Source organism: Macrobrachium nipponense, chromosome 10 (assembly GCF_015104395.2).
Source record: "Macrobrachium nipponense isolate FS-2020 chromosome 10, ASM1510439v2, whole genome shotgun sequence".
Classification (NCBI taxonomy): domain Eukaryota; kingdom Metazoa; phylum Arthropoda; class Malacostraca; order Decapoda; family Palaemonidae; genus Macrobrachium; species Macrobrachium nipponense.
In genome coordinates, this window is record NC_087204.1 from 94,808,720 (window position 1) to 94,880,808 (window position 72,089).

Below are 72,089 nucleotides of genomic sequence, written 5' to 3' on the forward strand. Positions count from 1 at the left end.
GAGGAAAAAACTGAAGACCTCCAATGTGGCTCTCGGCCTTTCATGTATGGAGGGAATCTGAAGACCCCCCCATGTGCTCTCGGCCTCTCATGTATGGAGGGAATCTGAAGACCTCCCATGGGGCTCTCGGCCTCTCATGTATGGAGGGAAACTGAAGACTTCCCCATGTGGCCTTAGGCCTCTCATGTACGGAGGAGACCAACTGGTGTCGTCGATCGTAGTGATGTCCTCTCTTGTAGTGTTGTACCTGCTGTCTGTACTCTGCCTGGCTGGCACTTGGAAGAATACCCTCAGATAGACCCAGACATGTTCTTTCCTATCTTTCCTAATACTTAAAATCCTCTCGTGATATATCATATCATGAATACCTTATAACATATTCTAATATTCGCTCCCTACTCTAATACTAACTCAGACAGCAAGATTGTTGGGTTTTAAAAATAGAATTTAGGCCAAGGCCAAGTATTGGGACCAGAATAGGCAAAGGCCCAGTATGCTATGAGGTCAGGTCAGCGCTGAAGGAAATTGACAAAGTTTTGAAAGGTGTGACAGGAAGAAAAACCTCTGTTGCACAATGAGTCCAGTGTTAGGAGAGAGTGGAAAATAGGATGAGAGAATATGAAATCAGAAAAGTAAGAGAGAGAGAGAGAGAGAGAGAGAGAGAGAGAGATGACGAGTGAGAGAGAGAGAGAGAGAATACAATCGTCTAGGATAGAGAGAATATAAAATCAGGGAAGAGAGAGAGAGAGAGAGAGAGGAGAGAGAGAGAGAGAGAGAGAGTGAGAGAGAAGAGAGAGAGAGAGAGAGAGAGAAATTACAATCGTCTAACATCTCCACCTCCGTAAATTGCACCCTCTTCTAAGTTAAAAGGGTATTATCTTAACGATAATATACTCGTTATAACTCCGTACAGCTATGAACAACCGAACGAGAACTTGTTGTTAATGGGATCGGACTCCCATAACAACATCACTTTATTGTATTGATCAGCGTCGTGACAGTAATCGAATCCGATAGCAACATCCATTATTGTATTCATCCGCGTGGACGGTAATTACTGTATTCATGTTATAAATGCAGCTGAAGCTAATAAGGCAAAATTACGTGCATCAGCAACCTGGACAGAAGTCCCGAGCTTTTGTATGAATTCAAACGCAGCCGTGGTAAAAGAAACTAATAGCATGAAAGAGCTCATTACTGTTGCTTTTTACACAGACAAAGGTATTTTCAATAAAGTATATACCTATGAAAACGAGTGAAAAACGAACGGAATCCTAAATTTAACGCCATCTAACCCGAGGGAAAAACTAGCTTCCAATGAGACGTTACAGTCAAACATTTTGGTCTAAATTACATCGTAAGACGAACAGGATGACTTCGTTCCATGAGTTAAGTATCCAGATATTCATTAATATGCTAACTAGGGACAAAAACATTACCCGAGACCAAGTGATATGGTTGAATCTGGAGCAAAGAAAAAAAAAAACAAAAAAAAAAAACAAAAAAAAAAAAAACAGACTAGCCGGCATCCTTGTCTGTCTAAGCCACACCTCCTTACAATAGTGCTGTTTGACAACAAGCTAGTGTAATTGTAATTTAATTGAAAAGTAATAAAATAATATTTAAAGGTAATTAAATTAACTTTATTAGGCCTAATATTAATTTCAGTTATTGTAATTTGATAATACACTGGGTAATAATTTGTAACTGTAATTGGACATAAGCGCAATGTAATTACTGACGGCAATAGTCGGTTAAACGTATGAAGACGTCATACATACGAATTCCTTATATCTGACATCTGATTATATGCCCCAAGATAGATACCTCATTGACTATGTTAAATGTCAACATAGTTGAACACACGTCTCCTTCAAGACGTTTGTACAACTTGGCATAAGTGAGAGTGTTGTTACGTTAGTCATTTTAGGCAATCAGGAGAGAATGAGATGGATACGGCGACGCAAACCCGTATTCGTCACCGCTGATCCAGCGTGAATGACTGCCGAGTTAGTGTTTATACTATGCTAATATTAATTATCCTCAGATCGGATTCTCGTTCGTTTTCAATTACACCTGTACTGAATTATCCGAAGTCAGAATGCCTTAAGCCTACAGCGTTAGCCAATATAAAAATAACTACCGATATGTTGTACAGCGAATACTTTAGGCTAGGCTAGGCTACTGAATATGCATACGATATATCAAATCGTGAACACTAGGCTAAACGTAGTTAATTTTATTCGATTTCTCTCCATACTGAATATCGTAAGTCAATATGCATTGAATGGAGAATTAGTTGATATTGGGATGGATGGATGGATGGATTAGGAATTTAGGGCATAGCCCAAGCGCTGGGGATTAGATGATATTAACAATTATCGTATTTTTCGTATAAGTAGAGGAAAAAAGTAACAACCTTAAAGACGAAGGAGCATATCTGAAAACCAACCATGGCCCTAAAAAAAAGCTTCTGATGCAAGGAACTCGAAGCAGGAAAAAGCCTAAAGATGCTCTAAGGACACTGTGCCTCTATAAACTACTACTTTTAATAGAAAACCGACCCGAAGAAGGCTGCACTTTCTCTTCCTAAACTAAACACTATGTAGCCTATTATCCCTACTCGTCTATATCTGACCTAAGTTTTTATCATCCTGAGAACTTACAGGAATCTGCTGCCAACACTGCCTGCTCCGCGCCAGGGGACGGCGGATCCTGCCCTGTGGGCTTGCGGATCCCCATAACCCCCAGCACCGGTTAGGGCTGGTTCTGGAACAGGCAGGGGAGCTGGAAAAGAACGATTAGTAGTTTCAGTATCCCTATTGCTCGATCTATCCTCAATCTTGACATAAAATCGGTAACAGAGATGTCATACTCGATGTCAGCCTACTCTCAAGTCTCTTAAAGAGCACTGTCTCTAAGTCCTTTATCTTGATCTACGTTAGTCTCTTCCTGCCTACACTTACTTCTTAATACGAGACCTTTTCCTACGTTTGAGATACCCTAACATCTGGTCCAAAGACCACTCTGACATTCCAAACATCTGGTCTTTACATATATTGAACAGGCCTACAAATTTACGCATAAAGGAATGACTATCGTGTCATAGGGTACTCATCCTCTCTTGCATTGTTTTGGCAAAGACGATACGTTGTTGAACTTCCGCTCGTCGTTTTCTGTGATGTCGTGGCCGAGAATGCAGTAGTCGTTGTCGTAGCTTCTGTTGTTCTTCCTTTGCAGAATCAATGTCTGATGACAAGGTATTAAGAGCAATCCAACCGTAATCCAAAGGATGCGTAATTCGTCACCAAAATCAATCAAATCAATGGTGCAAATGAAGGCCGGGCAAGACCAAAAAGGAGTTCGCTGTGGATACATCTGTACTCCACGCGAACGATAAGTGATTGACGTGAGAGGGGGCAGGTGTGACCGGCCCGTGAGGCAGGGCTATCAGCGTGGGCTGGTAACTAGGTAACGAGGTGTTTGCCAGGAGGATTGCAACACTGATCGTTTTATTTTAACCAAAGATTTGGTAAAGTTTTTAATAAATGAGTGTTTCGGGCTGGTAAGTGACCAGGGCTTATTCAGGTGTTCAGGGGTGTTATTGCAACTATGATATTGTAATGATACAATTAAGTTTGTTCATACTTACCTGGCAGATATATATATAGCTGTATTTTCCCAAATCCGACAGAAATTTAAACACGACACACAGTGGGAGTCAGGTGGTTAGTACCCATTCCCGCCGCTGGAGGCGGGTATCAGGAACCATTCCCATTTTCTATTCATAATTTTATTTCCACTGTCTCCTAGGGGGAGGGGAGTGGTGGGTACTTCATTAATATATATCTGCCAGGTAAGTATGAACAAACTTAATTGTATCATTACAATATCATTTTGTTCATGAAACTTACCTGTCAGATATATATATAGCTGTAATCCCACCTTGGTGGTGGGAGTAGACAGAATAGAAGATTTTAGGAAACATATATATGCAGATAATTGATATCTTGGTTCCTTACCTGTTAGCATAGCTGACTTCGTGGTTACTGCGCGTAAGTCTGCTTGTGCTACTAGAGTTGCCAGCGAGGTAGAGACCTATAAAGCTGGTGCACTCCAGATGATCTGTCAACAGGGGCGAGACCACGACGTGACTAGACCATTGACCATACAATGAGGGCAACGAAGTAAAACAAAAACCACCTCGGCGTAGCCTACCAAAGGTATCCCACTTAGACTAAGCTAATGGAAGGGAGATCTGCTGCAGGCGGTCAACCCCAACAACCATAACACAAGTTAAAAACTCCCCTAACCATTAAAGGATAGGATGAGTGCTACCTCCTGCCCCCAAAACAGTGTCTGCAGCGACGTATGGTCCGAGCGAGTAACAATTTTCGTATGTTGCTTTCACCTCCCGCAGGTAGTGTGAAGCAAACACCGAATTGCTTCGCCAATAAGTGGCGCCCAAAATGTCTTAGATTGCCAATATTCTTGTGAAAAGCCACCGAAGTAGCAATAGCCCTCAACTCATGGGCTTTCACTTTTAGAAGCTCCATGTCACTTTCACTACACTTTTCATGAGCTTCCTTAACCGTACTTCTTAAGAAGAACGCCAGTGCGTTCTTCGACATCGGAAGATCTGGTTTTTTCACAGAGCACCACAAGTTTCTCCGAAGAGCCTCTGCATGCTTCTCGGTTTTCTGCAAATAAAACTTGAGAGCCCTGACAGGACACGATTGATTGATTGATTGATTGTGTATTATATCTGGCGTCACAACATCTGGGTAATTGACACCGAAATAAATTAAATATAAAAAAAAACTAAATTTTTGATAAATTTCATATAAAAATCTATAAATATATTATATAAAAATTTTGTTCATATATAAAAGTTCTTACATAGACAATTTATGTATAATTTAAATTTGGTTAAGGAGGCCAGCCTCCTCATAAAAATATATAACTTCTCTATATTACAATCCTTTCCAAGAATTGTAGCTAGGATAAAACTTACCTACTCTGTCACGACCCCAAGACATGAAACTATGTCTCAAATTCCCAAGTCTGGGACATTCAACCAGCAAATGTCTCACAGTCAAGGGCACAGTACAGTTCTCGCAAAACGGAGAGTTTTCACGAGACATCAAGAAACCCATGGGTGAGTCTTGTATGTCCAATCCTCAATCTGCACAACATCGTTTCTTGTCTCCTTGGCATATATGGATATGACCAAGGAGACACTGAAGACGTGATACTACGCATTTTTTTTGATTGTTTAAAATATCCTCCCACTGGGACTGCCAACTTTTTTAATTCTCTGACCTACTAGAGGATACAAATCCCGATATGGTAGTAGGCATCTTGTGGGTTCTGGGGAGCTGACCGCAGACTTTGCAAGTTTGGTCACTTTTTCTCATTTCCCCAGCCCCCACCCCAACATGAGAAGGCACCCAACAGAACTTTATTTCTTTTCTCTTCTTTTTAGTAAAAGCAGCCATTCCAATATATCTAAAATCAGAGGGTTTAAAGGGTTAAAAGATTCCAGTGACTGAAGAACACTTCTTGAGTCACATATATAATAAAATTACTTTCATTCCGAATTAAAACTTCCTTTAAAGCCTTTAAAATTCCATATAACTCTGCTGTAAAAATTGATGCAACAGATGATAACCTGCCACTCCTCTCTACATCAGGGAAGACTACACCAAAGCCGACGCCAGCATCTGACTTTGAGCCATCCGTGAAAACTGCAGTGGAGTCGTCATGTTGCAAGGAATGTGTTCTAAAAATATTGACCGCGTGGCCTCACTGGACAATTCTGTTTTGGTAAAATTGAAATATCTGCAGAATTTTACCTCTGGGAAGTTCCAGGGGGGACTAACTGAATATTTTGCTGGTAAAATCTCGACCCTTGGCATGTTTAATTCACGAACAATGGTATTGACTCTAAAGCGAATGGATGAGGTTGCTGGGTGATTTTCATAAAACTGCCAATGCCTTTTCATTTCTCATACAAATGCTGGTTAAAGACTTAGGTAGCCTCTGGAATCTATACCAGCTCCGAACCAGCAGACGCTTGTAATGAAGATCCAGTGGCACCTCATCAGCATCAACAAGCATGCTCTCGGTGGGAGATGATTTAAATGCTCCAGTACACAACCGTATTCCTCCATGATGAATTGAGTTGAGCATTTTAAGCTATTTGGCTTTGCAGAAGTGTACACCTCACATCCATAACTTAATTTTGAAAAGACCAAGGCTTTATATAATCTCAACATCTGAGTTCGGTCTGCACCCACGAAGTGTGAGACACGACTTTCAGCAAATTCATTGCTTTTAAGCATTTTGCTTAATATATTTCAGATGTGGAATCCAGGTCAGCTTGCTATCAAAAATCAAGCCAAGAAACCTTGTTTCACCAACACATGGAATTCTCTGCCTATGAATGAATAGATCTGGATCAGGGTGCTTCCCCTATACCAAACAGTGCATAGTTACAGTTTTACTGGCGGAAAATCTAAAACCATTAACCTCAGCCCACTTTATTATATTATCAATGCAGAGCTGAAGGCGGCGTTCAGCCACTGCCATCCTTGATGCTGCAAAGGAAATCGATAGGTCATCAACAAAAAGGGTATATGTTATATCTGGGGGAATTATTTTAGAAACCCCATTGATTACCAAGGCAAACAAGGTTACACTTAAAACACTTCCTTGTGGTACTCCTTCTTCCTGATTGAATACATCTGACATTATTGCTCCAACCTGAACTGAAATATCCTATTTTTTAAAAAGCCTTAATAAACATGGGCAAATTGCCTCTCAGGTTACATTCATAAAAGGACCCTCAAAATGCCATATCTCCATGTTGTATCATAAGCCTTCTCTAGTCAAAGAAAACAGTGATGTGATGTGCTTGTTGGCAAAAGCTTCACATAATTGAAGATTCCATTCGTACCCAATACATCAGTTGTGGAGTGCATACTCCGAAAACCACACTGAGCAGGCGACAGATATTTACCTCTTTCCAAGTACCACTCAATCGTGTGTTCACCATTTTTTCCATGATCTTACACAAACAAGAAGTTAATGCGATAGGACGATAATTTTCTGTCTTGAATGGATCTTTTCCAGGTTTCACAAATGGCAGTAATTTCAACTCTCCCAAAGCTTGGGGAAGATATGTTCTCTGTAAATTCTGTTAATTAGGCTTAATATGAAAAGTCTGGTATTTTCAGGGGTATGCTTAATCATTGAATATGTTATATCGTCCAGTCCAGGAGCTGATTCATTACATTTATTCAAGGCTGATTTTTCAAATTTCTCTAATAGTAAAGGAGCATTTGTATTGCTCATGTCTTTAAGGTATTAAAAATCAATTTCGACCTGTTCTATTATCCGGTCTTATTTGAGTCTGAATAGGGTCTATCATCATTTTTCTTTGCAACATTAGCAAAATGATTAGCAAACTCATTTGCCACTAACTGGGGGTCTGCTACCTCACAACCATTCACCTTGATAACGGGAGGCTGACAAGGAGTAAACTTGCCTGCTATTTTTCTAACTCTCTTCCAAACTAGAGTCAGAGGAGTTTTCGAATTTAGTGAGATATGAATATCGTCCAAGATTCTTTTCGTGCTTTTTGATTTCCATGCGAAAATGAGCTCTCGCTTTTCGAAATTCTACACGATAATACTCACATTTTCGTCTGCGGTATCTGGTGAAGGCAGATCTCATATTTCTATGAGTTTCCTGGCATTTACGTGTCCACCAGGGAACTGGTCGGCGGACAAATTTGCCCGAAGTCCTAGTATAGATTGAACGACCAGCTGAGAACATCATTGTATCAAAAAGTCAAGAGCGTCATCTACACAGGGAAACTCATCAGCAGATCATCTATTGAGCTGTGCTCCTGGAATGTTGACCAATCAGCTTTACCAATGTTCCATTTGGGTAGCCTTGAAGATGGAGGACTTGATGCTACACTCACCACTATCGGAAAATGGTCACTGGTAAATCTATCATTTATAGTTCTCCAATTAAAGTCAATAATACAGTCATCACTACATATAGATAATCAATTGCTGATAACGTGCTGTTTGAAACTGAAAATGCGTAGACTCCCCAGAGTTGAGGATCCCAACATTTTCATCTTCTATGATGGAACCTAAACACCTTCCTCTTTGATTGGTGATGATGTCACCCAAAGAGGATTTCTGCTATTCATATCTCCCAAAATAACAAAAGGGCGTGGTAACTGTTGAATAAGAGATTTAAATTCATTGATGGGAAGGCTTCATTAGGTGGTAGCTAAAGAGAGCATATTGTATATTTTCTTTGCAAGTGGATCTGCACACCTATCACTTGCAATGCTGATTGGATACTGATAGGATTTTGTGGGGTGTCATTTCGAACATACAAAGCGACACCACCATGGCTTCCAATATTCAAATTATAAGTGGAGTGATAGGATGTATACTCTCGTGGGCTGGGGCACATAATTATTACCAATCATTGTCTCCTGCAGAGCTATACAAACAGGAGACACTTCTGATATGAGCAGCCTTAATTCTTCCCATTTAGCTCTTAATCCCTGACAGTTCCACTGTAGAAAATGAATGAATTTACTTCCCTTTAGAGGCTGTTAAATTAGAGCCTCTTTTAAGAGCTTTCAGCTTACTGACTTGCTCCTTATTCTGGAAGGAGACCGATTATTTTATGGCTGCCTTCCTTTTCAAGAGGGTTATCGGTCTCAGGAACACCAGACAAAGCTGATGCTGGCCTGAGGAGGGGGTGTGAAGGTTGGACATTGGTGCATTCTCCAAAGGATCAGAAGCACCATTTAAAAGCTGGTACAGCCTCCAGTGAGGTGGACGTGCAGGTACACCTGCACAGCCTCCAGAGAGGCAGGAGTCCCAGAAATCATGGTTCTGCTTCCATAGAAGCAGAAGTGCAGAAACCACTGGCACTGCCTCCAAAGAGGCGGGAGTGCCAGAATCAACTGGCACTGCCTCCGAAGAGGCAGGGGCGCCAGGAATTACTGGCACTGCCTCAGAAGAGGCAGGGGCGCCAGGAATTACTGGGCGCGGCCTCCAAAGAGGCAGGAGCGCCAGGAGTCACTGGCGCAGCCTCCGAAGAGGCCATGAGCGCCAGCAATCACTGGCGCTGCCTCCAAAGAGGCACGAGTACAGGTCGTAACTGGTGTTTTGATTTTTTAACATTAGTTTTGGTGACATTGATATTTCTTCTTCGGTTGGCAGCAACACTGGAAAAAGATATTCCTGGTCTAATGTACTGACTCAAACACTCTCTCTTTTGCCTCTCCAAATGTGGATACGTTCGGTCACCCTTAATGTCTGAATTTCTTTTTCCATGATGTATACATCGCAATTAAGTGAGATGATGGATGATTTTCTCCACAATGCACACATCTGGCCTCCTTATTACATATGCCATGCTCTGGCTCACTGCATTTAACACAAGTAGCAGGCTTGCCTTGTAATTTCTGTCTGCATGACCCCAACATGTGTCCAAATTCTTGACAATAAAAACATCTCCATCGGTCTTGGGATAATACTGTTTAACCTTAAAACGTAAACCAAGGCTGCTTTCACTATACTAGGCAATCGGGTGGAATTGAAAGTAACAATTAAATTGGGAAGTGGGACTAGGACTCCATTTATCTTCTTCTTCATTCTTTCAATTCTTATTACCCTTGATCCCTTAATTCCTCTACGAGCCTTTCCTCAGAGTAAGTCACAAGCTGGGGTGCATATATCATGCCCTTGGAGTAATTCCAAAAAGCATGTAATGCACACTCTACTTTAACTCCTCCAAGGTGAGATAATGTTTTTAGCTGTTCACTCTCTTTTGCCGAGGCAGATTCCACTGTCAGCTTTCCTCGCCCCTCAGAAGAAATCTAGGCTCTCGGCCACAGCACCTGACAATATCTTTATATACATTAAAAATGTCACAATCAGAGTCTTCCAAATTAAAAAGTCAAATATTTATCATAAGAGTTTTCAAACATTCCGGGTCCTATTTCTGTAACTATATTTTTACTAAATTTCCCCTTACATCCGTACTGGAGCATAGGGTTTCAGTGTGATTACACTGGAAGGTTTTTTTTTGAGTTTTCCAGAGGATGGTTGCCAGTGGAGGTTCTGCAGTCATCAACTGTGCCCGATTCATTACCATCAAAGGGTCCAGGGGTACTTGATTCTTATTTGTATTATTCATAAAGATCAAAGTATTGGTAAAAAAAAAAAAAAAAAAAAAATATAAATAAACCTGAAAACCTTAAAAAGACATCATCAGCCTTTCATGAAGTTTATTCTTCCACTAATGGCACAAGTGAGACTGACTCCCAAATGTCCGCGTCCCTACCCTACCCCCACAGGGATGGCACAACATGATTAGAGTGGCCCAAGTGTAAGCCAAACCCGCTTGATAGGACTGAGAGTATTACCAGAATACAATCATCCCCACCCTAATCACATTATGGGCAAACCGGACAGAATGCCGAGAGTCCTATCCGCAAAACTAGACCCCCCTGGAATCCGTGGTCCAGCCCTGCAAAATAGTTCCGCTGATATCACTCAGGTCCGAACATTATCGAGCAGTTGATGGTCCTGCCACAGTTCCCACTATTTAGCCTTCAGATATAAAACCCAGTCCCAGCTATGATATCTTTTCTGTTTACCAGGTCCAGTAAATTTTATCAAAGGTGGAAATTTCCACAATTAATCCAAAGGGGAAAAAAAGGAGAAAAAAAAATTACATGAAGGAGAAGGATGTAGTAAGAATGAAAATATTGCAGAAAGAAGGAAAAGTTCTGAACCTAATTTAGTTGGATCAGCAGCTGAGCCCCAAGGACAATGTGGAAAGAAAAAAAAGGAACCCACCAGGCATCACGGCACAGCTGCTGATCCCTAAGCCCCCTACCCACGCCAAGGGGTCAGCATCTAGGGGGTGACGGCACAGGCCTCTCTCAGGCAGGACACAGGACTCTCTCAGGCAGGTTCAGGTCCCACTAGCTCTGACAACCCTTTGATCTCAAACGTCCTCGGCCAAGGGTTGGAAGGGTTCTCGTTCTTTGCTAAGAACGTAGGGCTTAAGGAACAAACTGCACTATGATCCTTGAACCCAATGTGCTTGCCTATGACCTGTATTTCGCTAACCCTCTTCGCCGTCGTCGCCAGAGCGGTTAGGAAATGGTCTTAGTAAGATTCCTAAGCGAAGCTAAATGGGAGCAGTTCAAATTGACTCGACATGAGAAACTTAAGTACCACGTCTAATCACGATGGTACTTTCGGTTGGAGAACTTTCACAGTCTCAAAGGATCTAATGAGATCATGAATGTCTCTGTCATTCGCTAAGTCGAGTCCTCTATGCCTGAAGACTACAGAAAGCACGCTTCTGTAGCCTTTAATCGTGGGAACAGCCAGTTTCGCTTCTTTCCTGAGGTGAAGAAGGAAATCTGCTATATGGCTCACAGAGGTTGAGGTGGAGGAAATGCCCTTCTTTCTGCACCAACTTCTGAAGACAGCCCACTTCGATTGGTAAACTGCGATTGAGGAGGGCCTCCTTGCGTTGGCAACTCGCCGGGTAAAGCCACAGGTCTTGAAAAACCCGCCGCGCTCTTGGCCAACTTCTTGGATAGTCTGAACGCAGTCAGGGACTCAGTAGCGGGGAATGGTTTTTTTTGTGGGTACCTCTCCGAAGTGGGGGCTGTCTTGAGTAGATCTTTCCTTGAGGGGCAGAGTCCTTGGAAAGGTCCTACCAGGAAGGGGCATCACCTCCGTGGAACCAGTCGGCCGCTGCGGCCAGAAGGGGCCGCATGAGCGGGTCATCCTCGCTCCCTCTGATGCAGCGAACTTCCTCATTACTTCCCCGAGGATCTTGAATGGGGGAAAAGCGTCAAATGTCTAGTCCCGACCAATTCCACAATAGGGCGTCTACTGCCACTGCTCCGGGTCCAGTACTGGGGAGCAATAAAGCGGAAGCTCTTCGTTCGGGAAGTTGCGAAAACGTCCACATGAGGACGTCCCCACAGCTTCCATAACGCCTGGCATACTCCTGATGAAGGGTCCATTCCGTCGGCAGAAGCTGTCCCTTGCCGACTGAGAAGGTCCGCTCGCACGTTCTCCACGCCTGACACAAATCTTGTCAGGATCGTGACGTTTTGCGACTTCGCCCATATCAGGACATTCTTCGCGATGGCGAACAGAGAAGGAGAGTGAGTTCCCCCCTGTTTCCTGAGGTATACCAGGGCTGTGGTGTTGTCCGAGTTTATCTGAACCACTTTGTTGGAGACTTCCTCTTGGAAGAACCTTAGAGCAAGGTAAATCGCTGAAAGTTCTTTTAGATTTATGTGCCAGGACACCTGTTCCCCTCTCCAGGTGCCTGACACTTCTCTCCCTCCTAGTGTTTTGCTCCCCAACCCGGTGGAAGGACGCGTCGGAGAACAACACTAGGTCGGGGTTCCGAAGCTTGAGCGAAAGTCCTTCCGCAAGCTTCTTTGGATCCGACCACCATTTGAGGTGCTTTTTCACTTCTTCCGTCAAAAACAAGACCTCTTCTACATCCTGTTTGCGTGACCAATTGCTTGAGAGGAAGAACTGAAGTGGTCGAAGGTGCAACCTTCCCAGAGAAACAAACTTCTCCAGTGAGGAAATGGTCCCCAGCAGACTCATCCATTCCCTCACCGAGCATGTTTCCTTCCCTAGAAAGGCTGACACTTTGTCTAGGCATTGAAGTTGTCGCCCCTGGGACGGAAAAGCCCGAAAAGCCACTGAGTCCATCTGAATCCCCAGATAGACTAAGGATTGAGAAGGAGTCAGATGCGACTTTTCGAGGTTCACCAGAAGTCCCAGGTGGGACCTCGCTAATGACAAAGTCGTGTGAAGGTCCTTCAGACACCGGTCTTGCGATGAGGCTCGAATAAGCCAGTCGTCTAGGTAGAGAGAGATCCTTATATTCGCAAGATGGAGCCACCTCGCAATGTTCTTCACAAGAACGGTGAACACCATCGGCGCCGTGCTGAGACCGAAGCAGAGTGCCCTGAACTGGAATACCTTCCCTTTAGGGACAAAACCGCAGGTATTTTCTTGATCGGGGATGGATGGGGACGTGAAAGTATGCGTCCTAAAGGTCTAATGAGACCATCCAATCCCCCGGTCTAAGGCTGCTAGCACAGATTGAGGTGTCTCCATCTTGAACTTCTGCTTTGGTAACGAAGCGGTTTAGACTGCTGACATCCAGAACGGGGCGCCACCCCCCGACTGCTTCGGCACTAGGAACAGACGGTTGTAAAACCTGGAGAACTCAGGCCGAGGACCTGCTCCACCGCCTGCTTCTCGATCATTTGATCTAGTAGATCGTGAAGCACTTTCCGTTTTTCTCCTGATACGAAGGAGACAAATCCTTTGGTGTCGAAGACAGCGGGGGTAACTTCAGGAAAGGAATTCTGTACCCCTTTTTTGACGATGTCCAGAGACCAAGCGTCGACACCTCTCTCTTCCCAGGCTCTCGCGAAATGTAGAAGTCTGGCTCCTACCGGTGGCTGAAGGACTTCCCTCTACTTCTTGCTCTAAAAGAGCCTCTTCCTCGAGGGGCTGGCTTCGAGGAAGAAGCAGATCGAAGGGCTTCGATTTCTTCAAAGCAGAGGACCCAGAGACGAAAAGTAGTAGTAGGCTTCCTAGAAGACTGCGCCAGAAGGTCTGGGTTGCTTTCTCCTGGAGACTGGCAGCTATGTCCTTTACCATAGACTGGGGGAAGAGATGTTCTAAGAAAGGAGCGAAAAGTAGATCCGCTTTTGCGCTGGCGAGACCGATTTAGTGGTAAAATTGCAAAAGAGTGCTCTCTTCTAAGCAGTGCCGTGCTGAAATGAGCAGCCAATTCCTCAGAACCATCCCTGACGGCCTTGTCCATGCAAGACAATACACTGGACAGCTCCCCCAGACTGATAGAATCAGAACTCCTGCGACCTGGCATCCAAAACTCCTAGGCACCAGTCAAGAAAATTAAAGACCTCTAGTGTCCTGAAGAGGCCTTTAAGGTGAAAATCTAGCTCACTATGCGTCCAAGAGACTTTCGAAGAAGACAGAAAAGATCTTCTGGCGGCATCCACAATACTTCCAAAGTCTCCTTGAGCCGAGGCTGGAAGCTTAACTGTAACCGCCCCAAGATTTTCTCCCGTCCTCGTACCACATACCAGCTTTGCCACAAAGTAATTGAAGGTGGGTAAAGCGAAGAAGTCTTGCCTGAAGCTTTCCTCTTTTACCATCCAATCATGGACCTTGCGAAAAAGCTTGCTTCGTAGAAAGCGACTTCTTCATTTTTCATTTTCCAAAGCCCGAGATCTTAGCAGCTTTGGATGACGAAAAACTGAGAGGGAGGAGTACGCAGAGCTTCAGGCTGAAAAGTGTCTGCAAAGACTGATTGTAGCAGACGAGTTAAAACCTTGTAGTCCGTCGAGACTGGAGCCAACTGCTGTTCTTCGTCCACTTCGACGAAAGCGTCACTAATTTCCTCTTCAGACACTGGAGAAGTCGGAGGAAGTAAGGAAGAGTCACGAGCTTTCTCAAAAGAGAAAGAGCGGCGAACAGGAAGAGTTCCCGCTTCCACTTGCGCTTGCGGTGGTGGAAAACTGACGTCCGTAGGCGCGCGCTTGGCGTCCGATGCCAATCTTCTGGCGCCGACTGAAGCGCGCTCGACAGCTACAGGTGCACACCTGGCGTCCAATGGCGCGCGCTGAGCGTCCACTGGAACGCGCTGAGCGTCCACTGGAACGCGCTGAGCGTCCACTGGCGCGCGCTTAACTTGCACAGAATCACGCTCTGGCTCTCCACTGAAGCGCGCTTGACTTTCACAGAAGCGCGCTCGGCGTCTAAAGAAACGCGCTTCCTATCTACAGGTTTCGTATAACGGATACAACCGCTTCTCGAGAGCGAGAAACAAGTTTTCACTCCTCTAGAGAGTTGCAGGGGCAGCAGAACGAACTCTAGAGGGAGACTCAAACGGAGAGAGAGACGAGCGAGGAGAGGGAGAGGAGAGAACGCCTCGACCTCTTCACAGAAGAATTGTTATCCTTTCTACGGCGACGTCTCTCTAGAAGAAATAACATCTCGAAGTTGCTTGCTAAGCGACTGGAGAATCTTGCTTGTAGGTAAAGCCTCCTTTTCTGGGGAGGGGGGGGCTGATTCTGTGAGCAGGAGAGTGGCGAGGGGACACCTTCTTCCCTACTCCCAGAACCACCACTTCACGCACCTTAGAGCGACTGCGGCGCTCGAAAGAATCATCTAGGAAAGACTCCGCCTCCGAAGAATCCTTACGCTTCTTCTGCGGAGGAAAAGCAAGCAAACGCACTATCAGGCGAAGAGCAAAGTTTCCGGAGAACAACTTGGACGTGAAGCGTCCCGAACACGAGCCGTCCTTTTCAGCGGACGTGATGTGGCATGAGAGCTCCACCCCCTTGCGCGGGGAGGAAGCTCCGAAGAGGAAAAGCACTCCTTGAGAAGATGTGCACGCGCACGCTCCTTGGCAGTCTGGGTAGGTTCGTCAGAAGCTGCCGAAGGCACGCCAGATCGGTGGAGGTTCCTCGTAACCCTCCTTCGACTTTCGACATGCTGGCCGTTCTCTCTCCGTAACCTGGAGTCAAGCAGAGGTTCTAGGTCTAGAGGTGGAACTGAGGCCGATCTGACGCACCCTCCACTACACAAGGGGCACTTTCACTGCACTTTTCTTCACTTTTGCTCTCTAGAGCTAACACTTTTGATTCTAAGTTACGAATTGATTCAAGAATTAAAGATAAAGTATTACCTTCTACCGACACTGCTTCAGGGGCCGGAGGCAACACTACAGGGGTAGGAGCATAATCTACAGAAGGAGGGTTAGCAGGAGAATCATTAAAATCTTGCCTACCCAAAACACTCCTGGAGGAAGACCTCCTTAACCTATCTCGCTCAAGTTTCTTAAGATAGGTTTCATACGCCTTCCACTCAGAATCTGTTAATCTTTCACACTCCTTACAACGACTTTCAAACGTACATTTCATTCCCCCTGCAAACCTTACAAACAGAATGGGTCTACTGAAGCTTTTCAGTAGCCTACCTCTAAATTCAGACATAGAACAAAATCTAGCGCTAGCTGAACTAGACCCCTGACATCTTGATCAAAGAAAAATCAATACCAAAATCAAATCAATCCAAAGTCAACGTGTGCCAAGCCACCGATCCAATTCAGATACCAAAAGAAAAAACCAAAAGGGGATACTCAAGTAGCCAGTAAGTTTCCAAAATCTGGACGGAGGTGCTGCAAACGTTGTTTACAGGCACCGGCGACAGAAAAATTATGAATAGAAAATGGGAATGGTTCCTGATACCCGCCTCCCAGCGGCGGGAATGGGTACTAACCACCTGACTCCCACTGCGTGTGTCGTAAGTGTTTAAATTTCTGTCGGATTCGGGAAAATACAGCTATATATATATCTGACAGGTAAGTTTCATGAACAAACCTTACTTTTAATGCTTTGGGTGCATTGAAAACTATGTAAACTGCATTCTTATTGCATTTTTCATAAAAAAAAAAACATTCAAATATTGATTATTTTGCATTTTTGGTGTCATAACTTCGGAACGTCGTAAGCCGAGCCCGTTGTAACCCAGGGACTGCCTGTACTTTGTAGCAGATAAGTTAGGAGAGGGAATAGCAAAGCAAGCACACACCTCCCTGCACATGCACACCTTGAGCTCATATAGGACCAAGATCTACAAGAGAAAGCGTGTGGTCATGCATAAGCAGGTCCTCTCAGTGCCGAGTCATGAGAAGGGATTTTTCGCTTGTGAAACCACCCTCATTACCCCATGATCTGGGGATCTTTAAGTGCCGAGAGAAGAGGCAGTGCTGGCTCAGTATAGTGTCCCCCCAACCGGTATTCGTGGGGGATGCATACCAGACCCCTCCTCAAATAGGTAGAATCCACAAATAGTTGAAACCCCTATCAAAAAAATATCTTAAAACTGCCTAGTATTTTGTTAGTTAAAACTCACGAAAACCCCACTAAAAATGTTATATATACCTGGTTTTTTTAATTGTTTTACCACAAAATGTGCATTTTATGATGAAATTGCTGAAGAAAACCAGGAATTTGTGAATATTCCTCATAGTAAAATACTGCGAATATGACAATTTGTCCAAAATTGCATTTTTCCTAACTATACAAACCTAAGGTCCTTTTACAATAGGAAGGTACTAGCGGCAGCTGGATAGGTCGTAAGCTTTTTCGAACAAGGGGTTCGGTAGTTAACTGCTTGTCCCGACAGGCGCACGCGACTGGGAGGTAAACAAATCACTTTTGCTTTGGCCCAAGCAAAAACTGCAGAGTGAGGGGTGGCATGAGGTGGGACTATGTGTAAAAGGACTCAGGTTTGTATAGTTAGGAAAAATGCAATTTTGGACAAATTGTCATTTGTCCGACACGGCATACAAACCTTCGGTCCTTTTACAATAGGAAGACTCACTTCTTGGTGGGAGGAATCTGAGTCTTTTGTGAACAGACTGGTGTTCGCCCAACCTTGGAATGCCTCCCTGGTCGTAAGAGCGAGGGAGGGATCCAAGCCTCTGTCCGATTGATCGGGGTGTGCACCGCAGGATCAATGGTCAGACCTCTGGACCAAGTACTAAGAGAGAGGCAAGCGTATCTCTTCGTACCAGCAAACAAGAACAAGTTTCCTATTTGCAAGAGGCAACATAAAGTTATGGTTTGTCTCTTGTTGGCATCCACTTCCCCCCTTGGAGGAGGAAGTGGTGGATATTCGCTCCCATCCCTAGTGAAAGGGATAGGATGGGGCTTCTGTCAAGTAGCTCACCGGCATCTTGTCCTTATCCAGCAAGGTGATGACCGTATCCCTCTACACCCACAGGTAGAGGGGGAGAAAAAGATAGGAAGAGAAGCCAGTCACTTTACTCATTCACTTATCTATTCTTACAGTCACACCAGGACTCGATGCTGTTCAGCCTGCTAGGGTCTGGTTAGCTACACAACGTGTTGAGCAGCCACCACGGGTCCCAAGGAAAACGATCCAAGGACCTGTGGGCAATATCCAAAAGGTAGAAGGAGGTGCCAGTGGTCTGGTTGTACCAGACCCCTGCCTTCAGTACCTGCGCCACGGAGAAGTTCTTGTGTAACTCGAGGGAGTGTACTTCTAGGTCATCTTGGTGCTGACGAAGAGTCTTCAACACTCAGCCTAGGATGTCGAGTTTCTTCAGAAAGTGCGGTCGCGCTTTCACAGGACAAAGCAGCATCTCCTTCGCATCTAACCGATCGTCAGGAAACGAAGGGTTCTGAGTCTTCGCTACGAAGTCGGTCACGAAATCGAGCGTCACGAATCCCCATCCCTGGATGCTTGACTTCGCAGGAAAAAAAAAAGTCATGCAATTACCTTAGAGGAAAAGAAGGGAATGGTCGTATGACCTATCCCTCTTCTCGACTTCGGTGATGTCCTGTACCCATACTGTCTATCCGTCTGCAGCGAAGTGTCTCACATTCTTTCCCTATCCCCATGCAGTGAAGTTCTTCTCGGTAGTGGATAGGACACCAACACTCAATGGTGGGTGTCGATGGTATGGGTACTGTGACAAGCCGTTAGGACGAAGAAAAGACTGTGTTATGGAACAACCGAACTAAGTCCACAGCGAAGTTCGTAACTGACTTGGGCGCTCTGACAGCTGCCGACTGACTGCGTTCGGTAGGAGGCAAGTTGTCCAAGCGCCCAAGCAAGTCACGTGACCTTCGCCTTAAAAGGGTTATGCCAAGAGACTAAAACAAATAATTTGTTCGTCACCGATGCCAGAAGGAGAGGTGATGATTCTCTTAAGGCATGTGCCCAAAACAGGCGAAAGTCAATTGGCCTTCTAGAGAACCGAGGTCCCTGATGGCAAGATATCTCATAGTATAGTTGATTCTCCGCTAAGGAGAAACAACCACTATGACCGTTGAAGACGAAGGTGTACAGAAAAAAGCAACCTACGTCTTCACAGCTGAACCGAGAGAAAGGATTCTCAAGATTCTGAACCGTGTGGCTACAAAGACTGAGAACGCTAACCGCTATTCATTGCTGTCCGTGAGGATCGTAGTTGTTGCAATAAAAGCGGGAGCGCTTTTCAGTAATGAAGAGACAGGGAAATACTGCCTGAAGAACTGCTTCTCATGGGCTGAACACCTTTGGAAGTAGAGCTGTCAGGTCGGAGAGTAGGCGATGTCTTCTGACACATCTGTTAATTCGGGGCGAGCAATGAATAATTGCACACCTACGAATACGAGATATTTTGAAGACAAACTCAGATGTCGCAAAATCATTCGCATTATCGCGGTGCGATGCAGCGGAAGACTAGTACCAGACTTCTGTTACCGTGCGGTAAACAGAAAGATGAAAGAGTCCAAGAGATATCTCTGTTGAAAATTCTCGCAATGTCGAAGGCGATGAAATCGAGCGTCACAGCAGTAGATGTCCTTCATTATTGCGAGAATCCCCGTTAATCAGAGACCTAAGTCCATGATTGTTGGCAGAGATACGGTTCGGTAGTCAATCAAACCAGGGGAGAGAGAGACGTAACCGACCGTGCATCTCCGGGACCTAGCTGATACTGAGCTGCTATCAGCAGTTCAATACGCAGAGCTCTCGGTGACTCGTCATCCTGAGTTGCAGGTAATCCATTATTCCACGAAGGAATGTGTTCGGCTAGAACCATCGAGCATAAAGAATACGCTCGAGCAATTATATTTAAACGAAACGGATTTCGGTAAATACAAAAGCTGATTTGGTGTTGTCATGACAATACCAAGTTATCTAAAATCGAAACTGATAACTGCTGGAGGTTGCAGGCAACCCCGAGTTGCAGTTCAATTAAGATACAATTCGTCTCGGTCACAAACCGTAGAGTTAACTACGGTATGCGCCTACCCCCGGACAATTCAACTGTTAAAAGAATCATGTCGCGAGGGTAATATACATAGTATATTTGTAGGTTCTGTACCACGACCTCCATCCTAAATTCTTTTCCTCTCGAGGAATGAGAATAAAGATTGGAGATCGACCGCCTTCGTTCTCTAGTCAAGAGAGTGAAGGAGAAGTCTTTCCCAAAGGAAAGCTTCAATGGTGAACAGAATACCGAAGACGATAGTTCAAGCCAAACTGGAAGTTCCCGTCCGTTCTTCTCTATTCCAGGTTAATCGCCTACTGTGAGATACTATTCTTTCAGCAGCAGTCTTCTTCAAAAATGCTAGAAATTACAGGAATTCGAGCATAAGCGAGGTTCCGATTATCGTGTAACAATTATCGGGGAAAAAATTCTCGCTCACTTTGGACCGTGGTCTCGCCTAAGTGTTTGGAATCGTAAAAAACTCGAACACTCTGAGTGCGCTAGAAATTCCGTAGAATTCTAAGCACACTGCGAAACCCCCCACCGAATTCGTCAAACGATATCGGCTGGTGGTCCTCTCGATTCCCGTAGAAATCGAGAAAGGGGCAGGATCCCTCCTCAACGACCGGGGCTTACGTCAGGTAGGACCCGAAGGTCCCCCCGGTAGCGCAGCCCCTAACGTGGGATCTTACAGAGAAATCTCTGTAGGATCCCTCCCCTTTCCCTCGTAGCCGTAAGGAGAGAGGAAATGGGGGAGGAATTGGATACTGGCTCGCCTTCCCAGCGGAACTAGCAGTTGGAGAAGAAAAGGAGCAGCCATCGCCTTACGGCGATGGCCTCTCAGAGCCTGGGAAAACGTATCGTCAGGAGAAAATGTTTTCCCGAGGAGGGTTACGAATTCATACTGAGGTAAGGGTCTGCCGCCACTGTGAACGTCGTCTGGGTGGGGCTGATCGACACCTGACAGGAGAGAGCCGATACCGTCCCCCTCCGACTCATTCCAGTCCTCGTCGAGGTCGAAACCTCTCAGGAGGACCGAAGGGGTATTCAAATACGGTGTCCGAAGACACGTAGAAAGCGCCTCTGTCGCAGTAGAGGAGGTGAAGTAGCTTGTTCGACCGGCAGAACTGAGAGAGCCTTCTTGTCCGGAGACGAGAGACTACCTGGTTCAACACAGTCGGCAAGCTCCGATCACGGCAGACCCACAGTCGATTTGGGTTCCCTCTCGGGCCCCAAAACGACTCGAGCCGAGACGTGGCTCTGCTGGTGGGAGCGGCGATCCTTACCCCGAGGTCATTGTGCTGACGAACTCAGCGCCATAAACCTCGGCAAAGTTCCTCTGGATCTCGGAAGTCACAGCATCTTGCAGAGTAGGACCGTTAAGCCCTTCGAACAAGAGCATATTCCGAGAACCTTCCTCCCTAAGAAGGGGGGGAACAGCGACAGCCCTCTCGGTCTTCTCCATCCACTTGCGCATAGTCCTGGCCGGTCCAAGAACCGTGCCTGGCACGTAGGGCGTCGTGGTGGGATCATGAGGGGCGCACCCCTCACGATCATCCTCAATACCTCGCTCCTCCCGGTGTAAACCCGAGGAGGTTGAATGGTACGGGGAGGGGCAGAACGCCCGTGACGCTTCCCCTCCTCGGCTTCGCTGGGCAGAAATCAGCAGGCTTGGAGGGCTTGCAGGCCGATCATCAACCCGCGGTGGCGATCGAGCTGCAGGCCTGGTCGAACCGTCTCGCTGTGGAGAACGGCTGGACTGAGCACAGCGGCCCCGATCTCGAGTGTCAGAAGAGCTGGTGCTGGTTGCCGTACCCGATCGCTCTCTGTGAGAGCGACGGTCAGGCGACCTGCAGGCTCCACTGTCACAGTGAGACCGGTGCTTGTCCTCACGCCACGTCACGTCGCTGGTTCCAGCCGTGGCTGGCACCGGCGAACGGGAGGACCTCTTCCCAGCCTCAGCCCGTGGCCGGGTTTCGTGGACCGTCACGTCCCCGGGTAGCCAGCTGGTCGCCGCGAGAGCGAGAGCTGGTCTAGTGAGAGTCGCGTGAGCGGCTGTCACCAGTCTCCGCCCCGTGCCGTGAACCTGACGCTGAGTCTGGTTCCTAGCTGCACGGTCGCTGGTAGGCGACCCTACACTCGGTATCTCCCGCGAACGAGAGGGCGGGACGGACCCTAATGCAGTGGCCAGAACCAGCGAAAGGAACCCTCCCGTCCCACCGAGGTGAGACGGGTCCCACCCGAGAAGCTCCCGAGGGAGACTTCTTAGGAGGGAGGAGGCAACCTTCTTCTTCCTCGGCTGTGAAGCCTTAGAAGTCGAAGGGGAAGAGGCGGCAGCCGACGACGATGAAGAAGATGACGACGACACCTTCCTCCTCTTCTTCGTCAGCTTCCTCAGGAGAGACGTAAGATCTGCTATCCAGGGCGGAGCCGGGGCTGCTGTAGCCGAAGCCACAGGGCCCGGACGCACCTGTACAGACAGAACAAAAGTCTTGGGGTAGTACCACACGAACAGGGACGACGTCACAGGTATGGGCATCTCAGGAACAGCAGGCACGAGCCAGCGCAGCAACGGCAGGGACAGCCAGCGCAGCAACGGCAGGAACAGCCAGCGCGCAACTGCATGGACAGTCAGCCCAGAATCGGCAGGTTACGGCAGGCAGAACCGGAAACACAGGAAGTGGAGCAGCAGCCAGCAACATCCTGGTACCGGCGGTTCAGGTCCCAGGGCGAGCTCTAGGGCAGCGGAAGTGTGGTCGCGGCAGCGCGGCAACCACGAGCGGCGGCGGCACGCCCCCCTCTCGGTATGGCGAACGGCACTTCACAGCGGCTGTAGGCAAAGACTGTTACCCACGTGAGCGAGTATCACCAGGTGAGGAGGGACGTCGTCACCTGAGCGTGGTCACCACTTCCATGTGGTGACCGCAGTAGGCCCAGACATAGAACCGCAGCCCCTGGACACTAGCACGCCCTGCAAATGGAAGGACGCCCATACCTCACCAAGGTCCACCCTCGTGGCAGTAGCACCTGCGGAAATAACAGTAGTAGTGATTAGTGGGGGGAAGTCCCCGCACGGGGGGGGTGAGCCCCACACCGAAACGAGTGGAAGACCCCGAATACAATTGTATATCGGGCACCGAGCGCCCTCCCCCGCGCTCGACGGATCGGGCGAGGAGAAGAAACCCAGATAACCTCCCCCCCCCCCCCCCCCGAAGGGGAAGGGCCATCTGTGGGGAGCTGAGGCGGGGGGGGGGGGGGGGGGGGATTCTCGTTCCCACCCCACCCCCGCACAGCACCCATGTACCCAACAATAATAAAAAGAGCCCGAGAGCAATCGTGCCCTCGGCCCGAATGCAAGGGCATTAGGATCAATTCCCTGACTGAGCGGAACTTGAACCAAATAAATATTGATGCAATCAATAATAAAAGGAATAAAATGAAATAGAATCTTGCATTACGATTCACTTCACAATGAATAAGGGCTCGGATTGAGCGCATTTGTGCCCTCTCGGTACCGAGCGCAAGGGTAAAAGGATCCATTCCCGATTATAAACGGAAACCTTGATCCATAATGAATTGATGCAATCAAAATATATATGAAAATGAAAAAGAACACTCGCTTGCGATTTCACTTCATACAAAATAAAAAGGGGAAGGATCTATTCCCGGGAAATAGCGGAAACATTGATCCAAGTAAATAATGCAATCTCAATAAAATATGAAAATGAAAAAGAACTGCACTTGCGATTTCACTTCATTCAAATAAAAAGGGGAAAGGATCAATTTCCGGGTAAGAGCGGAAAAACTGATCTCAAATGAGTATTGACTACAATCAAAAAATCAATATATGAAAATGAAAAAGAATACTGTACTTGCGAATCCACTTCCATACAGAATAAGTTTTCGTGCCGAGCGCATTCGCTCCGGCAACGAGCATACAGGTCAAAAAAATATAAATGAAAAGGGCACTTACTTACGATTTTCATCTACACATTTCCAACCAAAATATAAGCTCGGAGCGAGCGCTCTCCCGCCCTCAGCACCGCATACAACAAATACGAGGATCATTTCTGGGAAAAATGAATTCCCGCACTTACGCCCTTCAGTCCCGGCACTCGGGTAATCGGAGGGCGTGAGAAACCAAGATCCTTTAATTCACAATTGAATTCAATGGAAACAAATATGAAATGATTGTACTTACAATTCAGTTTCACTAGATAAATAGAAAAAGAAAAACACAACCATGCGAAAAGCAACGACGATGAAGCGGGCAGAGAGCGATGATACACGTCTACACGCCAGCAGGCTGAAAGCAAAGTGATTTGTTTTACCTCCCAGTCGCGCGCGCGCGCCTGTCGGACAAGCAGTTAACTACCGAACCCCTTGTTCGAAGCTTACGACCTATCCAGCTGCCGCTAGTACCTTCCTATTGTAAAAGGACCGAAGGTTTGTATGCCGTGACGGAACAAAGACAAATTTTCTGTGAATAATCGGGGTATATGTTCCAGAGAGAAATCCGTGAATACTCAAGTTAGCGAATCTGGAGTCCGCGAATACGGGGGGGTTCACTGTACTTCCAGAGAGGTTCAAGGGGAAGAGCAACACAGAGACACAGGTACTTGGACTCTAGCAAGTGCATGAGAAGTGGGTCGCATGTGCTCTACCCAATGTTCCTCCACAGAGACACAGGTGGTAGACCACATTGCTACTATCTGTACATCATAATCAACTGCAAATGTTCAAGACCCTTTTCTAAAAAAGACTTAAGAGCTTGCTTGAATACCTATGGGACTTCTTTCAAGAGGCCCTCTTGAACTTCCTCCTTTTCTTTCTCCTACAAAGAGGGAAGAAAAGACAAAGAAAGGGATTATGAGGAAAATGAGCTCAATAAGCAGGAGGAAGAGTGTCGAGGATGTTTTTTTCCTTTCCAAACTTGCTGCCCCCATCCCCCACTCACCTGATGAATATGGTGAATACTACTTCCTGTCCTTCACCATACTCCTCCCACTGAGAGAATGACCAACCAGCATACTGCTTGTAGGGAGAAATCTGTATCCACAATCTCCCCCTGCAGAAGGGACAACACTTATGCAAGGCAATACTTGAGAAGGGATATGAAGCACACACAAAGTCTCCCTATGCAACTCATAATGTCTCTAGTCTTGTTCTTTTTTTTTTTTATTCAAAAGAATAAACAAGCACCAAAGACAATAAACAACATAATGAGAATACTCATCCACATCTTAATGACATACAAGAGTGAACAAAAAACACCTACTCTTCAAGACAGCTAAAGAAAAAGCTATGAGACATCAGGTGAGTGATGGGTATTCCTCTATTCACCTACAGACACATAATCAGTATTATTACCAAGGTCACTAATCATACTGAAGGACACTTCTATATGAAAGGCAATGGTTTTGTGTTCCCTTAAGAACAAATCTCATGTAAATATCTACCTAACTCCTTCCAAAGAACTCTTAATTAAGTATCAGTGAAAAAAGTATGTACTAAAGCACCTTACCTGTAATCTGTTAAGAGTATTCTGATACATTTCAATAGCTTTCTTGATTGCAGTTTCTTCTTGTTGTAGAACCATTAGTTCATTTATTTTCAACTTATCTGGGCCAAGCATCTGAAAATTATATAAATTTTGTGTGAGCATAAGAAATTAACAAAAGATAATGAAATTTTAGGGAAAAATTTTTTTTCTACACAAACTTATCACTTTACAACTGGGACAGGTTACCAACATTTTTGGGATTCAAGCCCCCCTGGCAATGTTCCCCCAAGTTGGGTTAGGTAGGTAAGATCTGGTTAGGTCAGGATCCGGCATTATAGAAAGGTTAGGCCTACTTAAGTATGATGAACCTGTGCCGGTCAATGACTGGTGAGAATCAGGCCGTGTAACAACCAATACCTATTGCAAAGATGTAGAACTATAGAACAACTCAGCATGAGGTATTACCTTGGAAATTAATGTTTCCTATAGTATTTTGGTTGCTTATTACTTATGAATTTAAATTTATTTTTTGAAGGTTGACTGCAATTAACGTTAGAAATATGTTACTGTATGTTGCCTATCCTGGAAGCTATTGCACATGCACAGTGTTATAAGGGAACTTTTGGTAAAACTTCACTTTAGTTTTGCAGCCTGATTCCCAGCAGTTGCTGACCTCCTTTTGGGGAGGGGGGAAAGCCACCCTGTGCAGGTCAGGGCACGTCACCCAAAGTTAGGTTAGGTAGGTAAGATCCGATTAACTTAATCTGGCATTATTGTTAAGTTTATGTCCATTTATGTATGAGAAACCTGTCCTGGTTGACGACTGGCGGGAATCAGGCAGCGCAACTAAATTAAAGTTTTACCACAGGGAGAGAGAACAGACATGTTAGCCTATTGTTAGTATGATGGCCACCCTGGAATGGTTCTGTGGATGTGCAAGTCATTAAGGAGCCATACTACCTACCTATGCTATGTTCAAGAAGGGATTGGATTATAAAAGAGTAACCGGTAGATCTAACCAAGCAACCTAACCTACTAGCCTAGTAGGCCTTGTGGTAGATCTAGGGTACTCATCCACGGCGGCCTAGACTATGGCAGTTGCGGTTTTTCTATGCAGTTTTACCTACTGAACAAGAATTTTAAGTAATATTTATTCGGACGACTGTAATTAAACCCCCAGGGGCCAGTACTAAACACGGCAAAATACATTGTACGCCCCAACCCCTAGTGGATGTCATATCCGCGGTTAAATTCCTTGCCGCCGTGCGGACTGCTTCTGTAGAAATACCGGCCTTGTTACTTAGCCTGGGGCCAGAGCTCCCTGACTCCCCAGTACAGGAAACGCCACTTTTTACCCCATCCCCCTTACCATTCCCAAAGGGTTCCTGATAGAAATGAGGTTAATACCTATAATAGGCTAATTGACCGACAGTAGGTAAACAACACCACCACCTCCTTCACTCTCATTTCAAAGGAGGTAGCTAGCCTACCTAGTATATAGGGTAAAAAACCGCATGGTACAGGGGTGGACCATGTACGATCAATGTGTACAACCCCAAAAAAAGTACATTATAACACGTCCTGACATCGGAGATGGGCATCAGAAGCGACTTCTTGTTGGTGAGAAACGGAGCTAAAGACCTCTACTCCGGTGTCAGGACGCGTTATACCTAATGTACTTTTCTTGGGGTTGTACACATTGATCGTACATGGTCCACCCCTGTACAATGCGGTTTTTTACCCTAGGTAGTAGTAATGAGTGCGGAGTTGTTCTACCTACTAGCCTATAGGCTAGCCTAGTAGGTACCTGGGTAGTTTTACTACCTGTAAAGTTAGACCCGTAAGCATAACAATGTTACAAATACTTAGGTAAGACAAGTGAAACGGTACTGACAAGTGAAACTAGTTTAGTAAAGGTTAATACTAAATAAGGCAGAAGCCTTGCCGTCAGAGGTTGGCCTGAGCTCGAAGCCTACAGTTACGAAGTGGCTAAATACCTAGGCACTGAATAAATATGGTACGCTTCTGCCACTCGTGGAAAATCCCAAGTTGATTGAGTTCTGAAAAAAAAAAAAAAATGTCGAATCTCTTACCGCCATTCTGACTCAAAATCCTCCTAACCAAAAAATCCAAATATTTATTGTCACTTTTATCAGTTTTGAGTGATGGTATTATGAATTGATTAGTAGTAGTAGTAGTAGTAAGAAGAAGAGTTGTTTGGTATGCTTTCTTATGTAACAGCTCTCTGTCCATCATGTTTATTAAACGACAAATAGAATAAGGACGATTTCTCGTGTTGCCAATGCTTGCTGGTTTTGGTAAGCCAACAAAACTTTAAGAATCCATAGTTTTGAGGCTTAGTGTACAAATATCTGAAGTAATTTATCTCTGGGTTATAAACGAAGCGTATGACTCATAATTAATTACGAAAAAGTCGTCTATCCAGATTTGTCTTTCTCGAGTTTTAGTCCCTTGTTTCAGATTCACGGCTATAATTGCCAAACCGTTCGAACGATCTTCTTTAAAGTAATGATTTCAAGTAACTTTCAGTCAATTTCATCTCGTAGAAGGCCCTTTCCTCGTGATGCTGTATATCGGTCAAATAAGATTATCCAGATGTTAAACAATGTACATGTGTTTTTTATATACATTTCGAACAGTTAAACTATAATTACTTAATATACAGAAAGCCCTGTAAAACGTTTTGCGATAAGCTATAATTTAAGCTGTTTTGTGGTTAACTGAAATAATATTCAATTGAATCGCGTGCATTGGAAAATGTTTCAAAATATAAAGTGCATAAACATGCATCACAGACTTTTTATGTTTCCAGAAGGAAAATTTGATTGCTGTTATTATGTTCTCTGTAAAACCTGCAATGTGCTTTTGGGTGTATGTTGTTGCGTGTTCTTGGGCTTACTCAACAAGGCTAATGTACTGCCCGACACGTGTGCGGTGCCAGACGAGGGAGTATCCTAACCGGAAGTAACTGATTCCATTTGCTGGAAACCTCTTTCAAGATCTGGGTTCACACGACTTGAAACTTTCTTGTGTTGATACAGTTCAGTGCCTACGTATTAAATACGTTGGATATCCACTCTTGATAACTTGATGAATCATAATGCATTCTAAACATCATTCTAACTTTGATAGACTAGTTAGCACAACTCAAATATTACATGAACAATCCCAATCCATGTTCTGTACAGTAAATTTAGCAGCTCGTTACCAATTTTTGGTAAATGTATTTTTTCTAATAGTAGGTGATCACCGTCCTTCAAATTAGAATTAATTTTTTTTTCTTATAGCTGATCAGTAGGCTGCCTATGCCGTTCTCCACTCACGTAAGTCAGGGAATGGTTATTGATGACCAAGCATGTAGGCCTATAATCGTTTCTCCACCCAAGAAAAAAAAAAAAAAAAAGAGTAATTTATAACACAGGGAAAGCAAGGTTATCTGGCAGTGATGTATACCAAGGACTAGATCGGAACTCAAGACCAAAGCCTGTAAAATCGGTGGCTATACCACGTACATGGCACGAATTACTCCAAGATGGACGAAGTAAATATTGTGTGACGAGACGCCATTTTCCGATTCTAATTGTTTCTTCGTGGGATAATGAATTAATCATGACAATAACATCCAACAGAATGAAGAAAATGTTTGCACGACAAAAATTAATATAAAGTATGTTAACAAGATATACGAAAGTCTTATGCTTCACTTGTTCATGTAACAACTTTTCTGATAGCTCCAACTCCAAGTGAAGTACAGACCTGCTGGTGCATTGGGAAATATATAGTCCACACTCCACAGGGTTATCACCCTCGATTCGGCTGTTCAAGATAAATGTAAAAACAGCTAATGTTTGTCTTACTTTGGAGCCACTTGTTATCGGTTAATGTGAAAAGAAATCAGTTCATGGTATTTACTTTCTCTAGCGAAACATTAACAAAGGAATGATGTATGCATACGTACTAAGAATGCTAATCCGCTGAGATAGTCTAATTACAGTTGTTTCTAAACTGTTTCTAGTCATTGCCCACTTTTCATACGAGATACTTGTCCATGGCCAACCGCCCACCTTAAATGCCTCCAATGGCTGCCTACCCACTAAACTCCTATGGTTTTAGACATGTCCTCAGATTATGGTCCCCTCCATTCTGCTACATGGGCGCCCAGGGGGCCACGGACTCCAGTTTGGGAAACACTTGGACTCTAATGCAACGCAGAAATTGTATAATTTGCAAATAGTGAGTATGTATAAATAACTGATTAACTGGTTGATTAATTTCACTATAACAACGTTTTAGAAATACAAATACTGTTATACGTGAACAGACCAAGAGAAAAAACTGAAACAGGTGAAATCGAAATATGGTACACAGAAAAGAAGGAAAACGATATATGTGATCATTACTGCTCTAACTAAGGTCTATTCTTTAGACCTTGGCCTCCACAATACGAGCGTGCGAGTCTATAAAGAATGGAACAGGAATTCCGAGCTAAACTAGTTTATTGCAACGCTGTCAGATACTGGAATTATCATTCAAATATGCACATACACATATCGTACCTAGGCAGAGAGATGTAATGCGCTGATTTCCTTCACGAAATCGTTACGGAAAAAAAACGTTCATTGTTCTACGGAAGGCAGATGATAGCATTTTAGGCTACATGGATATATTTCAATTGCACATATGATGACAATAACCTCACTTAGATATTAGCAATTCTTTCTGCTTTCAGTGAAGACAGTAAATAGCAACTGGCCACAGAGCAAGACTACTCCAAATGTACAGTAGATTAATGAATATATGGCAACCACAGGAGGTAGCAATTACCTAATTAAGTCAGCGGAGAGCATAGAAGATACTACAATAGAAAGTCCCTTTACTGTTGAACAAAATGTCATGGTAAGGCGTGTTTTACGAATATCACAGACATTTCCAGATAGTAAAGATAAAATTAAAAATAAATAAAAGGCGGTTGACTACTGATATTTCTAGATGGAGAGCAATTTATATTGATTAAGGGAATGTAATTATGCTTCGTAGATAAGAACACGTATATCGCCAGTGTTTTTGTTTTTTTCATTATTTCTCTAGTCATATTTGTGGAATGAACGTGAAAGTTCCCTTCGAATAGTAAACCACAACTCCATTGTATGGCACTTCAGCCTGTCAAAGGGAACTGATATGCTGAGAACACTTTTTTACCATTTCCTTCCAGAAACTATTAAGATATTCTCTTCTGAAACAGAATGTGATTCAACTAACGAAAGAGAAAACTAATTGATGTAGTATTTTGATGAGACCTCACAATAGCAGACACCAACGTAGGAAACCTAATATCTCACACAGCTTATCCCCAAGTCGTGATGTTTGACTTAATGTTGTATGAGTAGAATATCTCCGATTCGTTAAGATTCTGATCAAGTTGGCAACATTTTCAGTGCAAACGCAGTTGTTTATTAACAGTGGGCTAGAACAGACAGCTTATACACATCTGCCAAGTGAATCGAAAGGTGTTACTTCTAAATGACGCTACCTGGATTATGCAGAGAGAAATGTGTTTGAATTAGTAGCAAAATGAAAAACGTTCATGGTGGTAAAAATGGAATGAGGAAGCCGTTAAGTAAGTATAAACATAACCATTCTAATTTTACTTCTTTCTGTTAGACACTAACGAAAGCCTGAGAACAGCTTTAGCCTTGAAATAATTTTTTTCCCGAGGATATGCTAGTACTAGGAAAACATTTATCATAAGCTTGCTTAGTTCCCTTTTTAGTTTTGAAAGTTTAGTGTATATATCGAGTCAAATTTCCTATCTATATAATCTCTTGTTTAATAGTTCCATTACACAAGGACGTTGATTAAAGCAGATTAGCAAGGGCTCGCCAACATGATAAAAAGGCTCGGATATCGTTTGCAGTTATAGATGGATAACCCTTCACCAAGGGGGATTCATCATGTCTTATCCTGGTCATTCAGAGGTTTGCTTCAAATGTAGACGATGGTGAATAAGTCTATGTGTTTTTTTTCTTTAAACCTTTCCTTACTTTCAATCAACTTTCCATTTAAAATTCATTTTAACTCCCGAGTAGATTTTTCCAGTTTGTTGTTTTAGATTTAGCTGGCCTTATGCCAGCACGGGCTTTTGCCCCTAGAGCAGCACATAATATTTTTTCCGGTTTTATTGTCATTTAGATTGAATATTCCTTCAAGGTTATCAAAATTATGAGATGATATAAACCCACTAAGAAACACACATAGTGGCATTACCCGTAGGGGGGTAGTGCCGTCAGTGCACCTCATGCGGTGCTGTGTAGGCATTGCTTAAGGTTCTTTGCAGCGTGCCTTCGGTCCCTACAGCAACACCTTTCGTTCCTTTTACTGTACCTCCCTTCACGTTCTCTTTCTTCCATCTGACTTTCCACCCACTCCTAACAATTGATTCATAGTGCAACTGAGAGGTTTTTCATCTGTTACAACTTTCAAACCTTTTACTGTCAATTTCCGTTCTAGCGCTGAATGATCCCATAGGTCCCAGTGCTTGGCCTTTGGCCTAGATTCTATACCAACTCAATCAAACGCATTGCCTTGGTAATGAATCGATGCACTGTACACCATTCTAGGACGTCGAAAGTCCCAGTTTCTTTTGTAATATGAAGATGCCCACCAAAGTCTAAAGACCTTGATGTTCATAGCATTCGTAAGACGATGTCCGTAACATAGCCTTTTTGAGCAACATAAGGGACTTACTGCACAGTTCATGCGGCTTGCTGCCTGAATTAAGCAATTGGTAGTACCACTCACAGTTGCCCTACATACACTAATCTGTATGTTTGAAAACTTTCTCTTGAATCTGCTGTGCTGGTATTATTATTATTATTATTATTATTATTATTATTAAACAAAGTTAAAAGGTCATTAATTTACAAATCAAGCTCTACGAGAAACGGGGAGCTGGAAATGTGTCTAAGGCCATCTTAGTTCTGCCCCAGGGTGGTATTTAAACCTGATATAACTGTAATTCAAGACTGAAACCAATTCATTTAACTTAAATAAGATCAGAACGCCAATTTTGAGAACCTAGAATTTGCAATCAATGGCAAGCAGTTACAATTTTCAGATTAGTTTAACTATGACAGATGATGATGACAAGTAATAAAAAAAAAAAAATGCGCCGAAGTAGTCGAGTTTTGTATACAACGTATAATCAAGGCCACTAAAATAGACCTATATCCTTCGGTTACCTATCCTTCGGTTGTCTTGGTATAATGGTGTATGCAAGTTATGAGTCAAGGCCCATGAAACTTTAACGACGGCGCAGTGGCGACTAGCTAACTTTAACCTTAAGAACAAAGAAAAGAAAGAAAAAAAAAAACAAAACACACACTACTGTAGTTTTTTAAGATCTGAGGGTGCCTCAGGGTGGACGGAAAAAGTCCGGACGGATTGACAAGGCCATCTCGGTTTTCTTTTACAGAACGCTCAAAATGGTTGTTTACTTAACTGCTCACGTAATCGATTGAATTTTCTTGATGTTAACATATATTTCTTTGCTTTCGTTTATTTCAGTCCTTGATTAATAATCCTTGTAACGTTCGACCATGGTAACAATTAGTCGTTTGAGTATTTGCATTCATTTTATATTTCATTAATGTGCTGCAACCATCTCTCTCTCTCTCTCTCTCTCTCTCTCTCTCTCTCTCTCTCTCAGTTTGTTCGATCGTTGCTTGTTGCGATGACTAAGTCTTTTCGTTCTTATCTTTCCTGTATTGATTTCTCACGCGATAAGGCAAGTTCTACAAACAAGTCACGAGACGCAGTTGATCAGCAATCCGTTCAAAAGTAATGGTCCGCCCGAAAGTATTTGCAGATGATACAAGAGTAATAAAGGAGAGTGATGAAAAGATGCAGCAACTAGCGAAAGCGGCTGAAAATATTATCAAGAGGAGGAAGTTATGAATAAAACATAGTGACTGAACATAAGTGCTGATTCTTATACATAGATATTCAGAGGATAATTAAAATAGATGACAGAAGAATGAGAAAAGCACGAATTCATAGAATAGTTCAGTGAAGCACAGAAGGTAGTATGGTGTATGCAGAAGACCGGGAAGAGGCTAGGAATGTTTTGGAAGCCAAGGTGTTACTCGGTGAATGGAAAATTGAGCCTCCCTCCTTAATAGAAGTAAAGTGTAGATGTTGAATGGAAATCATAGAAAGCTAGTTGACGCTGCGTGGCAAAAAAAACAAAAAAAAAAAAAAAAAAAAAAAAAATTAAGATGTACATGTAAAAAGTTTGGAGTAGTTTGTGGGCCAGGGTGTTTTATGATGGTTTGGTCATGTAAGAAAGACTGGAGGATGACAGACTGACGAAAAGAGTGTAAATTCAGGATGGTTAAATTAGGAAGTGGTAGATGAAGACCTGGATATGTAAAAATTACCCACGCAGAGTACAATATTTTGAATGTGGCAGTAACCTTACTGTTTATATATATATATATATATATATATATATATATATATATATATGATGATAATTATCACATCGAACCGTGATCCATTTATATATCAATTCAAGCTACAAATGTCCTTTAATATCTAAATTCACTTTACCTCCCAAATGATATATTTTCATATATGTAGCGAAGGGGAATTTTTAAGTTGATAATAATTTTTCGTCCCCCCATGGGATTGAACCACCGTCCAGGTGGACGGGGACGAAATCAGGACAGTCAGTGACGCTATCCAATCAGCCAACAGAGACGCTATAAGTTCATATCGATTCTGACCTTACAAATCACCCTCGATCTGGGTGCTTTCGTAATTAGAATCGATATGAAACCCCGTCTACACCCATGTTGGCCAATTTGAGCGTTTGACAGCACGTAGCCTTTTGTTATGAATAATTATCACATCGAACCGTGATCCATTTATATATCAATTCAAGCTACAAATGTCCTTTAATATCTAAATTCACTTTACCTCCCAAATGATATATTTTCATATATGTAGCGAAGGGGAATTTTTTAATTGATAATAATTTCGTCCCCCCATGGGATCGAACCACCGTCCAAGTGGACGGGGACGAAATCAGGACAGTCAGTGACGCTATCCAATCAGACCAAACAGAGACGCTATAAAGTTCATATCGATTCTGACCTTACAAATCCACCCTCGAGTCTGGGTGCTTTCGTAATTAGAATCGATATGAAACCCCGTCTACACCCATGTTGGCCAATTCGAGCGTTTGACAGCACGTAGCCTTTTGTTATGAATAATTATCACATCGAACCGTGATCCATTTATATATCAATTCAAGCTACAAATGTCCTTCCTTTAATATCTAAATTCACTTTACCTCCCAAATGATATATTTTCATATATGTACCGAAGGGGAATTTTTTAAGTTGATAATAATTTCATCCCCCCATGGGATCGCCACCACCGTCCAGGTGGACGGGGACGAAATCAGGACAGTCAGTGACGCTATCCAATCAGCCAACAGAGACACTATAAGTTCATATCGATTCTGACCTTACAAATCACCCTCGATCTGGGTACTTTCGTAATTAGAATCGATATGAACCCCCGTCTACACCCATGTTGGCCAATTCGAGCGTTTGACAGCACGTAGCCTTTTGTTATGAATAATTATCACATCGAACCGTGATCCATTTATATATCAATTCAAGCTACAAATGTCCTTTAATATCTAAATTCACTTTACCTCCCAAATGATATATTTTCATATATGTACCTGAGGGGAATTTTTTAAGTTGATAATAATTTTCGTCCCCCCATGGGATCGAACCACCGTCCAGGTGGACGGGGACGAAAATCAGGACAGTCAGTGACGCTATCCAATCAGCCAACAGAGACGCTATAAGTTCATATCGATTCTGACCTTACAAATCACCCTCGATCTGGGTGCTTTCGTAATTAGAATCGATATGAAACCCCGTCTACACCCATGTTGGCCAATTCGAGCGTTTGACAGCACGTAGCCTTTTGTTATGAATAATTATCACATCGAACCGTGATCCTTTATATATCAATTCAAGCTACAATATCTAAAGTGAATTTAGATATTAAGGACATTTGTAGCTTGAATTGATATATATATATATATATATATATATATATAGTATATATATATATATATATATATATATAATATATAGATATATATCTATATATATATATCTATAGATATATATATATATATATATATAATCGATAATCAACATTACGCCCAAGGCCCGGGAATTGTAATTGACAAATGTTGCATCACTGGCAGCATTCGAACCGTGATGTCCGGTTTAAATACAACGATAGACGGTGATTGACTTTGAACACTGCAGTTGATTCAGCCTCTGCTGCAAGTCTGCTTGTCGAATTCAAGTTTTTTGTACTCAGAACTGATATCAGTCCATTTCCAACATGACAGGTGATTGTTAGATTTGTAACACTTGGATAATATTGTGAATTTTTGTCACGTACACGTGACATGTATGCATACATATATACATGTATATATATAAAAAAAGTTTCTAATTTCGTTGACCAGTTTTCCAAGCCTCGTTTCGATGGCCTGTTTCGGTTGTCATAAAGCGCAAGCTGAGTTTTGCGCAAAGTACAAATGTCAAGTTTGTCAACATTAGTGTTGTTGATGGGCGTCTCGTGATCAGCTGAGAGTGAAACCGCTGCCGCCATGGGTTCGCGTGAAGGTAATTTGCCTTACTTGTCCCAATGGGTGTCTTATTTGCATAGACAGTTTAATAAAGTAATTATTTAACCTTGCGTGGTTAGTTAAAATATTCAATTTTGACTCACATCAGAATGTAATATCCTGAAGCAACGTGACTGCATTTGGGTGATTTTGTCATTGAAAGTTTCGCTTGAGAGCAGAAGGTTGTCCTTGTGCATGCAGACATACTCTATTTATGTTTCATAAGTTATATCGAACTAACATGGTTTGCTCTCTTTAAATTTAGGAGAGGGTATCATGATTCGGATCCAGTTAGCTCTTCATCCCCGTGTTCGTTAGCCTTTGTGATTAGGCTAGTTTCTGCCCTGGGCCATGCTTGCCTGTGCAGCCTAGGACATGCTCTGCTTAGCTCAACAATGTAGACAGTCTAATGAAGAGAAATTAATAAGTTTTGCATAGAGTAAATTCGCGTTTTCGGCTTGAATCATAGTAGACCTAGATTGCACTTTAAATTGTCACCAAACCAGCTACTACCTACCTAATGTCCTTGTAGAAATGGACTTCATAAACTAGCTAGCCTATTGAGTAATAATTTGTTGTTATTCCATTGTAATTTCTAGTAGTTGATCACCAGGTATTGGGAAACAACTCTGCCGTAAAACGGAAATAGTTATGAGTAGGTAGTATGCAAGTACCACTCAAATATTTAATTAATAACAAGAAAACCCTTTGGTATCACCATCAGAGTACTAGTATTCATTGTAAAGTATTTTTTGGTTTTTCATTTATTGTACCCATTGCACAACCATACATCATTTTTATTTCAGTGAGATCCCATTTAAAGCACAAAGTTAATAGTCTTGCTGGTTAAGGAGATAATCATTAAAATTTTTTTACTTTTACTATGTCGTCAATATTATTATTTACTAATATGAATTGGATATGAGATTGAGAATAAAAAACTTCCCACCCACTCAATTAGAAAACAGGATCATAAAAATGCATACTGTAAGGAATAGAAAGGGAAAGCCTTTAAACTTCACAGTTTATCCTAATCAACACATAATTACAGGTAAATCCCTAACCTAACTTGAGCATTGCGTCTTATGCGGCCCAGGGAACCAAAATGTGACTTAATCTAACCTAACTGGGAGAAGAATATGGGCCTCCCTTTAAACATTAACAGAAAGTGTGAAATGGATACTTGCAAAATTTACCCTAAATTAGCCTACATCACTGAACACAGCCATATTGTGAAACTTTGACTCATTACCAGGTGTACGATCCCATTTTTCCTGATTAGTATCTTGTGTTCTATGTGTTTTTAACCTATGTTGTTGGTGCAAACTAATAATTCTTGTGTTTTTCCTGCCCAATATTATTCAATAGTGGAAAATAAGGTTTTTGGGTAGAAGAAAAATATAACAAGGGCAGTGCATAGTCAGAAGATAGGGAATGCATAAATCTAATAAAAAAAAAGCAGTTCTTGTATATGAACAGTGACAATATCCAAAAATTTATGAAGCACGAAATGATGCATTTTAATCTTAGCCAGGGCACTTGGGCCTTACCTGGCCAGGTGGATGGTGTCCCCAACCTAACCTGACCTAGAGTAAAGTGCAAGGATACATCCTAATCCTGACTTCCCTAATACAAACTTGGCATAGAGGGCCATAAATCATAAAAGTGAAATAAATACTAGATTAATTTTAGCCAAATCTTGCGCTAAGACTCTAACTGGAAAGGGATTTATCTTCTTTGCCATATTCAGGTCAATGATTCTTTCAGCCATGTCATTTTCATTTTTTTTAACATAGAATATTATGTTACTACTGAACATCTCCATTAATACTAATTACATATAAGGCAGACACTTTTAAACAGGAAAATGTAATGAAAACTGGGAGGAATTAAAAAAACATCGAAGTACTTGGCTTAAGAGTTTATGATGTTTTAACTTGTTGAAAATGTAATTATTACTTAACAGAAAAGTAAAAATGTTCCAATAATAGTGTGTATATTAGAAAAGCTCAGTTGAAAAACCTTGCAGTAAACAAAGGCCAGGTGTGTATGGAAACAGTTTATCAGCAACTAGCCCTATGCATCTGCAGAAAAGCCATGTAAAAATTTGTTGTTTATATGTGCATTATTCTTAAATATGACTTCACATTCTAGTTGAAATTAAATTACCCATGCATTGTTATGGAAATACAAAATATTACTTTTACGTGTGAATATTTTTCAGTGCAAGCTTTAAATGGCTGTTGAAGCTTGTTAACACAATGGTTAATTGTTGGTAGATCGCCTGCTGGAAGCTAACACTTACTTGAGTTGTGGTTGAAAGCAGAGGTCCGGAGCTGTTCATTATTCTACTGCTTCATTGAGGCTATAACTTGGTTATTTGCTGATGAATTTAGAAATTAGTGATAGTGAAGAAGAAGATTGAGTAACATAGATGTGCAGAATGTAAGTCGGTGGTCACTTTTTGTTACTGATCCTCAAAATGTGTTCGCTGGTCCTTTTTGCAATTGAAGAGTTTCAGCTTATTCTCCTGTTGTTTTGGTATGGAAAGGGTATGCGGCTGAAGGTAGTGGCCCATCATATTCTCTGGAAGGGAAAACCTGCGCTTGCACTAAGCTCTCCAAAGGTGAGATTTTGGTATTTGCTCATGGTGCTTGAGTTTTGTTGAGGTACCTATCTTACCTACTCCTCTGAAGGAGCTCAACAGTATTAAGCCTTCTATTGCTGTGTTGTTGCTTGTGGGAGAAATCCATTATATTGAACACAAGTGGTACTCCTGTTTCTTGTCTGCCTGCCTTGACCCTCAACCTCTGCTGTATTTGGAGAGAGACTTCCGGTTGGATTAAGTGTATAAATGAAGGTGGATGTATGCTTCTTCATCTTCTTTGAGCCATTTTCCTTTCTCATAGAAAGAAAATGTCGCATAGGACCTCTTACAAGAATCCAATTCATCCACTTGGACAGAACAGGATACTTACCTAATAGGTTTCTTCAAAGTTTCCATAGAGTGAATGCAAAGATACATCTTGATTGCAGACAGTAGTGCAAAGATACATCTTGATTGCAGACAGCAGACAGTTGCATGAGTATGGGCCCTTGCTCATTCTCATGACTAGGAATATGACATTTCATGGGGGGGGCGGGGGGGGGGGGGGTTCAACTAGACAGCAGGTGTGATGGCTTCTCCTACCTCAGGGTAAGTCTCCTAAACAAAAGGCAATGGTTTTGTATTTCTGTGGGAACAGATATGAAATCTATAAATTTTTAAAGTAATTTGTAATTTTTTTAGGTATATATACCAGAGCCTTTTATCGTAATCCCATCCCAACTACCCTGTAGAGTCTGATACTGTTAGGAAAAATTGTTGGTTTATGGCAGGTGGGGTGTATCAACCCACTTCATAGTACCACCTATTACCACCTTGTTACCAAACTTCAACAACTGCTTTCAGCTTGTAGTGAGGAATTCTCATTTGTGAAAGGCTCTGGTTTGTATACTTAGGAAAAATATAAATAAGTACTTATAGATGTTGGCATTTTTCTGATTAACTTACATGTGATTTCTGTATGTAAAATTATTTTTAGGCAAATCTCACAAACTTTGTAACCTCCCTGGGTCATCTAGTCTCATTGACAACCTCTCATAAAATGTAGGGGAATTATGAATTGTGGTTTGTGTGTGTGGAAATAATGAGTAATTAGGCTGTTGTCATCAGCAGATGGTGAAATGTAGCCTGATTAAGCATCAACAAAATTAGTGAGAAACACTACCTAACCTACTTGTCATAATGACCATTACTAGAGAAAAGAAATAATTGGTCATTGGATGAAATGCACTTAAAGGGAGGAAACCTATGATTTATCTTAACTTCATCTAGTATGCTGTGACCTATCTGAATGAGTGACTTTCTCACTACTAGACCCATCAACCCATGTAGAACCCATCTGCTGATTAATACATTCTTACCTAACCTGGATGCCTTGTCCCATCTAGTCTACACCCTTTCTACCTACCTAACCTCACTGAAAATGTCCTTCCTGACTTGGAGAAAGTATTTTTCCCCAATAATCTTCTTGAATTTATGACCATGATTACAGGGAAGCAGAAAGTCGAGGTTTGCCCTTGCTCAGCTGAGTCATGTAATCTGTTTCATATAAAATAGTATATAAGTGGCATAAGTAGTTTTTCATTTTATTGAAAAATTTCCTTATCTACCACAGGTTGTCATATTCTACAGGAGTAACAAATTCTTTTTTGTATCATGTACCAAAAACAATCAGCAAAATCTTCAGACAGACTCCTTATATGTACTGAAGTGTGTAGTTGTAGGTACAGATGCCTTAAGATGGCTTTTTATGAGTCAGTAAAGTGGCATTACAAAATTAATTTTCATACAAATGTGCATATTTTGTTAGTAGCTAATGCAAATTAACTAAAAGAGTGAAAAGAATTTTGCCTAATAGTACTATGTGGTAGTATACAGTTTCAGCTATCCCTCTCTAGTACTATTGTTATCAGCAGAACCTGTTTTTGGTAGGCATATTTATAACTAGAAGTGTACCATGTTGTATCATTGCTAATGTATCTGAAAAATATTGCTACCAAATGAGGGATATCATGCGCGTCCTCCACTTATCACCATTTTTAGTTCTTCAGGTGTATTGTTATTTGTTTTGCCTAACTCCAAGCAGTGTAGGATATTGTTATTTGCACTCAGCATTGTTAACTGTTGTAACTGTTACTGGAATCACACTATATTATGTCACCCCATAACTTATCCATGGTTACTATTATAGTATTAGATGTGAGCTTTACTCTACGTATCCCATGCTTACTTTTATCGTTTAACTAAACTTTAAACACCATGAGTATGCAGAACAACTTAAGTTGTACAATGAGAAAAGATTATTTTTCTCACCATGATTTTGATTTACTGTGACATGGGAGTAACTGGTATTATTGATATGATTGTTGATTTTTACATAGATACATACATATACATACACATACATACATACATACTGTAGTTTTGAATACCTGTACTACTACTTCTCTTCAACTTTAAAAGTGCAAAGTTGCAACCAGAAGAGAGATGTGTATATCTTTGCTTTATAACATGCAGGAAGATTTATGAAAATTAAATACTTGATGTAAACTTTTATGACTTCCTTAACTTTTTCAGTATTATGTTTTGTTCATGACACTTACCTGCCAGATATATATAGCTGTATTCTTCTGACGACCGACAGAATTTCAAAACTCCCTGGCAAACGCAGTGGTCGGCTAGGTGGTTAGTACCCATTCCCGCCGCTGGGAGGCGGATACCGGGAACCATTCCCATTTTCTATTCAGATTTTCTTCTGTCGCCGGTCGGTAAACATCTGTTTACAGACCTCCGCTTAGGATTTCGAAAACTTCATTTGTCACTTGAGTATTTGGATTGTCTTTTGGTTTCGGACTTGGCTTAGTGACTTGGCATACGCTATTGTGGTTTGGATTTTGATTTTGGCTTTGATTTTTCTTAGAATTGAGATGTCTGGATCTAGTTACTACTAGTTTTCAGGTGTGTGGTGTAGAAGAATGTAAGGTGAGGCTACCAAAAGCCTCGGTAGATCCTCACACAGTGTGTGTGAATTGTAGAGGGCATGTTTGCTTGTTGGATGATAGTTCAAAGAATGTGAAGTATTAACTGATGTCGAATGGAAGTCGTATGAATCTTACATTCGTAGACTTGAGCGTGACAGAATTAGGAGGTCTTCCTCCAGGAGTGCTTCTGTTAAAAGTCAAAGTAAAGTTGCTCAATCTAACATAAATGTAGAACATGCTACGCATAACCCTATAATTTCTCCTTCAGATAAGGAAGTGATTGTTACCGAAGGGAATGCCCTATCTACCATTTTAGAATCGATTCGGACCCCTGAATCGAAAATGAAAGTGCTACAATCTAATGTGCAAAAGTGTAGTGATAATGTTAGTGCCCCTAGTGAAGTGGAGGGGGCGTCAGATCGGTCCTATAATGCCTCCAGGTTGAGACCTCTGTCGGACTCCCAGAAAACAGGGAATGGACATGTCGAAGGCCGAAGGAGGGTTACGGGAATTAAACACCGGTCTGGCGTCCCTTCGGCAGATCCTGAAGACGCATCCCAGGCTGCCAAAGATCGCGCGCAACCGCGAATCTTGAAGGAATGCTTCTCTTCCTCCGAGACGTCCTCACCTCACCGTGGGTGGGAATCTCGGAAGACCTCTCCGACTGAGAGTGGTAAGGAAGACGTAAGGTGTCGCACAAGCGGCCATCGTCTTTCTCGCCCTTGAGGAAAGGTCTTACGGAAGAGTACGCAGCCTCTCCAAGTGAGAGTGGTAAGGAAGACGTAAGACGTCGCACTGGCGGCCATCGTCTTTCTCGCCCTCTTAGGAAAGGTCGTTACGGAAGAGCACGCAGCCTCTCCAAGTGGAAGTGGTAAGGAAGACGTAAGACGTCGCACTGGCGGCCATCGTCTTTCTCGACCTCTTATGAAAGGTATGATGGAAGAGGACGCTTCATCGGGAGATCGAGAGCGTCCTCCGCCTCGATTTACGCTTCGGTCTTCTCCGGAAGACTTCGAAGACAGTATCCCGCACAAGAGATTTAGGACGCTTTCTGAGCGTCCTGATTCGAGTCCGGAGAGAAGGAAGAATGGCGTCCCCTCGCACCCTATCTTCCTTCTCAAAAGGTTCATTCCATCATATGGTTCTTCACCATAAAAAAGACTCTCGAAGCGATTCGTCAACAGTTTGGATACGTTTTTCGCAAGAAAGAGGAAAGATCACGTAGTCGTAAAAAAAGCTCTTGGCTACCCGTCAAGAAATCTAGACGTTCTCTGCGGCTTCTCTTCGTTCTTCGTCTTCGTCTGATCCGTCGCCTTCTAGACCTCATCGACTCAATCAGGAACGCGCAAGCGGTCCTGCTGGGAGAGTCTCTAGAAGTATTGGCGGTAAAGATAAAGACAATAGGTGCCGCACAGGCGGCCGCCGCCGTCGTCTTTTCCCAGAGTCGAAGAACGGTCAGAAGGTTGCTCAGGAATAGAATTGGGAGGAATTGGGAGGAATGGATCTTGACTTACAGGAAGAGCATATTCAACAAAACAAACGCTTTGCTAACCAGGACGCTCGTAAGGACGCTTCTCGGGACGCTCGGGGTCGGAAACGTCGGCTGGAGGGAGACTTCAGGACGCACGATATTAGTTCAGAAGAAGGATATGAAGATGAATATGAGGACGTTTTTGAGGACGCGAGGCGTAGTGCTAGTAAGGACGCTCGTCGTCCTTCATATCAGTACGCGTTCCAGGACGCAAATGAGGACGCTTTCCAGGACGCAAATGAGGACGCTTTCCAGGACGCAAATGAGGACGCTTTCCAGGACGCAAATGAGGACGCTTTCCAGGACGCAAATGAGGACGCTTTTGAGGGCGCTAGGCGTCCGATGCATAAAGTTATCCTGAGCAGAAAAGAGGTCGCTAGTCAGAAGGATAAGCGCCATATGCTTCAAGGTAGTAGGAACTACAATATCAGTGCTTGTCAAGGAAATCGTATGACGTCAGTTTGGAAAATTCGGAGAGAAAGTCAAGGTTAGGAGAACATAGCAGACTCTCCTCTTCAAAATTGATTTCAAACACAAAACCTACGGTTCGAAAGGGAGATGAAACTTTGGTTTCTTCTTGTTCAAGCAGAATAAGGCTATCTCCATTAGAAAAAATAAATCGTCAAGCGAGGCTGTTTCGGAAGAGGAGGAGGATCCTACAACCTCATCCTCTGTGGATTATAAGACTCTGACTCGTCTTTTAAAAGGTTTGTTTCCCGAGAAGTTCCGAGCTCCAGTTCCTCTCTCTCCACCTTCGCAACTAACCTCTTCGAAGGCAAGGAAGACTCCAAATTTTGTCAAAATGGCCACCTCGCTCTCGACTAAAAGGGCTTTTAAAAGAATCCATGATTGGATGGAATCCAAAAAGACAAAGGGTAAGACTTCTTTTGCACTTCCCCCCACAAGGCTTAGTGGAAGATCGGGGAAGTGGTACGAGACAGAAGAGGAAGCAGGCTTGAGAATCCCCGCTTCCGCACAAGGGGATTTCGCCAACTTAGTGGAAGCTCCTAAAAGATCTTACCTGGCATCAGCGAAAGTTTCGTGGACAATGTCGGAGATAGATCACCATCTCAAAGGCCTTTATAAAACTTTGGAAGTTTTTAACTTTCTAGATTGGTGTCTGTGGGCATCTTGGATGTTCAGTCTAGAAGCCCAGATTCCATCTCATTGGAGGACTTAGCGAGTATTTTGTCATGCATGGACAGAGCAGTAAGAGATGGCTCCAACGAGCTGGCATCACAATTTTGCGTCGGAGTCCTGAAGAAACGCGCACTCTTCTGTAGCTTCACAGCTAAGTCAGTCACCAGCGCAAAAAGCAGAATTGTTGTTCGCTCCCTTTTCTGCTCATCTTTTTCCACAATCGATGGTAAAGGATTTATCAGTAAATCTCCAAGAACGAGCGACGCAGGACTTATTGTCTCGATCTTCGAAACGTCCTGCTGATCAGATGTCTTCAAGAACCACGCAAGCTTCTAGGAAGAATTATAAGCCCTTTCGTGGAAGAGCCTCTTCAAGAGCTGCTGCTCGAGGGAGGAGTTTCCCTAGGGGCAGAGCCCCCTCAAAAACCAGGGAAAGAAATGACTTTTCGGCCCTCCAGACACCAGTTGGGGCGAGACTCGCGCTATTCGCCGAAGCATGGAGGATAAGAGGGGCGAACTCTTGGTCACTCGAAGTGATCGAGAAAGGTTACAAAATCCCGTTTCTATCGAAACCACCATTAAGCATAGAACCAATAGACCTTTCGCCCTCTTATCAGGATTCAAAGCAACAGATCTTATTAGACCTTTTGGATCAGATGTTGGAAAAGAGAGCAGTAGAAAGAGTCGTGTCACGGAACTCCCCAGGCTTCTACAACAGGCTTTTCCTTGTTCCGAAGCACTCGGGAGGATGGAGACCTGTCCTAGACGTAAGCAGACTGAATCTTTTTGTAAGGAAGATAAAATTCAAGATGGAAACTGCACAGTCTGTTTTAGCTTCCCTGAGACCAGGAGATTGGATGGTGTCCTTGGATCTCCAAGATGCCTATTTCCATGTTCCGATACATCCTCGGTCCAGGAAGTTCCTCAGATTCGTTCTGAAAGGACAGGTCTTCCAATTCAGAGCTCTCTGTTTCGGGCTGAGTACAGCCCCTATGATATTCACGCTTCTGATGCGAAATGTAGCAAGATGGCTCCATCTCTCAAAGATAAGAGTCTCACTCTATTTAGACGATTGGCTGATCCGGTCCACTTCAAAGGAACAGTGTCTGGAGGACCTACATACGACATTACAGCTGACGAAGGACCTGGGCCTTCTGGTCAACTTCGAGAAGTCCCATCTGATTCCCACACAGTCCATCGTGTATCTGGGGATTCAGATGGATTCAGTGGCTTTTCAAGCATTTCCATCCATAGAACGTCAGCTAAAATGCTTAGAGAAAGTATCGGTCTTCTTAGAGAAGGAAATGTGCTCGGCGAGGGAATGGATGAGTCTGCTGGGGACCATTTCCTCGCTGGAGAAATTGTTTCTCTGGGAAGGCTGTGCACCTCAGAACAGCTTCAGTTTTTCCTAGCAGACAACTGGAAGAACAAGAAAGACCTAGACGAGATTTGAGAATCCCTCAATCGATCAAACAGCATTTGAAGTGGTGGTCCGATCCCGTAAAGCTATCGGAAGGGATGTCCCTCAAAGTTCTGAGCCCAGACCTAGTGTTGTTCTCAGACGCGTCCATGACGGGCTGGGGAGCAACACTGGGGGAGGAAGAAGTGTCAGGCCTCTGGAGAGGGGAACAGAGGTCCTGGCACATAAACCTCAAGGAGCTAGAAGCAATTCGTTTGGCACTTCAATGCTTCGAGTCAAGGATTGTGGGACGAATTGTACAAGTCAACTCGGACAACACCACGGCGCTCGCATATCTCAAAACAGGGAGGAACTCTATCTCGCTCCCTGTTCAAGATAACGAGGGAAATCTTACTTTGGGCGAAGCTGAGAAATGTAACGATTCTAACGAGGTTCGTTTCAGGACAGCAGAACGTGGTTCGTTGCGGATCTCCTCAGCCGTCGACATCAAATGCTTCCAAACGAATGAATGCTCTCCATCCAGAGGTCTGCAAGGAGTTGTGGAAACTTTGGGGACGCCCACTGGTAGACCTCTTCGCGACAGCAAAAACGAAGAGGCTTCCGATTTACTGCTCTCCGGTCTAGACCCAGGAGCAATAGCAATAGACGCCATGCTTTGGAATTGGAAGGGGATGGATCTCTACGCCTTCCCTCCATTCAAACTCCTGGGAGAGGTAATAAGGAAGTTTGCGGCGTCGGAAGGAGCAAGCAATGACGTTTGATCGCCCCCTTTTGGCCTGCAAGCGACTGGTTCACAGAGGCCATGTCATTTCTTTTGGTAGATTCCCAAGGACACTTCCAGAAAAAATCGACTACTCAGACAGCCCCACTTCGAGAGGTATCACGGAAATAAACCTCTCCGCTCTGAGTCTGACTGCATTCAGACTATCAAAAAGTTGGCCAGAGCGAGAGGTTTTTCAAGATCGGTGGCAAGAGCTATTGCCAGCGCTAGAAGAACTTCTTCCCAAGCTGTCTACCAATCGAAGTGGGCTGTCTTCAGAGGTTGGTGTAGAAGGAAAAATATTTCCTCCTCCACGACCTCTGTGAGCCAGATTGCTGATTTTCTCTTACATCTTAGAGAGATAGACAAACTTTCAGTGTCAACGATTAAAGGCTACAAAAGTATGCTATCAACGGTCTTTCGACACAGAGGCTTGGATTTATCGAATGATAGAGATCTTCACGATTTATTGAGGTCCTTTGAAACATCAAAAGCTCCACGAGACAAGATTCCCTCATGGAATTTAGATGTTGTCTTAAAGTTTTTAATGTCAGCCCATTTGAACCTATGCACGCTGCCTCTTTGAAAGATGTAACTAGGAAAGCTATTTTCCTGACCGCTTTGGCAACAGCTAAGAGGGTTAGCGAAATCCAAGCTATGACTAAACATGTGGGTTTCAGAGAACACAATGCGGTGTGTTCGCTGAGCCCCTCGTTCTTAGCGAAGAACGAAAACCCATCCAACCCCTGGCCTAAAAGCTTGATATCAAGGGGTTATCAGAGCTCGTTGGACGAGAGCCAGAGAGAGTTTGTGCCCTGTCAGAGACTCTCAAATTTTATCTAGAAAAGACCAAACATGTAGAGGCCCGTCAAGACAACCTGTGGTGTTTCGGTCAAGAGGCCGGAATTACCAATGTCTAAAAAACGCACTGGCGTTCTTCTTGAGAAATACCATCAGGGAAGCTCATTCATCCTGCACGGATGGTGATCTTAAACTGCTAAAAGTTAATGCTCACGAGGTTAGAGCGGTAGCTACTTCGGTGGCTTTTCAGAAAAATATGGCACTCAGTGATATCCTGGGTGCCACATTTTGGCGAAGCAACTCTGTGTTTGCCTCACACTACCTCAGAGATGTGAAGGCGACATATGAGAATTGCTACTCGCTTGGACCATACATTTCCGCGGATACAGTATTGGGGACGAGAAGCAATACGAACCCATCCATTAGAAAATGGATGTGTGTGATTTTAATTATGGGTTTGTTTTTTTTACGGTCGTAGGGTTGGCCGCTTGAGGCGGTCTTCCCTTTAATTAGCCTGAAAGTTATGGGACTAACTTTAGTGAGGCTAGGTTAGGTGGTATTTATTATGCTTCGTTGTCTTCAGTATGGTCAATATGGTCTAGTCACATTGTGGTCACGCTCCCGTTGACAGATCATCTAGAACTATCCAGCTGTACAGGTCACTACCTTGCTGGAAATTCTAGTTAAGCAGAAGCAGGCTGGGTGACAGTAATCACGAAGTCAGCTATGCTAACAGGTAGGGCAACCAAGATGTCAATCATCTGCATGTGAAATGTTTCCAAAATCCTTCTATTCTGTCCCTTCCCACCTCCAATGGTGGGATTCAGCTATATATATATCTGGCAGGTAAGTGTCATGAACAAAATGATATTGTCATGATACAATAAAGTTTGTTCATACTTACCTGACAGATATATATAATCAAGTACCCACCCACCTCCCCTCAGGGGACAGTGGTAAAGAAAATCTGAATAGAAAAATGGGAATGGTTCCCGGTAATCCGCCTCCCAGCGGCGGGAATGGGTACTAACCACCTAGCCGACCACTGCGTTTGCCGGGAGTTTTGAAATTCTGTCGGTCGTCAGAAGAATACAGCTATATATATATCTGTCAGGTAAGTATGAACAAACTTTATTGTATCATGACAATATCATTTTGTTTTGTTCATGAACCTTACCTGCCATATATATATAGCTGTATTCTCCGAAGTCCGACAGAATTTCAAAAACTCCCGGCACACGCAGTGGTCGGCCAGGTGGTAGTACCCATTCCCGCTGCTGGGAGGCGGGCGTCAGGAACCATTCCCATTTTCTGTCAGATATTTTCTGTCGCCGGTGCAGCCAACAAGTGTTTTCTGCCCCTCCGTCATTGGATTTTGGAACTCTTTTGGTCACTTGAGTATCCCGATTGATTTTTGGTTATTTGATTTGGATCGGTGGTTAGGCATACGCTAATTGTGGATTGGTTTTGAATTTGGCTTGATTTTTCCCTAAACTTGAGATGTCTGGATCTAGTTCGACTAGCGCCAGAGTATGTGGTGTGGAAGAATGCAAGGTGAGGCTACCGAAATCTTCGGTAGACCCTCATACAGTGTGCGCGAATTGTCGGAAACATGTTTGTGTGATGATCGCTGCAATGAATGTGAGAGTATGTCTGATTCTGCGTGGAAGGCGTATGAATCATATGTGTCTAAAATAGAAAGAGAGAGGGTAAGAAGGAGTGTAACGCCAGTTACACATCCAGTGGAATTTATCCCTCCTAAACCTGTGATGCCTTCGGGCCCCCCCCCCCCCCCCTCCCACATTAGTGTCTGTGAGGGTAATACCCTATCAATGATTCTTGAATCTTTGCGTAGCCTGGAATCAAAAGTGCAAGCATTAGAAGGTGTTAATAGTGCAGTGGTGTGTAGTGATAATGCTCCGAGTGTTGCGGAAAAAAGGGGGGTCGGACAACGATCTGACGTTCCTTCGGCAAGACTTGGGGGCGCTTCCAGGCTTCCAAAGTTCGTAAACGGATCTTGAAAGAGTGCTTTTCGTCATCAGAATCGTCCTCCCCGCGCAGCGGTTGGAGCTTTCGGAAGCGATCGCGCCCTTTGAAGAGGACAAAGACGATAGAATGTTCGCACAAGCGGCCGCCGCCTTTGATTCCTCAGAGGAGGACGCTGCACATCCCTTAACCCCTTCTGTTTTGCGGTCGTCTCCAGAACAATTCGAAGACTCTCCCACCGAAAAAGAGAGCAAAGGTGCAAGGTGTCACACAGGCGACCGGCACCTTTGGTCTAAGGGAGAAGACGCTTCACGTCCTTTCTCTTCTTCTGTGTTGCGATCGTCGCTGGAGAGGATGTCTTTTGACGACAATGCTTTTGAGCGCCCTGGTTGCGCTAAGGATAATACTACCTGTGGCGGTCCATGTGAGAAGGAGGAGGGCTTCCCCTCGCCCCTCGTCTTCTCACAGGATCAGCCCTAAATCGAAGAAGATTGAGAATTTGCAACATCAAATTGCCTTATTAGTTGCAGAGAAAGAGGATAATTCACGTCACAGGAGGAAGGATGATAAACTGCCAGTCAAGAGATCCAGGCAGTCTCCTTCTCATCGCCTCGCTTTTTCTCCTGTTACCTCGCCTTCCAGATTTCGTGCACGAAGGTCTGCAGAGCAAGACGTTAAGGCGGCAGCGAGACTTGACGCCAGGCATGACGTTCGACTGGGCGCTCGGCTCGAGGCGCCGGGGCGGGGGATTGCCGGCTGGATGCCAAGCGTGACGCTCGGCAGGACTCTCGGCTGGACGCTCGGCTTGACGCCAGGCATGGCGCGCAGCTGGACGCACGACGTAATGTTTCTTCAGACATTCGCTGAGATTCGGAGGGTAGTAATGAATCTCAAGAACAAAACTTGGTTTTCGGAGGAATTAACTGAAGAACAATCATCAGCAGTATCTTCAGATTACCAGGTTTTGGTTCAAATTGCTTCGAACCTCCTTTGAAGAGAAGTTTAAACCTGAAGCCCCGCAGTCGCCTCCTTCACAATTGCTATCGTCTAAGGCTATCAAGACTCCAGGATTGTTGAAGATGGCTACTTCATTATCAACAAAAAGGGCTTTTAAGAAAAATGCAGAATTGGATGGAGTCAAGGGATAAAAGAAAAGCCCGAAACAAGAACGCTTTCGCCCTACCCCCTTCAAGACTGACAGGTAAGGCAGGTCTTTGGTATGAGACAGGGGAGGAGATAGGTTTTAGAGCCCCCTCGTCGTCCCAAGGTGACTTCGCTACCTTGGTAGATGCACCGAAGAGATCCCTTTTGTCGACGACGAAAGTGCCCTGGACCCTTTCTGAGATGGACCATCATATGAAGGGACTCTTCCGTACGATAGAAGTTTTCAACTTTTTGGATTGGTGTTTAGGGGTCTTGGATAACCGGGTGCGTAGTCCTGATTCGTCTTAGCCTCGAGGAGCTGTCCAGCGTGCTGCATGCATGGACAAGGCCGTCAGGGATGGTTCGGAGGAGTTGGCTTCGCACTTCTGCACTTCGATTTTGAAGAAGAGAGCGGCCTATTGTGGTTTTACTGCAAAGGCGGTCTCTATCTCTCAAAAGGCAGAATTGTTGTATGCGCCTCTTTCGAGCCATCTTTTCCTCAGGCTATGGTCAAAGATCTGGCTGTCAGTCTACAAGAGAAGGCTACCCAAGCCCACCTCCTAGCTCAGTCGGCAAAGCGTACGGTTGTTTCTTCTACGTCGGCACGGGCGCAACCGTTCAAGAAGCAGAAGCCCTTTCGAGGTGGAGTTTCCTCGAGAACATCTTCTCGAGGAAGTACACGTTCCAGAGGCAGAGTCTCGGCTAAGATCAGAGGAAAGAAAGGAACCAGATATCCTTCAGCCACCAGTAGGAGCCAGGCTTCGACTATTCTCAAAAGCTTGGATAGAAAGGAAGGCGGACAGCTGTCGCATCAACGTCATCAAGCGGGGGTACAAGATTCCTTTCTTGAAACCTCCCCCACTGTGCACGACACCCAAGGATTTATCCCCTATTTACCATCAGGAGAAGCAACAATACTTTTCGATCTGCTCGAGCAGATGTTGGAAAAGAGAGCGGTGGAACAGGTCGTAGACCTGGAATCTCCAGGCTTCTACAACAGGATATTCCTGGTGCCGAAACAGTCAGGCAGGTTGGCGACCCGTCTTAGATGTGAGCAGTCTGAATCGGTTCGTACAGAAGCAGAAATTCAAGATGGAGACACCTCAGTCAGTTCTTGGGACCTTAAGACCAAACGATTGGATGGTTTCATTAGACCTTCAAGACGCGTATTTCCACATCCCCATCCATCCACAGTCGATGAAGTATCTTCGGTTTGTCCTAAAAGGGACAGTTTATCAATTCAGGGCGCTTTGCTTCGGATTGAGCACTGCCCCTATGATCTTCACGACTTTAATGAAGAACGTGGCGAGGTGGCTTCATCTTGCAAATATCAGAGTCTCTATGTACGTACCTGGACGACTGGCTCATTCGTGCCTCCACTCAAACGCGGTGTCTGAAGATCTTCAAACAACTTTATCGTTGGTGAAGTCCCTGTGACTACTGGTGAATTTCGAAAAGTCACATCTGATTCCAACCCAATCCATCTTGTATCTGGGGATTCAGATGGATTCAGTGGCTTTTTCGAGCTTTTCCGTCCCCAGGGACGTCAGCAGCAATGTTTAGACAAAGTGACAGCCTTCCTAAGGAAAGATTCGTGCTCGGTGAGGGAATGGATGAGCCTGCTGGGGACCATTTCCTCGCTGGAGAAGTTTGTTTCCTTGGGGAGACTGCACCTCAGACCGCTACAATTTTTTCTCAAGGAAAATTGGAAAGAAAGCAAGAATCTGGATATGAGCTTAAAAATTTCAAGAGAGGTAAAACATCACTTAAAATGGTGGCTAGATCCAGTGAAGTTGTCGGAGGGCGTGTCTCTCAAGCTTCAGAGCCCCGACCTAGTGTTGTTCTCCGACGCGTCCACCACGGGGTGGGGAGCAACATTAGGGGGGGGAAGAAGTGTCAGGCACCTGGAGAGGGGAACAGGTGTCCTGGCACATAAACCTAAAGGAAATGGCAGCCATCTTTTTAGCTCTCCAGTTTTTCCAAGAAAAAGTCTCTCATCGAATAGTCCAAGTCAACTCAGACAACACCACAGCTCTGGCGTACTTGAAGAAGCAGGGAGGAACACAGTCTCGGACCCTTTTTTGCACTGGCAAAGGAGATCTTGCTGTGGGCAAGGGCACTGGACGTCACGATCCTTACAAGGTTTGTAGCAGGAGTAGAGAACGTCCGGGCAGATCTCCTCAGCAGACGAGGTCAACTTCTGCCAACCGAGTGGACTCTGCATCAGGAGGTATGCCAAGAGCTGTGGGGGTTATGGGACGTCCGCTAGTGGACATCTTTGCGACGTCCAGAACGAGAGGCTTCCACTGTACTGCTCCCCAGTACTCGACCCAGCGGCAGTGGCGATAGACGCACTTCTCGTGGGACTGGACGGGGATGGACCTGTACGCCTTTCCCCGTTCAAGATCCTAGGGGAAGTCATGAGGAAGTTGCGGCGTCGGAAGGGACGAGAATGACTTTGATCGCCCCGTTCTGGCCGGCGAGAGACTGGTTCACAGAGGTCATGGCCTTCGTAGTAGACTTCCCGAGGGACGCTTCCAGTAAGGACAGATCTACTCAGACAGCCCCACTTCGAGAGGTACCACAGAAATCTCTCCGCTCTGAGTCTGACTGCATTCAGACTATCCAAAAGTTGGCCAGAGCGAGAGGCTTTTCTAGGTCAGTGGCGAAAGCTATCGCCAGTGCAAGAAGAGCTTCATCCAATGCAGTGTACCAATCGAAGTGGGCAGTCTTCAGGAGTTGGTGCAAGAAGAACGGCATTTCCTCCACCACGACCTCTGTGAGCCAGATTGCTGACTTCCTTTTATATCTGAGAAGGGATCTAAACAAAACTTGCAGTCTCTACAATCAAGGGGTATAGGAGTGTGCTTTCAGTTGTCTTTAGGCACAGAGGCCTGGAGATTTGGCGGACAACAGAGACCTTCACGATCTCTTGAGATCTTTTGAAACAACGAAGGTTCAACAACCCAGGTTGCCGTCTTGGAACTTGGATGTAGTTCTGAAGTTCCTCATGTCCCATCCATTCGAACCTATGCATACGGCTTCCCTAAAGGATGTTACTAGAAAAGCTATCTTCCTGACTGCTCTGGCGACGGCGAAGAGAGTCAGCGAGGTACAAGCGATTAGCAAATACGTGGGCTTTAAAGGTTATAACGCGGTTTGTTTTGTTCCTTGAGCCCAACGTTCCTGGAAAAAAATGAAAATCCGTCCAACCCTTGGCCTAGGACCTTCGAAATTAAAGGGATGGCCGAAATCATTGGGCGCGAGCCAGAGAGAGTTCTGTGCCCTGTCAGGGCTCTAAAATTCTACCTAAAGAAGACTAAGGATTGTAGAGGTCTTTCGGATAACTTGTGGTGTTCGGTAAGGAAGCCAAATTTACCAATGTCGAAGAATGCTTTGGCTTTTTTCTTGAGGGACACCATCAAGGAAGCGCATTCATCCTGTCAAGACAGTGATATGAAAATGTTGAAGGTGAATGTGCATGAAGTGAGGGCTATTTCTACGTCGGTAGCCTTCCAAAAGAACATGGCACTTAATGACATCTTGAATGCCACATTTTAGCGTAGTAATTCAGTGTTTGCCTCTCACTACCTTCGGGAGGTGAGGACTACATACGAGAACTGTTGCTCTTTGGGCCCATATGTCGCAGCAGACACTATATTGGGTACAGAGAGTAGCACTCTTCCTATCATTTAGGAAATAATATGTTAGTTTGGACTTTTTAATTTTATTTCTTTTTATTTTTATTTTTATTTTTAGTTTATTATGCTTATTTAGGTGTTTAGTTTATTGTGGTCTTGGGTCGGCGCCTTAGGCGGACTTCCCTCCATTAGCCTTGGTTATACGAAGTTTAACCAGATAGGCTAGGTCAGGTGGTAATGTTTTTGCTTCGCCCTCATAATAGGGTAAAATGTTTTTGTCACATTGTGGTCATGTACCCGTTGACAAATCATCTGGAGCGCACCAGCTATATAGGTCACGTCCTTGCTGGCACCTCCAGTGAAGCATTAACAGCATTCGGTGTCTAATCAACACCTATATGATTTCTTGTCACATTGTGGTCACGCTCCCCGTGACAGTTCATTAGAGCGCACCAGCTACACAGGTCACGTCCTTGCTGGCACCTCTAGGAATGCATTACCCAAAAAATTGGAGGTCTATAATGTAGGATCTAGTTGTTTTGTGGTCACACCCCCGTTGACAGATCCTCTAGAACTCAACAGCATCGCAGGTCACTACCTTGCTGGAGTCTCTAGTAAAGCAGAAGCAGACTTGGGTGACGGTACTCACGAAGTCAGCTATGCTAACAGGTAAGGAACCAAGATATCAATCATAGTAAATGGATTGTTTCCCAAAATCCGAGTCTGTCTCCCCCTTCCTCCAAAGGTGGGATTCAGCTATATATATATCTGGCAGTAAGGTTCATGAACAAAATGATATTGTTATGATACAATAAAGTTTGTTCATACTTACCTGGCAGTATATATATCAAAGTGCCCACCCACCCCCCTCCCCTCAGGAGACAGTGGCACTAGAAATATCTGACAGAAAATGGGAATGGTTCCTGACGCCCGCCTCCCAGCGGCGGGAATGGGTACTACCACCTGCCGCCACTTGCGTGTGCCGGGAGTTTTGAAATTCTGTCGGACTTCGGAGAATACAGCTATATATATATCTGCCAGGTAAGTATGAACAAACTTTATTGTATCATAACAATATCATTTGTTCATGAAACTTACCTGTCAGATATATATATAGCTGTATTTTTTCCGAATCCGACAGAAATTTAAACACTTACACACACGCAGTGGGAGTCAGGTGGTTAGTACCATTCCCGCCGCTGGGAGGCGGGTATCAGGAATCATTCCCATTTTCTATTCATAATTTTTCTGTCGCCGGTGCTGAAAACACCTGTTTTCAGTTACCCTCCCGTCTTAGGATTTTGGAAACTTCATTGCCGCTAAGTATCCTAATTGTCTTTTGATTTATTCACTTGGATTTGTGGCTAGGCATACGCTATCTTAAATTGATTTGAATTTGATTCATTTTTGCATAAATATCTGAATCTAGTTAGGCTAGTTTCAGACGGGGTTGTCTGCAAAAGATAGGGTGTGGCTACCGAAAGCTTCGGTAGATTCGCACTTTGGTATGTACGAGGGGTATGGGTCTTGCTTCTTTGTTGAGATTTGTCATGTAAGGAGGGTTGAGACTGTGTCTAAATTCCGTAAGGAAGACGTATGATTCGTATGTACGCAATTAATCAGTAACAAAAGTCAGGGTAGTGAACCTGCTAACCTTCCTGTAGACTTTATTTTTGCATAATCCTGTAGTATGGCCTACGGGCTATGTATATGTCTACGAGAGGTGCTTCGATCTCCTTCATTGCTGTGAAGTGCTACTTCTGTAATGGTTACTCCTACCCTGCAGTGTTGCCTTCGGGCCCTAAGCAGTGTCTGTAGAGAAATTGCCCTTTCTCTGATACTCCTTCGATTCGTAACTTAGAATCGAAAGTGCTTGCTTTAGAGAGTAAAAGTGAAGTGCAGAAGTGCAGTGATACCCCTTGTGTAGTGGAGGGTGCGTCAGATCGGCCTCGTTTCGCCTCTAGGCCGGGACCTCTGCTTGACTCCCAGAACGAGGGAGAGAGCATGCGGAAAGCCGAAGGAGGGTTACGAGGAACCCCACCGATCTGGCGTGCCTTCGGCAGTTTCTGATGAAAATCCCCAGACTGCCTAAGTGCGTGCACGTGCACGAATCCTGAAGGATTGCTTCTCGTCCTCCGAAGCGTCCTCCCCCACCCGCGCAGGGGTTGGAGCTTTCGGATGGACTCGCGCCCTCTAAATAGAAGCTTTATAGAAGAGGACGCTTCACGTCCTCTCTCTCTCTCTCTCTCTCTCGTTATGCGTTTCAGTGAGAAGTAAGAAGGCGAACGTCGCCTGAACTCGTGTCCGTCTTTCCACCGAGAAATACGTCAAAGAAGTCATAGTAGCAGTAAGCTTTTGAGAGCGGACGCCCCAAGCAGGGTTTTGCGCGCGGGTGCACGCCAAGCGCGCGCCAGTGGACGCCGAGCGTGCGCGCCAGTGGACGCCGAGCGCGCTCCAATGGACGCCGAGCGCGCTCCAGTGGACGCCGAGCGCGCTCCAGTGGACGCCGAGCGCGCTCCAGTGGACGCCGAGCGCGCTCCAGTGGACGCCGAGCGTGCACCAGCGCACGCCAGGTGTGTCGCCTGGCTGAACGTTTCTGTTGAACTCTTCAAGCTCTTGTTTCAGATTTGGGCTTAAAGAATTTTTACCTCTACCTCGATGATACCTTCTACCTCACCTGCAAAGAATGTGAAGTAGGCAGTGCTTCGGAGTAAGCTTAAAGTGAACAGACAACTTCTTCTTCGAAACCCAGCAAGACATCGGGTTTCGATATTCAAGAGGTCTCTGTCAATTAATATTGCTTTCGCAATAGGTGGATGGAGTTAAGGAAAGCTCAAGGGAAGTTCTCGTTTGCTCTACCGCAAGCTTTGCCATTCTGCCAATAAATTTAAGTTGCCACTACCGCAGTCAAGACTTTGCGATAAGGCAGTTACGGGTTATAAAGGCTCGATGTCCTGCACGTCAGGACTCTCGGCAACGTTCAGTAGGATTCTTGCAAAGGCACTCACTCAAAAGTACGCTCTTCAGGAAAGCGCAAGACAGGACTGCCTTTGCCATACTGCCATTAAATTTTAAGCTTTAGCAGGCATTAGTTGTGATACGGGAGAGGAAGCTGGTTGGAGAGTTTCTTCCTCTTCCCAGGATAATTTTGCCAGCTTTTTAGCCCATCTGAAAGGGCTTTTCAGATGATAGATTTTGTTAGTTCCTAGTCGGGACTACGCTGCCGAATTGAACATCGTCGTTCTACCTGACGTAAGCCACCCACTCTTAACAGGATTCTTGCCCCTTCCTCGTTTGAGACGGGAATCGGAAATAAAATGCTCGACTTCCTGGATTACGTTTTATCAATTCAGTGACTTTCCCCCATTGACAATATACTATCGTTTTGTCAAGTAAGTGGGTATCCCCTCATTGACAAAATATCTCTTTGTCCCGTAAATGGGTTAGTTCTCTTTGACAAACATCTCATTAACTTGATATTGCGTAAGCGAATAAGCTCTTATTGACAAGATTCTGAAGAGATCTCATTCGTCATTCGACGACTCGTACAAGAAATAGACTTGTAGACTACGTCAATGAACGCTTATGTCCAATAACATAAGAAGCTTGAGCTGACGGCTTCGATTCTCCTAAGTTTTGTTCATGAAACTTGCCTGTCCAGTATGTATGTAGCTGTATTTCCGAATTCAGCTATATATATGCTGCCAGGTAAGTATGAAGAAACTTTATTGTGATATAATTTCATATTTTGCCTTGCGTTATTTTATTTCTGGTTGGTTCAAGTCATATACGCTTGCTGTAGTTACCTCTTCGGATGGCAACCGAGAGGTCTATGGTCCATTTTAAGGACATTTAATCGTAACTCCCTGCAGCCTTCCAGGACTTTCCGATTTATCTTTTACCGTTGTATGGTAGTGTTCTGACGACACAAACGCATCTGTATATTTAGCGTTTTCTGTTTCGCTTAAATATACCAGCTTGAGAGTCTCTTTATGCTAAATAACGGACCTTTTTCTTCATAGAATAGGGTAGCTGGCAACCCAGGCATAAAGTTAAGAGACGACGATGACGGACGATCGTAAGCTGCTGCTGTCACTGTCCTCTGATCCTCTCCTCCAGTCCAAACGAGCCAGTACCAAAAAATCGTTCGCTGTCATGCGCTGTAGGTTAAGTCTCTCTCTCCTGCGGGATTGACTGACTAACCGTATCTCTGTGCTTGGCAGTTACGTCTCTCTCTCTCCTGCGGGATTGACTGACGAACTGTATCTCTGCCCTACAATCACGGACTTTAGCCTAAGATTGAGGGGATTTCTTACATGAATGAATAAACATTGCATTCGTTTGGCCTTAATATGTTCTACAGAGATATCTTACTCCTTTCGGTGCTCGTTACCGCACGGTATAGGACTACGAGTCTACCACAACATTGCACTATTATATGCTCTCTTGCTTAGGCAAAGCGCAGCCTTATTAGGGAAGTAAACATACTGTGTGAGGGAATGGATGAGCTTGCTGGGGACCATTTCCTTCCTAAAGAAGTTTGTTTCCCTGAAATAGACTGGCAATTCAGACCTCTACAGTTTTTTCCTACCGGGAAACTGAAAATTTTATTAAAGATCTAGGAATGATTCTGAACATTTCTCGGTGCGTTAAGTATCTCTTGAGGTGATAGAAAGAAGGTGCCGGACATCTGGAGAGGGTTTCAGATGTCCTGGATCATAATCTGAAAGAAGTGGAAGCAATCAGTCGGTCCTCCAGTCCTCGAAACGAGTTTTTTGGAACCATGGTCCATATCAACTCTGATCTTCCACAGCTCTCTCATATCTTAGGAAGTATCTTCTCTCGGTCCCGGTTCGGGTTTACGAGAAAGAGCCTATTATAACAACAGGTCGGTAGTAAGAATGGAACGATCCGCTAGAGGCTTCGTTACAGGATTGCAAAAGTCGGTTCGAATCGTCTCGATCGAAGGCAGCAACTACTGACTTCGAGTGGAATCTTTCTTTAGAAGTATGTGAGAGTTGTGGAGACTTTAGGGACGTCCTTTCATTCATCTCTTCGCTAGGTTGAGGACGAAGAGGCTTCTTCTTCTCTGCTCCCTTTTTCTCGATCCGGGAGCGGTAACATTAAACGCCATCCTATGATATTGAACGGGGATGGATGTTTAGTCTCTTTTTCCCCTTTTTTCAATCACTTAGGAAATGGTAAAATTAAAAGATGGATATTTATATTAATCACAAAGGGTAGCGACAATGACGCTAAATCCCCGATGTTTGGCCTTCAAGACCCTAGATTCACCAGACGGTCCAACGTCCTTCCCAAGGACCTTTTTCCGAGAGGGGGGGGGGAAAAAGCTGCGGTCTCCTTTAACACGAAAGGTACCTATAACCTCTCCGCTCTGAGTCTGACTACGTTCAGACTATCGAGATGTTGACAGCATAAGATTGCAGTCTTCCCTTTCCGTTTGAAGAATGGGATAAGCTGGCAGTCACAACTATTAAAGAATACGCAAATATGTTGTTGACGGCCTTTGGGCTCAGAGATTTGCTTCTGTCAAACACAAAGCCCTTCACGATCTTTGAGTTCTGTGAAATCTCGAAACTCGCTCACCATCTACTTTTTGTCTCGCCTGTTTTTCTCGGAGTCAGACACTCGTGCGAGATCAGGAGACATATAGTAGCCCTGAGTTTCTTGTTGACGAAGTCGGTTGCGTTTTTACACCCCCGATGATCGTTTTAAACATTAGACCAGGTTGGACTGTCAGCATTCGTCCTTCGGACTGAATCGCCTTTTTGCTCCTCGCTCCTTTCTACCTGGCACCAGAAGCTCGATGTCAGGAGTGGCTCAGGAGTTGATTCGCTAACGACTTTGGTTTGCGTTTGATACACCCCCCCCAAGGTTTGCTTAGCTTGAATCGCCCAGGCAGTCCAAACACTCATCCTTCAGCGAAGAATAGTGCCTTTATGGTCTTTCAGGGTACAGCCTTGCTGTCCTTGATTCGTCTGACTGGTCAACTGGTCGGTCACCTGACGTTAGTACAGAACTGGACTGACTGTGCATGTCCAGATCGAAGCTTTCAATATGGAACTTAGACATAGTCTGAAGTTCTTGATGTCAAAGCATTCGAACATCTACCTGTTAACTTCTTGCATGTGATCAGGAAGGCATTTTTCTAACCACCCTAGATACGACAAAGAGGGTTAGTGAGATTTTAAGCCATCGTCACAAGTTTTGGTTTAGAGAACACAAGGCGGTTTGTGCTCTCTAAGCTTTTCGTTATGGCCTAAGAATGGAAACCCGGTTTGTCCTTGGGCCAGGAGCTTGGAAGCAAGGATGGCACAAGTTAGTGGGCAGGAGCCAGAGAGAGTCCTGTGCCCTGTCAGGTCTCTCAAGTTTTATCTCATAAAACTCAAGAAAGTCGAAGTCGTACGGACAATCTGCAGTGTTCCGAAAAGACCAGACTTGCCATATCGAAAAAACACCTTGGCTTTATTGTTAAGGATGGTCTTTCAAAAAAAAGCTCCTTCTTTGTGTTTGCTCAAAGATTTGAAATCTTTCGATTTGAATGCTCACGAGGTGAGGGCGCGGCCTCGGAAGCATTTCAACAGAGCATGGCACTCAGCAACATCCTGAGTACCATGTTTTAGCGAAGCAACTCTGTGTTCAATTCACACTCCCTGCGAGATGTGAAGATGGCATATGAGATCTGCTGCTCGCTAGGGCCATACGTGTCTGCAGACACAATCTTGGGGGCAAGAAGTACCACCTATCCTGTAGAAAATGGTTAGGAAGAGCTCTTAATTTAGTAGTTGAGTCGCCGACAACGGTGACTTCTTAACTCTTAAGCCTTAGTTAACACACCTTACTTTGGCTAGTGGGTCAGGTGGTGATATATTATTTTTATATATATATTTATTTTACTTCTTAGCCCTCATGGTATGGTCAATATGGTCTAGTCACGTCGTGGTCTCGCCCCTGTTGACAGATCATCTGGAGTGCACCAGCTATATAGGTCTCTACCTCGCTGGCAACTCTAGTAGCACAAGCAGACTTACGCGGCAGTAACCACGAAGTCAGCTATGCTAACAGGTAAGGAATCAAGATATCAATTATCTGCATATATATGTTTCCTAAAATCTTCTATTCTGTCTACTCCCACCACCAAAGGTGGGATTCAGCTATATATATATCTGACAGGTAAGTTTCATGAACAAAATGTTATTGTAATGATACAATTAAGTTTGTTCATACTTACCTGGCAGATATATATAATCAAGTACCCACCCACCTCCCCTCAGGAGACAGTGGAAATAAAAATTATGAATAGAAAATGGAATGATTCCTGATACCCGCCTCCCAGCGGCGGGAATGGGTACTAACCACCTGACTCCCACTGCGTGTGTCGTAAGTGTTTAAATTGCTGTCGGATTCGGAAAAAATACAGCTATATATATATCAGCCAGGTAAGTATGAACAAACTTAATTGTATCATTACAATAACATTTTTTTAGTATTCAGCAATAATTTAATACCTGTCTAAGTCCCACAGTACTGTACTGTACAGTATTTGCACATGGACAATCAAAGAAGGGAAACGACTTTGATACTGTTATGCAAGCCTCCTCTCTTTTGTCCATTCTTACTGCTTGATACAGGTATTGCCTTTTAGTTTTGTCATAATGTAATAGAAAGCTTCTTATATTTATCTATGTCAGGCAGATTAAGCACATAAATACTGTATGCCCATAAGTATGGTAGTTAGGATTATGAATTCTACTCTATAAAATTCTGCCTACTTATTCCTTATTTTCTATTACTACTTGAAGCGGAAGTGGAGAAACTACAGCAGCACTTATCGCTACTTCGTGAACAGTATGTTAAACTACAGGAACGATATACTGTGTTAGAACAGCAACACACAATTGCAGTTGCAAGTTCTCAGGCACCAGAGGGAGAGGATTCCTTTGTTTCAAGACTGTTACGCTTTGTGGCAGGGTTGTATGACAAGGTAAGTACTACTGTCTATGCAATATCTTCATTACATTCACATTGCATACTGTAGCTTCTAATTTGAGGGGTATTTTATTTAAGAAAAATGTTTTGACTGATGATCAGTACCTGAATTTCCCCTGACCCAGTATTGTTTTCTCGTGATTTTGCAGGTTTTTCAAACGTGTATGCCTATTCTGGTACAGTATGAGTTGTAGTAGTATGTTAAAGTACTATCTTAAAAAAAATGAGTATGAAAGTGAAGTATGAAGGGGAATTGTTTCTACGTTTGTTGACATTAGTATTGTGCTTAGATGGTTTACCTTATGTTTTCCAATGTTTACACCACCCAATAATAATGCTCATTCACCAGTCAGGTAAGAAAATATAGCTAATAAGTGTATTGGTCATATAAGCCTGTTATCCTATGTACCATATTTTTTACCAAAGTAGGTCATAAAGTTATTGAAATAATTAATGTGAGATTTAAGTTATTGATTTTCTGGTTTGAAAGTGGGTCAGAGCATATCCTCTTCAATATTCCTAATCAGAATAATATTAGTGAAGAGTGAAAAAAGAAACTTAAATCATTTGAATTTTTTTAGTTTTGTATTTGTGTCATTGTAATTACAGTGCATTTTCATTTTACAGGAAAAATATAGTGATATTAATGTTCACCTAGGAACAAGAAATGTTCGAGCTCATCGTTTTGTGTTAGCTGCCCGAAGTGATGACTGGGAATACCTTCACTTGCTGATGTTGATTCTTTGGGTATGTAGTTGTGGAATGTATCTCCAAGTAGATAAAAGCCTTTGGTTTACATGATCTTTAATTTAGTGTGTTCATAGTTAGCCTGCTGTTGTAAAAAGTGATAGTGTTCCCCCCAGTATTCAGGGGGGATGAGTACCAGGCCCCCTCCCACAAATAGTTGAAACCCATATAAAAAAAATGCTTAAAACTGCCTATTTTGTTAGTTAAAATTCAAGAAAAACCCACTAAAAAATATTTATACCTGTTTTTTTTAATTGTTTTATAAAAAAAAGTGCATTTTATGATGAAATTGATGGATATTTCTCATAAAAGAATGCTGCGAATATCCTGCGAATAATGGATAGATGTGGTCCCATAGAGAAATCTACGAATTAGGGGGTCCACTGTACAAGTGACCTTTCTGTCTATAATGATCTGGATGCATTTGCTTCATCCGAATTATCATCTTTATGTAATAGCACAGCAATTATCATGTTTTTGATGTTTATGCAAATATGTATGCATAGTTGAAATCAATGACATACCCCTCTTATATTTATTCTTATGGAGGGTAGCTTGTGAAACTAATAAGATACATGTTCCTGGTGGTCATGGTCAATGTGATAGTGTAGGTAGTGTTATACTGAAAGGTATCCGAAAAGATGAGAAGAGAGAAAAGAGTGCATTTAGTTGGAAACATATGGTATGGAATGGTAGTATAGTACAGTAGACAAAATCTCTTATCAAATAACAGTTAATGGGACTTCTCTTTACTGTTTTAAATATTCTCCTCCTCCTATTAGTATGTTAAGTATTCCATTGTGAACACTTTTAGTGCTGTTGAAGTAACAAGAAACCTATGAGTGATTAGATGCTAAATGTGAAATTTCTTGACTAAATCTGATTTTGTTTTCTCTTAGCATGTGTTACATGAGGGTCTGTTTTATCTATTGCCTGCCCCTGCTCTTCCTTTGACCACAAGAAGTTTAATTCATCTTTTGATATGTTAATTTTATATAAGTAATTTACCAAGTACTACTTGCCTGGCTATAGTTTCTAACTCGTGCAGCAGCTTCAATTCAAAATTCTCGCTAGTGCTTCAGTTGTTTTAGTGTAGTTGACCAGTCCTGCCGACTAACAGGAATACTGGGAACGACCAAGCAGGACAAACCTCATTCTGTTTCTGCCGGTCTTGATATAAACACTGGATCTGTGCAGCAGCTTTTTTCATTCTTTGCTGGTTTCCTAACCAGATGCAGTGAAGTATTATCACTGATTTTGTGTAGCCTTCAAGCATATAACTTTCAGGATCAGTATTTTATAGTTTTGTTCTTAAGATCTGATTCGAGTTTATCATATTTTGCGACAGTAGCAAATTTGTAATCAATATATTAACTCAACTTTACTGAGTAGCATAATAAAAACGTCAACATTGCGTTTGCTACTGAACCAATTTTTTCGGTAATAGAATATATATCTGCAAGTCTCAATAATGTTTGTTAGGAGTTGAGATATGTCTGTATGATGGTAATCTGTGTACTTCAAGTATTTATTAGCAAAAAATTCATTATGCCTCTTATTACACTTTCCTTTGAAGAGAACTGAAAAAGTAAAGTGTAAAGGGCAGAACATAGTAAGAAGAGAAATTGTATTTTATTTTGGTTATGCTTGGCTTTGGAAAGAGTTGATTGATTTTCTTGGTGGCCACATATAAATCTGAACTTTTCTTAAGGTTTGAGAGGCAGGTAAATTGATTTATTATTTACTGAAGATGGCAATTCTGAAGAATGTTTTTTTTTCCAGGACCAAAGTCATTACTGTTGAAAGCTGGAATGGGTGAAGGAAAAGTGAGTGGCTACTGTTGATACCTCACCTCACCCTTATCATAAACTAACTATCAAACACAGAGAGGCTTCTTGAATTCTTATATGCTGCTTGGCATGGATACTGCATCAAACTGTCTACCCAGACCAGGTTTTTTATGATCAAAGCTTTTGGCGGCTTGAACTTCTTGTGCATCCTAAAAGCAGGGTGTCGTCACATTTAGAAACCATGGCCAATGGAAACCAAGGTGTGTAAGAAGTGAACCTAAGTGTGTACATTGTGGTCTGCTTCTAACAAAATGTGACATATATGAAAGGGAAAGTAAATCAGGCATTAGTTTCATGTAAATATCTTTAGAGAGGCAAGACAGAAGGTATAGGGATAGAATTGTAAGACTGTGATTGACTTTATGTATAAAATGCAACTCTCTTTCAAAATCAAATATCAGAGTAGGAAAGAAGAGATAACTTGACAGATATCAAGAGCTGTCTTAGAGTCTCATAAATGCCTATAACTGAGGTAACTTCCGATTCCTTGGGAAATAGCAAATAAAACTGTATTAAAAGATATGAGCAAAATGAAAAAAAGAACATTCCAAAGGACAAATTTGTGCAAGTAAATATACACCCCTCTGTGAAAATGGGAACACTGATATCTATTCCACTACCTCCTTGGTTCTGTGCTAACTTCAGTCGGCAGTCAAATCTGTGTAGAGGTTAAGCCTATGGGTGATGTCCTACCAGTGTCAACATTTGTAGTGTTATTGCCTCTGTGGAATTCAATCAGATGTCTGTATCCATGAAAAATCTTTTATTTCCAGTGGGGGAACTGGAAGACAGTATGGCATTAAGACAGCTGTCTGATGGAGTCAGATATGGGTGCAGCAAAGAAATTTGGTGAGAAGGTGGGTATTGCTGCCCATGAAGTACCACTGACTAATGAAGGCATCTAACAGACTTGGTTTTGAACCACTTCAATCAATCATCACACATACTGAACTACTAGTAAAGACATCTGGGCAATAAAAGAATGGCGGGTCCTAGAATTATTATAAGGACACTGCATAGCAAATGTTTCCGATTTTCTTAGAGTACCCACAGATTTCCTTAGAGTACCCACAGATAGCCGTGGAACGGTCAGAGACCTTGTGCAAAGGATGAGCAGCTAAGGGTCTTGCATGAAATTCCTTCTGTAGGTGGATGTTTGTAGTAGGTAATCTTGAATAAACATCCCTTGTCCAAGAGACGTTCCTTGTAGTACTCAGTATGAGAGTGGAAGGCACAGTTGATGCCTTATTCTTATAAATTTGTTAGGTCATTCCTAGCTTATACATATAATTTTGTACATGCAACTTACCCAGCAGAATATATACTTAGCTTTAGACTCGGTCATCCCGACAGAATTTCAAAACTTGCGGCGCACGCAACAGGTAGGTCAGGTGATCTACCATTCCTGCCGCAGGGTGGCGGGATCCGGAACCATTCCCGTTTTCTAAACAGATTTTCTCTGTCGCCGGTCCTGACAACATCTGTTGTTAGTTCCTCCTACTTGGATTTCTTCTCGTTTGCCGAGGATTAAGATTGGTTCTATATTTGGTGACGTATTCTTTTTCTCTGGCTTGGCATACGCTAATTGTGGACTGTTTTTCGATATTGATTAGGATTTTTCTCTCACGATGTCTGATGTTAAGGTTTCTCCTGTGTATAGGGTGTGTACAAGGGAGGATTGTAAGATTAGGCTACCGAAAGCGTCGGTAGACCCTCATAATGTGTGCTCAAAATGTAGAGGTACTGAATGTTCATTGAATAACACTTGTAATGAATGCGAGAATTTAACAGAACTAGAATGGAAGAACTTAACCTCTTATGTAAAGAAACTTGAGAGAGATAGAGTTAGGAAGGCTTCCGCAAGGACCTCCAGTAGATCTTGCTCTTTAGAACAAGAATATGATAACGTTGTAGTTACTAACGTTTCTCCCTTAACCTCAGCTCCTTCTCCCTTTATTGAATCCAAGGATTCGTCCTCTGAAAGGGAAACCGTGAAAGCCTCTATTAAGAAGCTACAAGCTCAGCTACGAGCTATGGATAAAGGTAAGAGTGATGATAGTAATATGTGCAGTGTACCAGTGGGCAGTGGAGGGGGGCCGTCTGAACCGGTTTGGTCCGCATTTGCTCCTAGGCCGAGACCTCTTTCAAACTCCCAGGACCAGGGGAGGACGAATGTCAACAGCCGCAGGGAGGATGTGGAACATCCCCAACGGTCAGGCGTCCCTTCGGTAGATCCTGAAGTAGCGCCCCAGGCTACCTTGGATAGCCGCAGAAAAGGCATCCTAAGGGAGTGTTTTTCGGCCTCAGATTCCTCGTCTCCTCGACATGGATGGAGTTCGGCCACGCAATCGCGCCCCTTGAAAAGAGCCTGGAAGGCGCCTAGAGGAGACGCTGCGGATTCAAGCCCGGAGCGTTTTCCAGAAGGATTGGCCTTCGGATCATAAGAAGGCGAGCAGGATACGCCCTCTCCTCAAGATCCCACTAAGAGGTTCCTGATAAGCCTACAAGAGCAGTTGTCCTCTTTGGTTAGGCTCCTTTGCCAAAGATCTACAAGATGGAAGGACGTCTCTCTTCCTGTCAAGAAAGATTACTGCCACGAGGAGGCTCGCTGTCAGCAAGCGCCCCTCTTCTGCTAGGAGGGAGCTCTCGGACTCTCCCAGGCGCTTCTCTCCAGATTCTAGAGACTCTTTTGATAGGAGTTATTCTCCTGATAAGCGCTCCCCTTCACCCCCTATAGGCGGCTCTTCTCCTCATGGTAGGCGCTCTCACCCCATAGCAGATGCCGGGAGTCCAACAGGAGCACCCCGGTCCAGGAGCACTCTCCCGTAATACCAGAGATTCACAGCCGCTCCCCTAGGAGTCTCCAGAGACGCCAGGAACCTAGCAGGAGCCAGGATCATGTAAGGCGCAAGGAGCCTAGCAGGCGCCAGGATCATGTCAGGCACAGGAGCCTTTGGAGCGCCAGGAGCCGAGCAGGCGCCAGGAGCCTTCCGCCAGCGCCAAGAACCTTTCAGGCGCCAGGAGCCAGTCAGGCGCCAAGAGCCTAGTGAGCGCCAGAGCCTAGCAGATGCCACGATCCCGTCAGGCGCAAGGAGCCTATCTGACTCCAGGATCTTAACAGAACCCCTTCTTTTAGGAGTTCTTCCCCTCCTAAAAGACAGGAGTCTCAGATCCCCACGAGATCCAACAATAACAAGAGTTTGTCTCGAGATGAGCGTACTCCTTCTCGGGAAAGGAGTCCTCCTTGTAAGAGCCCCCTCCCTCCCAAACGCTCTCCCTCAGTCGGAGCGGAGCGTTGGAGGAAATTTCGGATGAGGATAACCCTGTGGATGCAGCAGTCTCAGACTACAAGAGGCTTTCATTGCTTCTCTTCAAGGAGTTCGGAGACTCCCTTCATCCTGCTGATCCGCCCTCACCTGGTTCTCTTATGTCTAGTACCAGAGCTCATAAGTCCTCATCGTTTGTAAAGATGCGCCCTGCTCTCTGCATGAAGAAGGCATTGAAGAATTTTGGAGAATGGCTCCAATCCAGAAGGGAAGCGGGCAAGACAGTGTTTTCCTGCCCTCCTTCCAAATTGACAGGAAAACCTGGAAGGTGGTACGAGACCAAAGAGCCGATGGGATTGGGTCTTCCTTCATCGGCAGACACTGATTTTGCATCTTTAGTAGATTCCTCTAGGAGACGGTCTCTACTTTCAGCTAAGGCAACTTGGGGGATGTGTGAGCTCGACCATCTTCTCAAGGGTCTTTTTAGAACATTGGAAGTCTTTAACTTCATGGACTGGGTCTTGGGGGCATTAGCTAAGAGAGCCCAGGACACAGATTTCGTCACTATGGAGGAGCTCTTTAGTGTTTTGGCCTGCTTAGATAGAGCGGTGATGGACGGCTCAGTTGAAATCGCTTCTCTCTTTGGAACAGGAGTGCTGAAGAAGAGATCAGTTTATAGTTCCTTCCTTACGAAAGCAGTATCTCCTCTTCAGAGAGCCTCCCTTTTATTCTCGCTGCTTTCTTCACACCTTTTTCCACAGGACACGGTCAAGGAAGTTGCAAGATCCTTAACGGAGAAGGCCACCCAAGATCTCCTCACTCATTCGGCAAAAAAGTTTAGACCTGCAGTACCAATGGACAAAAAAAGAGAAAGTCTTGTTTCAACAGCCCTTTCGAGGAGCCTCCTCTTCTAGAGCCCCTCTTAGAGGTCGCAGACCCAATCGCAGGAGTAGAACGTCTAGAAGGTCTTTCGGGAAATCTAGATGAAGAGAAAGTCCTCCAGACAAAAGTAGGCGCCAGACTGCTTTACTTTGCTAAAGTCTGGCGCAGAGAGGAGCGGACAACTGGTCCCTCTCGATCCTAAGAAAAGGATACTTTATCCCCTTCAGGGAAAAACCTCCCTAGACTACAACTCCAAGGGAGTTAACTGCAAGATACTCAGATCCTGTCCGAAGTTTAGCGATTCGACAAGCAGTAGATCAGATGCTAATGAAAGAAGCCATAGAGCCGGTGCAGGATCTCCAGTCCCCAGGTTTTTACAATCTGCTTTTCCTTGTGCCAAAAACCTCGGGGGATGGAGGCCGGTTCTAGACGTCAGTGCTCTGAATTTCTTTGTCATCAAGAAGAAATTCTTGATGGAGACGTCTTCCTCTGTTCTTTCTGCACTTCGTCCAGGGGACTGGATGGTGTCCCTGGACCTTCAAGATGCATATTTCCATGTGCCAATTCATCCGGCCTCGCGGAAATACCTAAGATTTATGTTTCAGGGAAGAGTCTTCCAATTTCGAGCGCTGTGCTTCGGACTCTCGACAGCCCCTCAGGTCTTCACGGACATCATGAAGAATGTAGCTCATTGGCTACATTTGAAAGGGATCAGGATCTCCTTGTATTTGGACGATTGGCTCATAAGGGCCCAATCGAAGGATCAATGTCTGGAGGACCTTTCATTCACCCTAAAATTAACCAAGTCTCTGGGACTCTTAGTCAATCCCAAGAAATCCTCAATGATTCCCCAGCAAGCATTGTCTATCTGGGGATTCAGATGGATTCTCTGGGATTTTCTAGCGTCTCCTTCCAGGAAAGGAGAGAACGCTGCTTAGAAAAGGTGGCAGTCTTTCTAAAGAAAGAAACATTGTTCCACGGGAGGGGTGGATGGAGTCTGCTGGGGACCCTCTCCTCGCTGGAGCAGTTCGTTCTTTAGGAAGACTACACCTCAGACCCCTTCAATTTTACCTGAAGGAGAGAGGGGATCGGAAGTCACAAGAGCTAAGAGACTCCTTTCTTATATCAGAAGATAAAGGAGAATCTCCGCTGGTGGTTGGATCCACAGAAGTTAAGCAAGGGGATCTCTCTTCACTTGAAGAGCCCTCTCCTAGCGTTATTTGCAGATGCGTCAGACGCGGGATGGGGAGCAACGCTAGGTACGAGAGAAGTGTCAGGCACCTGGAGGGAAGAACAGGTGTCCTGGCACATAAACAAGAAAGAATTGACAGCCATTCATCTAGCTCTCATTCATTTCGAGAAGCAGGTATCAGGTATCAGGATTGGTAATTCAGATTCACTCCGACAATACAACAGCCCTAGCATATATTAAGGAAACAGGTGGGAACACTTTCCTTCTCCCTTTACGAGACAGCGAGGGACCTGCTGATCTGGGCTCAAGAGAAGAAGATCTCTCTCCTCACAAGGTTTGTTCAGGGCGAGAGAAACGTCCGTGCGGACCTTTTGAGCAGAAAAGACCAAGTCCTACCCACAGAGTGGACACTCAACCCTCAAGTCTGCGAGCAACTTTGGCAGTTGTGGGGAAGACCAAATGTAGACCTGTTTCGCTACCAACAGGCTGGAAAACTATTGCTCCCCGATCTCGGACCCGAGAGCAGTGGCCATAGACGGCCTTCTGCTAAACTGGGCAGGTTTAGACGGTTACGCTTTTTCCCCTTTCAAGATAGTAGGGGAAGTTATAAGAAAGTTCGCCTGCTCAGAAGGAACAAAGATGACACTGATTGCTCCCTTTTGGCCAGCACTAGATTGGTTTACAGAGGTACTGGAGTGGATAGTGGATTTTCCCAGGTCGCTTCCACTTAGGAGCGATCTTCTCAAACAGCCCCACTTCGACAGATTTCACAAGAACCTCTCCGCTCTAAGTCTGACTGCCTTCAGACTATCAAAGGACTCATTAGAGCGAGGGGCTTTTCGCGCGAGGCTGCTAAAGCTATCGCAAGAGCCAGAAGATATTCCACTCCAAGAGTGTATCAGTCGAAGTGGGAGGTGCTTAGAAGATGGTGTAAGGCTAAGAAAGTACGTATCCTCTTCCAGTACCTCTGTAACAAACATCGCTGATTTTCTCCTTTATTTAAAGAAGAATTGTAGCTTAGCAGTGTCAACAGTGAAGGGTTACAGGAGTATGGGCCTCTGTTTTCAGGCATAGAGGCCTAGATCTTACTAATAATAAAGATCTTCATGACCTTATAAGGTCTTTTGAAACTTCTAAAGGTCAGAAGATTAGAAGCCCTAGCTGGAACTTGGATGTGGTAACTTTAAGTTCCTCATGTCAGATAAGTTTGTACCTTCACATACAGCCTCAAGTTCTACCTAAAAAAGAAAGCAATACTAGGAGGTACGGAAGAAAGTCTCTGGTGCTCAGTCAAGGATCCTAAGAGACCCATTTCGAAGAACGCCCTGACGTTCTTCATTAAAGATGTGATTAAGAAGGCCCATCTCTCATGCGGTGAAGAGCACCTCAAGCTCCTCAGAGTAAAAGCACACGAAGTGAGAGCCATAGCAACGTCAATGGCTTTCCACAAAACTTGGTCTCTCCAGGCTCTTATAGAGTCAACATACTGGAGGTGTAACTCTGTTTTCGCCTCTAATTACTTAAGAGACGTGAGGATTACGTATGAGAAGGGCTTCTCACTGGGAGCTTACGTTTCCGTGGATTCAGTGCTGGGAAAAGGAGCCGAGGTTAATCCTTCTTAGCTTAGTTTATTTTTTAATTATCTGTTATGTTTTTGGTTTTTGGTGGTTGTTTTTATGGTCGATTGAAAGAGGGTCTAGTGGAAACCCCTTTTCAATTTTTAGATTCTAACATTAGCTAATATGGTCAGGTGGTCAGGATTGACTTTAGTGCTCCTTGTTTACTAGTAAAAAGGAAACCTAAATCTCTGTCATGTAAGGGGCTAGTCCCCATTGATATGATATAGGTAAAGGCTCTGCCATGTAAGTGGGTCAGCCCCCATTGGCACGATCCAGAGAAGGCTCTGTCGCGCAAGCGGGCTAGCCCCCATTGACATGATCCAGAGAAGTTTTTCAGTCATAGGTC